Source organism: Lepisma saccharinum, chromosome 15 (genome assembly GCF_977018435.1).
Source record: "Lepisma saccharinum chromosome 15, izLepSacc3.1, whole genome shotgun sequence".
NCBI lineage: Eukaryota > Metazoa > Arthropoda > Insecta > Zygentoma > Lepismatidae > Lepisma > Lepisma saccharinum.
This window is the reverse complement of record NC_139243.1, coordinates 56,933,385-57,005,473: the sequence shown is the minus strand read 5'-3', so window position 1 is coordinate 57,005,473 and position 72,089 is coordinate 56,933,385.

Below are 72,089 nucleotides of genomic sequence, written 5' to 3'. Positions count from 1 at the left end.
CAATTCAATATAATCTATTCTGTTATGACACACAGGAAAATATAATGTTGGGGATGGATTGTAGATGATTGGCTCCATGAATTCGGAGTTAGGTTTGAATGTTGCAATGATGCCAGTTTGTTTGTGAGTGCCTATGCCATTTGATTTGGTGATCATACCCTCAGCCACATTACAGTGAATATTCAGAGTCTCTATGGCTAAGAATTTAGGTATATTCATAGCAGTGTGTTTGATGGCTGGTTCAAGTTTTGTGTTGTTCTCAAAGCCTAACAGCTCTCCTATAGTACCCAGATCCACTGTTTCTGTGGCAGATACAATCTCTACTCTGTGAGTGACAGAATTTTGACTTAACACTACACCTCTGGGTAATTGAGCATTTAGAGTGGACAGATTATATTGCCCTGGAGTGATGACAATTTTTTGATCCCCAACTGCAATTTTGTTGTTGTGGTGTGTAATATTAGGGATCAGGTACATGCCGTAAAATGCTCTGAGAGCTATTGTTTTGGGATACACTATATCATCATGCAATTTGAGTTTCAATATTGAATTTTGGCTGGTGAGATGGAATACCCCCATGATGTTTCAGATACCACAAGGCCTTTTGAAAATTTTCAATTGATGGTTTATTTATTTGAGACATATATCTAAGAACAGATAAACACAAATGTCCACAATTAACATCTTTGAAGTTTTGAATACGGGCATTATTGTAATAAAGATTAGTTGATTTTAGATATTTTACTAAATTTTCAGGTGGAACACCTCCAAATGAATCAAACACAAATGCCTCATCTTTTAAATATTTAAGATAACAGATCCAGTGAGTGCCCTGATTTTTGAACTTATCCAAATTAACAATGCCACACTCTTTGTTGAGTGTTTGTTCTGGTAAAGAATCAGACATGTACACACCTCTAAAATGTTTGATGCCCAGTGGCTTGATTAAAGCTTCAATATCTTGGTTTGTAAGCGGCTCTTGTTTTTTTTAAACTTATTCATGGCTCTCTTAACACCTTTACCTTTTTTCTCCATGGCCAGGTTATGGCGCCTCTGCTCATCTAATTCTGCCCTATTTTTCTTGGCATCTATTACTGTTTTTTCTATGGCAGCTGATCCCCCGGCCAAGCTCCCAACAGCCCCGAGAGCAGCTAAGATGGCCGGGATAGTAAATATGAAACCCCCCCACATGTGATTTTTTTCTAGATTGCTGTAATTTTTTTAATTGGGGGGTACTAAGCAACAATTTCATACCATGTCCCTTGGCAATACAAGAATTTTTTTTCTTGCGCTGCTTTTTGGTCAAGAGACTGTCAATAGTTTTAAGAGATTTGAGACCTGCATAAGGTATTTGATACATAACACCCTTGGCCTTCATCCTAGGTTTATTATATACATGTTCACAACCCCCACCCCAGTTTTTGTTTGGTGCTCATAGCTATGGTGGTTCCCAATGCTGATATTCTCTCACTCAAAGAAGCATCTTTGCTTACAAATCTACCAAATGCAGCCTCTTCTAATTTTTTGTCTGCAACATGTCTCTTGTCAAGATCAGTATGTGTGTTGTATGCTATGTCATGGTCTCTACAAGCAGCATCTAGGGGATTTACACCAGGATCACCTCTGTTTAATCTATGGTCCAATTTTGTACCGGGACCACAATACTGATAGCCTGGAATGTGTAGTTCAAATGGCAGCTTGTTTATAATGTCATTAACAAGCCCCCTACCCTCAGAAATATTCCAAAATTTGGGGGGTAGAGTATTAATAATTTTTATGAGATATCCAATCCCCTTAGGGTCATTCACTATAAAATTAGACAATTTGGTGCTTATCATGTCCATAATTCCAACCTTTTCATTGTAAAAATTGTGGTTGCCAGCATTTTCCTCCCCAGCTATCACCAATAACCTATCTACAAGTTTCCTGACATCATCAACCCACACAAATTCTTTAGGCAGGGTGTTGTATTGTTTGATTCCACTGCCAGTCTTGATCTGTGACCATATGGGCTTGATTAAATTATTGTATTTTGCCCCACTGCTCGACTTGACTCTTTTTTGTGTGGGATCATTGTTCTGGTATAGAGCATCTGATTTTATTAATATTTCTTTGTAATAATCATAATCTTGATCTGTATAGCTGCCAGGCCTTTTCCTAGTCATCAGTTCCCACAATCCAGGTGTTCCGGGGTACTTAACAAAAGCACCTTTTTCTCCGAGACGAGATTCTGAATAAACAATCAGATCATCGCCCATAAATGTTACTCTGAAATTGCCAATTCTATGTATGATGCTACCATCAAGCTCTGTGTCAGCATATAAGCCAAACACTTCATCTTTGTTGTCTTTAGGTGTGGTTAAATATTTTTGAGCAAGAAGACCCAATTCAATAGGATCCTGAGTAGCTTCAATTCTTCTAGGAGCAATAGGACTAGGTGTATGAATACTGGAAAGTGGGGTGAATGGATAATCTAATATGTTCCTTGCAGCTACAGGCACAAGCTCTGTGATCAAATTTTGATTTTGCTCTGTAACAGTTTTGATATTCTTACCTAAATTATTAATAGCATCAATTACAGGCTGTTCTGCTTGTTTGTGTTTTTCATAAATTCCTCGGTTCTCTGATTTCCATCCCTTAAATCTTTTTACAAGATAATCTCTTAACTTAAGATCATCAATGATTGGCCTTTTCATGGTTATTTATATACGTCTCAACGTCTAGAAAATCGTTGATTTTATTTCTGTATTTGCCACTACTGGGTGTTCTTGTCATATCAATTGTGACAAACCCATAACTGTCCTGGTTCCAGCACCTACTGCAAAACTTGGAAAAATCATTGTAGCTCAAGTCCCCACCTACATATTCATCATGTATGTGTTTGAGGTTGGTATGATCTTGATGAAACACACATATAAAATTGCTGTTGTCTCGGATCAGCTGCTTCGGAATTTTAGAAAAAGTCTGTGCCAGGTAGAAGCAATCAATGTTTTTGTGCCGCCCCTGTGTAAAAAAATTTCTAACCTTGTTTTGATTATCCAGTATAATGTCATCAAACACAACAACAGAATTATCGAGACATTCATGGAGTGGCTTAACATCTGGTTCAAAAGTGGCAATATCCAATCCATCATATAGCTTCATCAGCTGCTGATATTTTAATTGTTCCAAGCTCTTAGAGAAGACATACAAGTGCCTGTTTTTCCAGTCTAACCAGTTGGGTGCCAATAAAAAATTATCAACCATTAGTGTAGTTTTACCACAAGCAGATGGCCCAACAATAAGACACCTAATATTTTCAGGCAGCAACTTGCCATTTTTTTTATTCTGCTGTTCAGGTTCTGGCAGCCTTTTTATAACATCCCAGGTGCTCATATTATCACTTTGTCTGCATCGATCCAGCTGTTTTCCGGATGACCCAGCCATTTGACAAGTAACTTGTTGCCTTTTCTGCGGATGATTTTTTCTATGAGATATGTGTCAGGCTGTTTAGTTTTGCTGAGCTCTTGTTCATAGAACCTGCCTTTGAGAATTTCTCCTCGGTGATCTTTTATTATATATGTGTTAAGGGTCCCAGGTTTAACTTGAACCACTGTAAATAATTCAGTGCTCCAGTTTCTTGTAAAGCCTCTTTTGAATAAGTGCTTATATTTGCTGATTCTTACTTGATCACCCACCCTGTATTTGGCCCTTCTTGTTGTTGGCTGATATCTAGGATAATAAACAGTCCTGATCAATTTTTGCTCATCAGATGAAGTTACTTCAGAGGGTTTCATGTTGATTGTGGAATGGACAGAGTTGTTATATTTATGTAGAAGTTCTGGAAGAATATTAATCCATTTATAATTACCTTGGAGGGTAAATTGTTTATACATAAGATTTTTTAGGGTTCTGTTGAATCTCTCTACAATTGAGGCTTTGAGATCACTGTAACTCGAATAATGTTTTATTGCCTGGCTTTTAATAAATTGTTGGAACACAGAATTATAAAATTCTTTGCCATTATCTGTTTGCAAATAGCGCGGTGATCTTCCACTCTGATTGATGATTGTTCTGATGGCTTCTGTAACACATGTTCCAGTCTTGGATTTGAGTGGCACAGCCCAGGCAAATTTTGAAAATGTATCTATTACAGTGAGTAGATACTTGTAGCCCTTGTTGATCTTGTCTAAATTTTTCAACTGTCCACTTGCCATTTCAATCAAGTCGCTCTGCCATAAATCATCTATGCCTTTTGTGACTACTGGGAGTCTCTTATAATTATGTCTGGCCTGTCTGTGTAATTCATCAACGATAATTTCTCTAGACATAATATGTAAACAAGAATATTGCAACTATAGGGTGTTCAGCAGCTGAGACTGCAGGATTTTCTAAATATAATTTGTCTCCTATTTGTATTTTAAATTCCAGAGAGCCATCATCTTCAGTATAGGCTGTTTCTAATGTATTGGGATCTGTAAAATCTTCTAACTCTAAACTGGTGATTTTCACTTTGTTCTCAGCATTTGTTATTGATAATGTAGGGTAGTGGTGTGCCTGTGGCTGATGCCAATATTTGATCTTGATTGGTCTCAATGTGCCCCCAACAAAAAACTGATAATAAAATTGTGCAGGGGACAGCATATATATTTTGCCACCTGGTGTAAATGGTGAATCATATTCTTTGTTGGGGATGCTGTACAATTCAAGAATTACTGTATGTTTTGGATTCTCGATTATGCCTGTTATTTCCTTTTCTGCTGTAAGCAATCTGCTTGTTACAGATTCAAGATGCTCATTGATTGTCCTAACAACATCATCATGGCCTGGCTTAATTTTTATGTCCACAATAAGTTTCTTGTATTGTTGCACAATTTCTTGAAGCTGGGTGGCAAAAACAGACAGAGCATTTGCTTGATTGGATTCCATGGTTCCTAGCTGTTGTTTGATATTAGCTACAATTTGTTGCAAATTTTCAACAACTGCCAATTTTGAATTTTGAGCAGTAAGATCATGGACCTGTCTTCTGATATCCTCAAACAGGGCATGCAGTTCATTAATATGTTGATTGGTTGGTAGAGTGGCAACTGTCTGAGTGAGATGTTTGATCTCTGCTTGGATATTCTTGATATCTTCTGATTTCAATATCCTATTCACAGCTCTCTTAATATTTTTAAGTTCCTGTGATGTAGGAAGATTTGATACTGTATTTTGCAAAGATTCAAGTGCCAATTTTACATTGTTTAATTCAGAAGCATCAGCCACATTTTGCATGGCATTTTGGAGCAGGGCTATATCTGCCTGAGTGGGTGTGGATTGTTGTAAAATTTCAAGTTTTGTTTGGATATCATCTATCAAGTGATGAAAATGAGATAGTTCAGATTCAGTGTTGAGGTTTTCAAGCTTTGTGATTTGGTGCTGGACACTGACAAGAGTATCTACAATCCCAGGCAATCGGGATTCTAGTACATTTGCCAAATCACTTTGCACTGCTGCTATTGTACCCTCAAGATGGGTTATGGAACTTTGAATTTTTCCAAAATCTTCATATGTTTCAAGTTGCAGCTTAATGTTGGCTACACTCCGAGTTATTGCATTCAAAGCATCAGAAGATGGCAAGTTGTTCATAAAATTTTCAAGTGTCTCAATTTTTTCTTTAACCTCGGCTATGGCATTGTGCAGAGGATCCAGGTTCGGTATCTGGAGTGACTGAATCTGTTCTTTAAGAGTGGAAATCACTAGATCAAAATCTTCTTGTGATTTTATGCTTTTGACAATTGTTTGGAGCTGTGCCTGGACATTATTTATTTGCTCTTCCAATTGTTGTTTCAATTGCACAGAGTTGGTGGCCTGGGTCTTAAATTTGGCTTGAAGAGCTGCTACAGCTTCTTCTAAACTTTGAAAATTATCTAATGTTGCCAGATCAGTATATTTTTGAAGCAGCACTTTGAGTTCAGAATCAATTTTAAGAAGAGGGTCCATGCATTGTGATTGCAAATTTGTAATTTCTAATTGAAGACTGGCATTGAGTGTGGTTTGTAAAGCTTGTAAATCACTTCTTAATTTCTTGACTCTGACATCAAGCATCAGAATCTCATCACTGTGATCTTCATGTCTTGTATGGCCAAATATATCATTAGGCATTTTTGTTTTAATGGTTATTTATTATTGAATATCTGATTCTTAATTCTATAAAAAAGGGTATGAGCTTGTCATATGATCCAGGGACCTCAATATATAAGCAGTCACCAGCAGAAACAGTATATACAGTGCCAGAAATCATGTTTGAATGCTTAATTCTGTAAATATTTCTCCCTATTGAAATCTTGACATCACCCTCAGGGGTTGTAATAAATTGCAATTGCCCACCTACAGGTAATTGGTAATGATTTAAATTATTGTTAAATATGTACAATGTTTAGCCTGTTTCATCATCATTATCTGTAAATATGCTGTTCAGATGAATAATTAACAAGCCACTCAGTTTAGACAGCATATCAGGAGAGGGTTGTGGTGTTGGCAGCTCCATAATAGCCTGTTTTTTGAACCCAAATAAGTTCATAGGCATGTTTATTTACTTCAAATCATGCTCTGTAATTGGGCATTGATTTCCATTTTTCAAATCACAATGCCCCCAAGGTAGAGTATGTATGCAACATGATAAAATGCATCTCTTATCATCATGTGGGTCCAGGGCCACTTTTCTTACAATATTTGAAGTCAGCAAGTGATCCTCACTCTGAATTCTATTTTCTGATGTTTTGATTGAATTCTGGGATTTGATGCAATTTTCATAATCTTCAAATTGGAGATCTTTGTCTACAGTCACTCTGCCAATACCCTTGGCCTTTTTGACAACAGCACCACTACATGTTTTAAAAGTGTACATCTTGGCACTTAACCCAGCAAATTTCACAATAACATCACCAAGTGTCTCATCTTTTAACTTGCCAGGCACCTTTTTGTTGTGGTGGTGTTGAATCTTTGTATGTTCACTGGTATCAAAGTATTGAAACAATTCAGGCTGTAACATATCTTGATAAACATCTTCTGTTTGAATATCAAGAATAAAACTATCCGTGTCCATGTACAATAATTTTACACGATCACCATAAAAAGGTTTCAGCACATCATAAAACAATGTTAACATGTGTAATTTGGACAAATCCAATATCACAGCCCCTACATAAATAGGTTTATCAAACTTAATCTTTGTTTTCATCATGTTGAAAAGTGCCATGTGCTCATCATAAATTCTTCTGTAATTGAAATTAGGCTTTGCAACCAATTTTTTGCTCAGGCTGGGGTCAGTAATTATTTTAACATCGGTATGTTTTCTGACATTTTCAATTGTTTTGCCATACACTGAATTCACCATCAATTTAAACAAGCCCTTATCAAATTGGCTCTTTGCAGATGTTCGAAGCTCTGTATTTGTATCAATGTATGGTTTCAACCATTCTGAGTGCCTGAACCTTAAGACTTTGCCAACTTTGGTTACTTGGACACCATGTTTCATCAGGAACTGGAGGTTTTTGTAATATATGACATATCCCTGTTTTGGCTCCAGGGTCATCATGAGCTTCTTCTGTTTAGAGCCAGGTGAGCACTGAACCTCGGGAATTGGGGGCAGATCAGAAAATTTCTTGTGCAAATCTTCTGGAATTATCAGATCAACCTCTAAGAAGAGGCCATGTTCACGGTCATCAAAATTCTGAAGATCCTCAATATTGAAATCTTCAACCCATTCAAGCCCTGCATATGGCAGTTTATCCATCATGGCATGACCATAGAGGCTGTTTGCATCCACATACGTTATATAATTTGATGGCCGTGCTGGATCATAATCAGGCATATGCTTGTTATTTGCTCTGGCATATCTCTGGGAACATTGCACCATCCCTCCTCTTATACATTTCTCCATAAACAGATACATATCTTGATCGTGGATCAGATCCAAATGCATTTTGGTATTCAAAAACGTTGCGGCCCATGCTAGGCCCGGGGCACTGAAAAAATATATTGGGTCCAGTTTATAATTTTGCATGGAAGATTTTCTGAATGCCTGCAATATATCAGCTAAGAGGGTCACATCAAGTTTTAAATACGCCATGTGATAATCACCAAATGTCTTGCATTTTAAATTGTTCCACATCAACTGAGCATGGTGATAATCTTCATCAGTGATTCCAGATCCTCTGATTTTGCTGTAAAACTCTTCTTGTGGTGGCAGGGAACACTCATCAAATTTAGAAAAATCTGTGACATAGTCATATGGATATACACCCTTCCGCCTAATTAATTTCAGGTCCTGATTTGGAAACATAGCACGTGTGATTTTCAAGTCATCATCAGATAATTGAGTGGCCAGTGTGGCCAGGCTAGCAGATAAAAATCTGTAAGAATCAAGAAATCTTATGTGAATAGGAACACCATCAACTTTAATTATCTTGCTAATAGATATATATTTTTCATCATTTTCAGCTAAAATGTTTAAATTCTGCTTCTCAAACCCCTCGTACCTGATCAGATGATGGAAATCATAATTGGATGCTCCATGGCAAAATATGGGGACAAATCTTGGTCTCTTGATCTTAATATTGCAGCTATTACACAGGGCCATTAAGAATTTACCATCTGTATGAGAATGGTGTTTCACCTTGATATTTGTATCTGAAAATTCAGAATCACATACCGGGCATTTTTCTGCATTGTTGAAATCTTCAATCTGTTTCTCTGTTAAAGGCAACGTGGGTTTTGATTTTAATAAGATGTTAGATGCTATGTCACGGCACACATTTTCTATTCTATGTGCAAATATTTTGATGGCATTTGGTCCCATGTATAAGTGTGGCTCACTAGCTACACCATCCCGTACAACCACATAACAAAAGCTGGAAGGTTCATGTAACTGGTACGGTGTAATTGATGATTCTTCGGGATCTGGATTGCAGAATGCAAGAGGTTTGAGGTTCGATTCAAAATCACAGACAATATATGCTGGGTGTTCCAACAAGGCTTCAAACTTTTTGAATTTGCAATTTTCACTTGGATTAGGCATCACCATATGAACAGGTTTATGATTCCCACAGTATTTCAGATGCTCAATTAACTTGTTTTTGGCAATTTCTGCATTCTCTTCACAAACACCATTCACCATTTTTCTACCATCAAATACAGTTAAGCATCTTCTGCACAACTTGAATATTGTATTGGATTTGTCTAGTTGTGCTCTGACTAAAGCTTCAAGATTATGTATCAGAGTATAATGGTGTGTGCTATCCCCTTCAATTAAGAGCAGATCAATCGGAATAGCAGATTCATCATCAAGTATACTGATTCTGAGAGGTGCTATTGGGCAATTGCCAGTGGAACAAATAAATACATTAATAGATAATTGTTTGCCATTGATATGCCTGGCCCTTTTTTCAAATTTATCAATATTCTGAACTGACATTGGATATTCTAAACCCTCCATTGCATCGTCAAAATCGTGCTCATGTTGCTTGTAATAAGTTATTCTCTGAGGATCCCTTGAAACTGGATACAAAGCAGCTAAAATACACCACAAAAAGCATTTCTGGTCATTATTTTTTATATTGACCACGGCTCTTTTGTTTTTGATATTGGCAGGTAATGGCAGATATGTAGATCCTTGTAATGGAGTAAATTCAGAAATATTAACATATAACTTGTGCGGAGAGCCGCATAGGCTCCATCCGGACTCTTTTGCTGCAAATTCAGAGTGTTTAATATTCAGTTGATCTATCAACCTGCTTATTATTGTGTCTGAATTTGCATTTGAATATACTGGTACAGTTTCTGTTATGTGGGGCTGTATAAATTTTGTGCCATTTGGTTTCTTATATTGTGTATATAATTTGAGGGATAGCTTATAAGATCCATTTTGTGCATTTAGAATTGCCTGGAGATCAGAATTTATACTGTTCAAAAAATTCTCAATGCCACATCTTGGCTCTGATACAAACCGGTGATCTCTTAATTGGCCGTTAAAACTGCAACGGATGGGTTCATAGCGTGGCTGCTTTGCTGCTCTGGCATTAAGAGGTGCTTCGTGCTTTCTTTTCAGACCAGATGTGGATGGTTGTGTTGATGACTGTACAGAGCAAGTATCTTTATGTGTATATGTGAAGTATTTCATGCTGTATTTTCTATTGCATTTGGGGCAAATTTTTGTGGGAGTTCTGCATTTGTCTGGATTACAAATCTTTTGGTGTGTGGCCCAATTAGAGCTAAATATATTTTTATTGCATTGGTCACAATATTTTTGATTCGGCATTTTTGCTGTTGTTTATTATATACAATTTCCTGGGTTTCAATTCAAAACTTTATACTGGATAAAAATATCAGTTGGGTTCAGCTGTGTGATTTGTATGTGTGTATGTATATGTATAGGTGTGTATACACTTAATATTTTTGGCTTTGGTATTTATATACAATTTCCTGGGATTCAAATCAAAACTCTATGCTGGATCAGTTGGGTTCAACACTGTACTGTGTGTGTGTGTGTATGTGTGTATACACTTAATATTTTTGGCTTTGGTATTTATATACAATTTCTTGGGGTTCAAATCAAAACTCTATGCTGGATAACAAAAGCAGAAATAGGCCACAACTTGGCCACAAGTGGACCGGAAGTAGTCAAACCAGAAGTGGACCGGAAGTGGACCGGAAGTGGACCGGAAGTGGACCGGAAGTGGACCGGAAGTAGACCGGAAGTGGACCGGAAGTAAATATGTGTGGGTGGGTGTAGGTGTGTATAGGTGTTTATGGGTATGGGTGGCCTAGTTTTAAGTCTCACAGAAGTGCCTTTTGTAAGTGTAGACAAATCAATCTGAGAGGGGGCTCTTCCTTTCCGAAAAAGCTCTTCCTTTCCGAAAAATTCTTGAGGGCATTTTTACAAAAATCTTGGATTAAACAGGGTTCCACACTAGAGCAAAAAGCTCATGTAGGCATGTTGAGCTTGTTTTAAGTATAGCAAATCTGCATTAGAGCAGCTCTTCCTTTCCGGCGCTGTCCCTATTGTAAATACATCTACTCAATATCTCAAAAACCAAGAGCTCCGAAAATCTAATTTTTTATCATTTTGATATGTGTAATGTATAAACAGAAAAACATCTTTAAAAATCCGAATACTAAAGGTTCAAAATTATTTTTGTATAGGTTGCTTTGACATGGAATGACCTGCTGACTTCTCATTCATATATTCACACTACCATCTCGATTTTCGAGTGTGTTGCAATGCAATTGGAATGAAAAACTATATCTGAAGTTCTTATATTTTATCCAGCCTGAGTGAATGGATATTTTGACGTTTTCCATGCCCGTTAATAAAGGGTGTACAGAAGAAAATAATGTAATCGTAACGTGGTTTAAAACTGAAAAGTAAATTAATTTTTGAGCATCACATTTAGTCAGTCAACAAGGTCTACAAAGTTCAGGTTTCTACTTTTTAAGAGCACTATTAGTTAGGTTCGTTATCATTGGCGTGTTTTATCGCCAAAAAAACTATTAGAACGTATTTATTTTAACTGACAAAGAATGAAATAATCCTCTCCTTGTGAATTGATTTGTAATTTCGTCCTCCGTTTGCCACTGTGTCAGTCCCTGAATGCGTCTTGCTTGCGACTCACTTCATGACGTCAGCATCATTGGATGACGTAGCTTCTGGGCCGGTCTTTTACGTCGGCTACGCAGATCACCTTGGTCACGTCAGAGCTCATTGCGGCTTCTGGCCAATGGGAGAGCTCCGTGTCTCGGAATGAGCATTTATGACGTTCGGCAATCCTGCCTGTGTGCACGATAAGGGGGAAGTTCGCGCATGCGCTAGCCGCGTTTCCGGCCCAGCACACGGGTGGGAGAGTTTCTTGTCTCACACACAAAAGACAAGATAAAATAAAATTAACAGAATATGGGGTTATTCCCAGGGTTGGCAAAATTTGTGTTTTTTTTAAAAAGAACAAAACAAACTTTTTTGGCCGAGTCTGCTGCCACGCACGTGGCAGCAGCAAGTGCTCAAATTTGCTGCTACCACGTAATTCGTCTGCTAACCAATGACAGAGGATGTTACAAATCTTAAGAACAAATGAAGACGAGTGACCGAACTGTCACAAATAGACTATACAATACAAACCTGTGCCCAAAATGAGTTTCAGTTAACACGTGTACCAATATTTTTGTTTTCTTACATTAATTGAAGTGAAAATTTTGCCCCCAAAAATGCAAGTTTATTATGTATTTAGAACACGGAGTATCGTAGACTAGTTGGAATGAATGTATATGTAATTTAGAACATTTTTTTAGAAAGCATTTAGCGATATTACTTTAGGTAATTCTAACAGATCGTAACCTACTAGGGAACTAAACTTGACTCGCGTAACAGAACAACTAGATTTTGAACAAAATCTTAAAACGTTTTTGCCTAAGTAATCGCTAAAACTTCACAGTATGTGTTACAGACGTAATTGCATACATAGCATGATGAAATCGCTATAAAACAAAAATAAATTGGTTTGTAAAAAACGTTGTATGCACACTAAAGTAGTGAAAGAACACGTCGACAAATGCTAGCAAATCCAAACTTAATGATGTAAAATTATAGTTGCTGTTGTAGAATATCATGTTTGGTGCTATGTTCCCTTTCGGAAGTCTTCAGACTGTTCTGCGTCACAGGAAGGTAACAAACGTGGTAACGGTTCCGATTGTTTTATGATTTCTCCTAGCACAAATACTAATTATTGTAGAATTTTGGAAATCATTGTCACATAAAAGGTAAAAAGGTAAAGTGTTCCCCTGTGCATAGCACCACGCCATGAAGGCGTATAGGAGGTGTGAGGGTAACGCCCCACACTTTCTTGATCCGGTCGTGAGTGGGGGTGATGTGATCAGCATCACGCCCCTGACCGCCTTTACCCCCCAGGGTTTCCCCCAGGTACCCTTGTTATAGGACGCTGGGCGGGAGCCGGGGCCGCTTCCACCATTAGAAAAGTTCCCGGATTTGAACCGGCCGGGGATCGAACCCGGACCTTGAGCATGGTAGTCAGACGCGTTACCGACTGAGCCACCGCGGCCACGTGGAACTCATTGTCACATGGGTACTATTATCGTATGAGAGAAACACCTACGAATCATATATTTCGGACTTCTTTACACTGCTAACGTGTTATTTTCGAATGTGGAACATTTCCTAAAGTGAAATAATGCATATCAATGTCTATTTCTTAGATTTACGAGTACTTAGTGTTACTTGTTGTTTCGAATCTGTAACACATTATGGCCGTGATAGCGTACTGGTTTAGGGGGCGTTCTGAGAGTGTTTTGTCGATTTATGCAGTGTTGCAACCTCGTTCACCGGAAAATATCTACTTCCGTGCCCGGATTTGAAATTATGCTAATACGTCGCAAACCATTTACGTTAGCCCCAAAAACCAAATTTACAGGAGAAAGTACTTACGCAAATCATTATCTGTAGCGTTGTTGCTGTTCGGGAATGTAGTTTTGATCCATTTTAATGCGAATGCATGTGGTTTTCTACGAAAATCTATTTCCGACGTGCTATTGCTGCTGCCGCCATTTGCTTTCTGCACGAGAGCACAATACGCTCTCGTATTGTCCGTATATGCTAAATTGAATGAAATGAGTGCTAATGGAACCTAACCTAACAGGCCTAACCCAACCTAGTAGGCATACCTCGTTCCCGTGATGGTTCGTGGGGCTATCGTGAATTTTTGGGCTAACGTCAATGGTTTTTGGGGCTACCCGTGGATGGTGTGTGGGAAATAAGGAACAACAGTAAGTACTCGTTAATGTAAGAAATAGACATTATTTTCGTTAGAAATTCATTATTTCACCTATAGAAATGTTCCGCAATGCAGAATAGTACGTTAACAATGTAAAAAATTGCGAAATAAATCATTGATAGGTGTCTCCGGTATAGTAAAGTAGTACCAGGTTAAGTTAGGTTAGGCAAGCATAGTTAAAGAAAAAAAAATACTCGACACGTCATGTTCTAGTGAAAACACGGCGAGGCTGAAACACTGGCTACGGGGTTGCATCATCTTAACACACGGAACATTGCACTCTCGTGAGAAAGCAAATGACGGGAGCAGAAACAGCATGTCGGACAGAGATTTTCGCAGAAAACAACACGCATTCACATTAAAATGGATCAAATCTACATTCAGGAACTTCCACAACGCTAAAGAAAATGATTTCCGTAAGTACTTTCTCCTGTAAATTTGAAGGAAATTTGAAGGAATCCGTTTCCCTCATAGGATAATGTTACCGTCACATGAAATTTGAACCTTCCTTAAAGTAATGATCACTGTTTGGACTCGAAAAAAGTTATTTATGTTGAAAAAAAAACAACTTGAAAATTACCGTACGGGTAACACTTACCTATTGGTGAGCCCAACTTAAGAGTTCAGTATGGGGCTTATGGGGACAGTGTTGCCGCATGGTGCGCAGTGGAAGAAAGCTCCGGCGTGCATCGAACTTCTGCTGTAGTACACGCCGCAACAAAAGTTAGTGATTAACGGAACGGGTACTGTTCAATACAAGAATACAAATCCTTTCGCCATGATTTGATGGGAAGCTGTTCTTTCATGCGGCTGTGGTACAGAGTAATGACGGTCCATGGAGGGAGATTTGCAAATAACTGTTCCCGAATATACTTGTCATACGTCTTGCTGTCCATTTCATCGTGTACGTAGGCCGTGTTTTTCCCTTTAAGTCCACCTTTTGCACAGAAAGGCTAATCGGGACTGGACCTACAGTTTAAACTGGGATCCGAACCACTATATGCCTCCAAAGGGTATCAAACCAGGACGTTACCACTGTGCCATCGGGGAGGCCTGTTTCACATTTATCGGCACACTGTCTTGTTTGAGACAAAACCGTGTTCATTACCGGCATGCACCAAAGCAAATCTCTCCCCCCGACCTGTAAGTGCTCGCAAACAACTCGTAAGACCGCACAGAAAGTCTTGTGTCTTTATTGTTTTGTCCCTCTATTCGTTTTGCACAGCAGCAGCTCGACAGTCATAGGCGGGTCTAGATTATTTTTTTTCTGGGACGTGCACAGAATATGCTGTAAGCATTACGTAATATTGGAAATATAATGTGCAGATTTGCAACTTATTCGACACATCAAAGAGTGCCCTTATATCAGTGTTGTGCCCAGTGTTTTCGAAGGGGGAGGGGGGTAGTACGTATACTTTTTAGTAGCTGGTCCTCATATGCCATCTTCTCCTGCTGTTGACCCTCTTCTTTTAGGAATACTTATCCAAGGAAGGGGGGGGGGGGTTATGACCAGCATATACGCCCATTGGACACGTCACGTCATTCACATCAATATAATTGCAAGGGTTCGTTCTAGGTGTAATTTGTGGTCAGATGAACTAATCGGAACTGAGCCTTCAATGTATAATTCATCCTAGAATGTACCTCCGCCAGGAAACGAACCCAGGGCCCTTCGATTATAAGGGGATAGCATTAGCAGAATTTCCGTAGTCGCATTAAAATCAAGTGATCCAGGGTTCGATACCTGCTGGAGGCACATAGTACTTCGTATCTCACATAAAACTGTAGGTTCAGTCCCAACTAACCTATCTGCCCATAAAATTGGACTTAAAACTCAATCAATCAATTATTAGTAGAGGTGTGAAATAAAAGGAGTTTTATTGTATTTTTACTCATTTGAAGGATAATTACAGAAAGGAGACTGACATTCTTTTAAATATCTAGGAAAAATGGCTCGTTCATTTTTTTTATCTTTTAATATAACGCTCTCAATACTTTTCATAATACTTAGTCATCATTTTGGGAGGGGCAAGTGAACCTCCTCCCGAAAAAATCCGGCAATGTATTATATACAATGTGCCTGCGAAGTTTCGCCGCACATCGCCTCGTATTAAAGTTATATTCGAAGTCGTTACCTCTTGACGTTTTTTCTGCTCGTTTGGTGTTGCAAAAGGACCTTTAATCGCTTCGCTATTAATTTTGTAAACATGTTTTGAACGAAATTCCAGTCGTTTCAGCATTTTCGCTTGCAGTCCAACTAACACTTTTACCGGGATGTTTCTGCTTGAAGTATATTTATGTTTATTACAATTTGTCTCTCTTTACTTGTAAGACTCTGGACACTTTTATGCTTGATAATACCACCCCTTGCCATTTTGCTGTTGTAGAATAATTATAATAATAAATGGCAGTGTCTGCTGCCACGTTCTTTTTCTGCTGGAACCTCAAAAAAGATGCGCGTGGCAGTAAACTCGGTCTTTGTTTTATCGTGATTTCATCATGCTATGTATGCAATTACGTCTGTAACACATACTGTTAAGTTGTAGCGATTACTTTTACAAAAATGTTTTAAGATTAGGTCCCTCAGCATTCTTCTAATAATAAACCTAAATGCTTTCGTAGTTAGGTTAAGTTCTGTTAGCATTAAAATAATATCGCTAAATGCTTTCTAAAGATAAAGGTTCTAAACACATACTGTTAAGTTGTAGCGATTACTTTTACAAAAATGTTTTAAGATTAAGTCCCTCAGCATTCTTCTAATAATAAACCTAAATGCTCTCGTAGTTAGGTTAAGTTCTGTTAGCATTAAAATAATATCGCTAAATGCTTTCTAAAGATAAAGGTTCTAAATTACCCGTACATTCATTCCCACTAATCATATACTTGCATTTATCTCGTCTTAAGATTTGTAACATCATTTTAGCAGACGAATTACGTGGCAGCAGCAAATTTGACGCTTATTCTTACTGCTGACACGTGCGTGGCAGCAGACTCGGCCATAATAAATTCCTTCAAGAAATACCCAAAATGAGAAAGCGCGCTCGCAAACAACAAACCACTTGACCCCCGACAGGAGCCTATTCACGAACTTTTGCCTGGCCATTCCCCGCCCCCTTCCCTCTTCCCAACACGTGTTTGGAGCAAGTGGCAACCGTCGGACGGCTGTTAGTTTTAACTCCCCAAATCGCGGTAAACAAAAGAAAGGAAAACGTCTTGTTTTGATGGTCCGAATTGCAAAAGAAGGTGTAAACCATCAAAGCCTTACATTTCCTCTGGTTTTTGCTTATTTATTATTTTCTCTTCGAATGATAACGACTTTTGTTTCTGACAGAAACACACTTGTTTAGGGGTGGGGATCTCAAAAGTAAAAGCCCATAAGGGCCCATACTGAACTCTTAACTTGGGCTCCACTATATACCGGAGACGGATTTCTTCAAATTTACAGGAGAAAGTACTTACGCAAAATATTTTCTGTAGCGTTATTGATGTTCGGGAATGTAGTTTTCATCCATTTTAATGCTAATGCTTGTGGTTTTCTACGAGAATCTATTTCCGACGCGCTATTGCTGCTGCCGCCATTTGCTTTCTGCACGAGAGCACAATACGCGCTATTGCTGCTTTTACAAGATGACGTGTCTAGGATGCGTCGTGAAGTTGTTGCCGGGTGTGGAAGATGCTGTGGAATTTGTAATTCAACATGGAATCTTGAAGAAAGAAGTGGAATGCAGGACGTGGAAGGTTAAAATTAAAAGAATTCCATGTATTTTCTTTCATCGAGAAAAACCGATGTTGTCCGTATATGCTAAATTGAACGAAATGAGTGCTAATGGAACCTAACCTAACAGGCCTAACCTAACATAGTAGGCATACCTCGTCCCGTGATGGTTCTTGGGGCTATCGTGAATTTTTGGGCTAACGTCAATGGTTTTTGGGGTACTTGTTTACTATCCTTCGGACACATTTATTTATTTTTACAGAAGAAACTACTTACCGTAATAAGTTCCTGTAGCATTGTCGAACATTGGGAAGGTGTTTTGTGTGATGTGGGAATGTTTCATAGCTGAAATTCATGTTGTTCGTTGAAAATCAATTCTCCGACGGAGAATAGCTAGGCCCACGAACCATTGGCACGTGGATAGGTTAGGAAACATAGTTAAAATTTGGTGTCGTGTTAGTATCAGGATCTAGAAATTGGAAATAATTGCGAACCATTTGCACTAGCCCCACGAATCATTGGCGCGTGGTTAGGTTAGTTCGTCTCAGGCAAGCGAAAAGGCCTATCAGAAAGACGTACTGGTAATGTGAAAAATTGCAATTAATTTCATAAAAAAAACATTGATACACCTTCAGGAATGTTCCGCGAAGCAGATACATAAGTACGAATGTCAAGAAATGACGAAACGAAAAAATTAGAGGTGTCCGAAGGATTGTAAATTTTTACCTAGAAAACTGACAATATTCGGTCTTGGGTTCTGGATTTGAATCTTGGCCTGGGCATGTGTGTTGTTTATGAGTGTCCCGTCATCAGTTTTATTTTACAGGGGCATTACAGTGTTCTTGTGTGTCATTTCGCACTTGTATAATATAAGGCTGAAGCAATGTGATGGAATTAAAATATTTCATAACGAACTGATTTCACATAGAACTATAATGTACGTTTTGCTGTCTGCTAACAAATTTTAAAAAATACTGGAGTTGATGATCTAGCCTGAATGCATGAAACGTATTAATGAAAATGTGATATGTAGCAACATTTGACTTCAGAAGCTAATATTTTTTTGTTTGTGAAATACGTATTCACAAACAATAATGCAATTAAAAACAATAATTATTTCCAGATTAGTTCATGTTGTTATTTACAATGAGTAAGGGCACTTCATGAAATGCCTCACTATCATCACTCATCCCCATCTTTCAATTAGCCAGAAATGGAAGGAAAGTGAAGTAAAATAAACCAAATAATAAAAAAAATGTCTTCATACAGTAGTAACAGTGTGCAGGGGTAATTTTAATGCCAAACTTCAATTTAATTCTTTTTTTTCTGTTCTGCACTTATGACCAAGTGTTTGTTGTTATAATGTAGTTTGAATAGATAAATAAAACTAAAAAACTTTTTTCTAATTGTCACATCTGGCAGTAATTTTGCACCAAAAATACATTGGGGAACTTCGTGCTTGTAAATTTTAGCACCTAGAAGCACATATGTGATGCTTTTAACAAATATTATACACATAAATTACAATAAAAGGTTCAGACATTCTAAACCAATCTAACACAACCTACCTAACCCACTCACATTCTGTTATGAGAGAAAATTATTTCATCTGCTTAATTAGCTTCCCTCAGATCTCCATGAGTGTGATTTGGATAGTAAGATTTTTGAAGAATAATCGGTTTCATAATTGTAAGCAGGCACGTATCCAGAGGGGGGGCTTAGGGGGCTCGAGCCTCCCCCGAAAGTTTTAGGTTTACACTAGATAAAATGAGGTTTTTGGTTTCTTGTGGTGTGAAATAAAATAATGTGACAATAATTTAAGGAGAGAAATAATTATCGAGGCAAGACGGAGAATGTTCCGTAACCCTGTTATTGATAATAGCACGTATCCAAGATGGGGCACAGGGGGCTCGACCCTCTCCCCAGGAAATTTTTCAGTTTACATTAGATAAAATTAGGTTTTTGGCATCTTGAATAATGTGAAAATAATGTAGCCTAAGGAGAGAAATAATTATCGAGGCAAGACGGAGCATGTTTATACACCTGTTATTGTTAATAGCATGTATCCAAGGTGGGGATGAGGTGGCTCGAGCCCCCTCTCAGGAAATTTTTCAATTTACACTAGATAAGATTAGATTTTTGGCGTCTTCAAAAATGTAAAGATAATAAATTATTAAATCTGAGAGAAATTATTATCGAGACAAGACGGAGAGCGTTCTATAACCTTATTATTGTCAATAGCACGTATCCAAGGTGGGAATCGGGAGGCTCGAGCCCCCTTCAGGATTTTTTCTGTTTACACTAGATAAAATTAGGATTTTGGCTTCTTGAATAATGTGATGATAATTTGGGAGAAATAATTATCGAGACAAGACGAAGAATGTTCTGTAACCCTGTTATTGTTAATAGCACGTATCCAAGGTGGGGTTGAGGTTGCTCGAGCCCCCCCCAGGAAATTTTCTATTTTACACTAGATAAAATTAGGTTTTTGGCTTTTTGAATAATGTGACGATGATTTAAGGAGATAGAAAATTATCGAGGCAAGACGGAGAATGTTCTATAACCCTGTTGTTGATAATATTGCACGTAAACTTTTCTTACGCTTTCGGTGTTGTCGCAGCGCACTTGAGCACTATGTAGAGACTTGTCAGCATTTGGAAGCTGCACAACAAAGGTAGCACCACACGTAGGGCGATTCGTTGTAATTTCTAATCTCTGGAAAGCGGGAGAGGGAACGTTCTTGAATGAGAGAAGGAATCGAAGTACTGGCAATATTAACGAATCGGGGCTTCAGAGTAGTGCTAGCTGGGTCCGAGGGCCGAAGAGATCAAGGCCTCTCTCTCTCTAAAGTGAATATTTCAGCAGTACCGGATACTGGAGTGGTTTATTAAAACAGAAATAAGCTGCATAGATCAACTGAAAATCAAAGTTTTGAGTGATGATTTAGTTTTGCCAGAACTAAATTTCGTATATGCAGTCCGAGAATTTCATGGTAAAAAAAAAACAAAAAAACTTTTGTTTAAGCCTACTGGGTTCGAAACACATTCAAACACTTAACTACCATAAAGAGAGCCGAAAATTTTATGAATGTCGAGAAGAGAAAGGAAGATGTTGCATATGTAGACATTTTAGGTGGAAATTGCAGGCTCTGCCAGAACCCGAATCATGGCTCTACCAACTGAGCCACCTAGACTTCAACCGATTTTTCGTTAAAATGTCTACATAGTACATATCCTGTGTATATCAAATCGTAAGGTGTTGCCTGTAGTGAACAAGCACAGAAAATATAGGAGAGAGAAGAAAACTGAGGAGCATTCCCATCGGTTGAGGTGAATTTTTTTCTGTGGTCAACAAGAGCTACTACTTCGAGGTGACAATGACAGTAGCCTAATAAGGGAGATTTCACACCGTGTCGCCTGAGGATTTCACAAGTCGAAATTAGGTTTGTGCGGCCTTTTGTGTCGCTACAGTGTGAAATACTCGAGAATTGTCTGCGTCCAGTTCGCAGCCCACAATTTGAATCTCGCGTTGATGAGTGGATTGTCCATCCCTTGCATGTGTAACAGCTTCGTAAAAACACTCAAAGACACCATAGATGTTTTTATGCCAGATGAGAAGAAATGGACAAACACACATACCGAGATGGTTCCGGCACACAATGTTAATGCATGTAAACAGAGGAGTGGAGTGGTAAAAAATGTTCCGATTTCACGTTCTGATTAAAATGACAACCTTACAGTGGCGACGATTTAAGGGATAGTTGCTCCCCATTTCTTATTTTCTTGCCTCAACATTATGGCCTCTTAATGTTAAGCCTTATCTACTAAGAGAAAGTAAACTTTCCTTGCACCGCACTCCGCTACCCCCCCCCCCCCCCACCTTTTTGGAACCCAATTGCCACCACTGGTCTTGAACATACAATTGTGAGGTTCTTACTATACCCCTTAAAAAAAATAGTGTTGAGCCCCCCCCGAAAGGAATTCCTGGATACGTGCCTAATTGTAAGTCACCCATTTCTACACAGAATTAAAAGTTTTTTGTGCATATACATTTTGCAGGGTGAGTTCTTTCTCCTACCTAACCTAGTTTCTTCTTATACCAGATATGTAAATGAGCGTGTGCCTTTCCTGTAAAAGAATAAATAGGTATCTTATGTTGTCCATGTATTCATGAATTTTGTCACTAGTGACGGTTTCTATGCATTTTGAAAAATATAAAACAAAATAAGCAAATTGGTTCATGTAGTGCATATTGACAGATTTTATGAGGATTGTTACTACTTTTGGTGCAAGTAATTGTTCCGTGATAAAATGTCTCAAGAATGTAAATAGAAGCAAATTTATTTTTCCCATATTACATAATTGGAAACTATTGATACTTCTATTGGCCAAATAGGTTTTCCATGGCGGAGTGGTTAGCACATCATGCTACGATGCCAGGGGTTCCGGGTTCGAATGCCGGCCTGGGCATGAATGTTTGTGAGTGTCAATTCATCAGTTTCATCATATCACCACCCATCCCCATCTTCGCAAATTAGCCAAAAGTGGCACAAAACCGAAGTAAAATAAAGCAAATCAATCTATTGGTTTTCCATATTGGAACATTTCACGAAAAGAGTACATGCTTCTTCATGTAAAGTAAATCATTCTGGAAATTATTGGTGTATTTAATTACATTTAAGTTTAAATGTTTGCAAGTGTTTATAATTTGTATATTTTGCAAACAAAAATAAGTATAATCTATAGCCTAAATGCTTCACAAATAATTGAAGCCAAATTTGCTACATTTGTAAAGATCATACACATATTGTATATTTTTTAATTTTTTTTAAAATTCTTGTAGTGTTAGGTTATGTTTGCTAAATATTTTGGAATGCTCTCTTGTCCAATACTGTGGTTTTGGATACCTTGTAACATGTAATACTGCTGTATTAAGGCTGAAAAGCTGTTCTCGGCAGTTTTAAAACACTTTTCAAATAAATAAAAATAAATAAATAACACATTTTCCTTAATCCATTCAGGCTATGTCATATACAAGTTGTTTTCATTTGTTAGCAAACACCACAATGTAATTCTATTATGTATATTTTAATTTAGTTACATGTCTAGAAGCTTGTATCTTACGTGTGAAATGTCACACACTGTATCTATTGCAAACTTGTGATTGTACCAAAATGTCACTCCACTCCATTGCATTATCTCGTGAGATTATTTGCTTTTCTGGTGAAACAAGCTTATCTTTCCTACATATATTAAATGTATACATTTATTCCATATCATAATACAATCATTTACATTTTTCAAAGACTGAATTAATTCTTGTCTTCAGTACGACACAACTGTTGTACGTGTCTAGTCACCTTTGATGTGCACACATTCTTGATAAAGACATCCACTAAATAAGCTGGTGAGGGGAGTTAGAAACGGGTTTTTACAGAAGTTTTTTATTGTGTGCCTGTTTATTAGTCTGGCAACTGTGAAGTTTTTGGATACTTGTTACATATTGTGAGTTTTATCTCTACCCCCATGACTCAACAGCCCTCAAAGGGCCTTGGCCTATCTCCTGACTGCCAGTCTCCCTTCCACAATCCTACCTGGAGGTGTGGAGATCTTCAACTGGTAATGGGATGATGTGGGATCAGTGCGTCGAACCCTCAGCAGTTATAGTACAGGGAGGTTATTTCAGTCGTTCACCGCCAGCGTGACGGCCGGTCGGCGGACTCTTCATGCAACAGGTCCCGGCAAATTGCGTTCAGGAAGTCCGTAACAGAAACCGCTTGTTTTGTAATGTTTCCACTTTTCACAATTACAGTTACAATTACAATTGAAATAAGCACGTACCTTGTCGCAAAGATGCTGTGTGTGTGTGTGTGGAAAAGGTGTCCTCCCAAATACAAATATTTCTGGCAGCTTATTTCTGACAGAAAATCTTAGATTAGTCATCGCTACTTTATCCTCAGTTGTCGCGACAGCGCCGGCAGCTTATCGGGGGTTGGGTGAGTTGTCTGTCAGCCGCGAGAGGGCGCTTCATACTGCACGTGTCGGCAGTGATGCCAACCGTAGGGACATGTCCCTAAGCATAGGGAATTTTCACTAAATTTCGCCCGCGTAGGAACGCAGGGACAGATTTTGCCAAATGAGGGAAAACGTAGGTACTTTTTTCAATCTTGGTAAATGACATTTTATGAATTAGTTTATCTGGATACTTTAGCGAAGAGGAGAAAAAAGAACTAACTAACAAATCTCCATGAGAATTTTGGAACATGTTATCGGTTACCAAAAACTTTCAAGGCAAGTTCCTTTTTGAAAACATTTCCACTCTCGCGAAATTAGTGCTAACATTGCCACATTCTAAAGCGGAAACGGAAAGAATATTTTCAATGTTAAGTGATACAAAAACAAAAAAGGGAAATAAAATGGGACCAGAATTGTTAAAGACTGCAGGAAATACAGCATCACCAACCAACATCTATCTCTGCACAGCAGCAGCATGTATGACTTCAAATAACATAATCAACAGTAAACGACTCAACGTTATTCATTAGGGGTGTGCGGGATCCTTTACTTTAAAAAGTCGTTAATTCTCGACGTTTTCTGCCTTGTAAGTTTCTGGAACTTATCGAAAATTGTAAGTTTTTATTCTAGAAATGCAAAAACAATCACTTAAAGTGAAAATGACTTGTAAAATTCGAGATTTCCAGTGCTTCGGGAAATTTCGAACATTTCCCGTCCCGAAAATTTTCCGACTTGGTCGGGAAATTGCAAATTTTTCAGTCCCGAATGTCGGGATTTAAAAAAAATTACCGTCCCGATCCCGTCCCCACCCAAAACATTCTGTCCCGCACACCCCTATTATTCATTAAGGCAAGAATTTACAATACCGGACCCTTCTGTAATTTCTATGCTACGTCTTATACTCACGAAATAATTAGTCGTGATAATTTATCTCAAGTTAACATGTTGGGGTGAGGGGGAAAAAATGTTAATTAACGTGTAAAAGTTGTAAAATAAGCATTTCAATTCTCGCAATGATTCTCCGTATACAAGTATGGTAGCCATATTTGTTGATATGAACAAATTACAATTAGTTACGCTGTCTACAGCGTTGCCACACTGTTGATTTCATACTTTAGAGCATGGATTGTGTAAGAATAGCGGAAGAGAACAGTAAAAAAGTTGTTAATGTTATACAGATTGTTAGGTGGAGTGTGCAGGAGGGCTAATTAATAAACTTATTCATTTCAGTATATTGCCCAAAGAACATGCTTACATGTGACAGCGACAATCACGATGTAGAAGAACTGATTTGATTACAGGTAAATTTGGCAACATTACATCAATCATAAAATTGCAGGATACGAAAATGGCGTCTTCGATGATGTTAAAGTGCTACGAAAAAAATATTTTTTATCGGTTCGTAATCACAATTACCGCAAAACCATTCAGGAATAGCCCCACTGAGCATTCTCGGTAAGGTTAGGTTAAGTTAGGTTAGGCAAGGCAAACATAGTTAAAATTTGGGCTCGAAAAACGGGTAGCCCAACAAACCATTGACGGATAGCCCCACGAACCATTCAGGTACAAAAAAGGTAAAGTGTTCCCCTGTGCATAGCACCACGCCATGAAGGCGTATAGGGGGTGTGAGGGTAACGCCCCACACTTTCTTGATCCGGTCGTGAGTGGGGGTGATGTGATCAGCATCACGCCCCTGACCGCCTTTACCCCCCAGGGTTTTCCCCAGGTACCCATGTTATTCGACGCTGGGTAGGCGCCGGGGCCGCTTCCAGGTACGGTTAGGTTAAGTTAGGATAGGCAAATGTAAATTCGCTCCTTCATTAATTGTGGAAGCACCGAGCAGAAAGATTTGGTAAGTAAATGTGTATATTTTATCTTCTGTTTTGCATGCTCATGAGGTGATAATTTTTTTAGTCGCTTTACTTGGCGTAGGGACATTTGGTCAGTTGTAGGGACATTGCCGAAAAATGGTTAGCAACACTGTCGTCTACCAGACGTAGTGAGTGTACCGTACCCTCATGTTCACTTCTGTTTGCGTTTATCAGTTACGCGTGTTTTTTTATACTGTGTTATTGCTAGTGCTTTATTGTGTGTTAATTGTTATTCATTCATTAGTTATGTCGTTAAACAAATATAGTCTTGAACAGAGAGTTTTTATGTACGATAATTACGTGAAAACGAATTCTTGCAGAAAAGTGGTCAGGGAATTACGATAGACAGGATCTCTTGAACCTAAGAAACGTGTTGTATTGCTGTTAAAGGAGGTCATTTTCAACATCTCTTATAACACAGGAGGTTAGTGATCATCATTATTATTACTTTTAAATATCATTTTACGCTTTCGGTTTGCTTTATGCGCCGGGATGCTGTCTTCCCTTTCTGACAACTGACGATAAAGTAGCGATGTCTAATCTAAGATTTTCTGTCAGAAATAAGGTGCCAGAAATATTTGTATTTGGGAGGACACCTTTTCCACACACACACACACACACAGCATCCTTGCGACAAGGTACGTGCTTATTTCAATTGTAATTGTAACTGTAATTGTGAAAAGTGGAAACATTACAAAACAAGCGGTTTCTGTTACGGACTTCCTGAACGCAATTTGCCGGGACCTGTTGCATGAAGAGTCCGCCGACCGGCCGTCACTTTGGCGGTGAACGACTGAAATAACCTCCCTGTAGATTTCCAAGACCGGGTTACGCTACTCACTCGTAGCTCCCCAATTTCCTCACAAAGGTGAGTTGTCACCGGTCCTATAAACAGGTCAAGAACCCAGGAGGACTCAAACCCATTTCATCCCGCAGTCGGAGTCCAAAGCACAGCCCTTTATACCACACGGCCATGGAGGAGTATTTTATCTCTGGAGTAGATTAAAAAAAATGCTGTATACAAGTCATATCCGCACATGTTGAAAGAACTGAAACGTGACATTCACAAGAAATTACCAACATTAATCAATGCAAAGTGCAGCGAGTTTTGGGTAACTTCATCAAAAGCCGTCAAAAATGTGTGGGCAAGGAAGGCTCCCAGTTTCAACACCTTCTTACATAAATTATAAGTAAATAAATTACTCTTTAAACTAGTTACGGAAACTTGCGCACTTAATTCACAGACAGTCTACAGTGCCGACATATGGCTGCGAGCACCTTGTTGTCTACACTTGAATGGATTGCTCTGTAGCTCTGCATATTATTTTCTTTAAAAGCAGATCTGTTTCTAAATTGGCACTCGAACACTGTGTTTCCGTATTTACTAATTTGGGACTTAGAGCAGCCCAAGTTCCTTTGGTTTTATTGCGATTTCATCATGCTACAAATGCAATTTTTACATGGTTCGATTTCGATGTATATCTGTTAACACATACTGCGGAGTTTTAGCAATTAAGATTTTGTTCAATATATGCTTTCGTGGTTAGGTTAGGCAGGTAGGTTTGGTTCCCTTAGCATTAACATAAAGTCCCTAAATGCATTATACTAAGGTTCTGATTTACTTCTACATTCATTCCCATGCTTCTATGATATTTACTGTCGCTTGTCGACTGAGACTATTTTGTCCATGAGAAGTGCGTAAGGTAATTTTCAAGTTTTTTTTTTTCGAGTCCAAACCGTGCTCATTACTTTAAGGAAGGTTCAAATTTCATGTGACAATGATTTCCAGAATTCTATAATAATTAGTCTTGGTGCTAGGAGAAATCATAAAACATTCGGAACCGTTGCCGTCATTCAATATTGGAGTTGTTAATTTCTCTTGGCTATTGATTGGTATGGTCCCTAATACACATATAAAATAATTCCTAATGAAGATTTAGATCTTGTTACATGTGTATATTCTTCACCTTCTGTAACTTTGGACAGGGTACCAGGAAAAAATGTTCTCTGATATTCTGTGAAATTCATATGATATGAAGGCGTCAAAGGCATTATGCAACACCAAGTGTGATAGTTTGAAAAAATAATTTTTTTGTCTCCACATTGTAAGATTCACTAAAATTTGAGAATTGTGTTTGTGTGTGATGGAAGAAGCTCCTTCTCTTTCCTCTTTCTGTTCATTCCCCTGTCTGTCTTCCATTTACAAGAGCCATTCACGCAATTAATAAAATCGTTAAGGAACACTTCCTTCGCACATACTTGGGCAAAGAAAACAAATCTGAACTTCTGAAAACAATAATGAAAGTTGAGCCTGAAAGGAGTGATTTTATTGTCAGCTGTACCTGTGAAAAGCTGAAGTGACATTACAGAAGGTAAAGAGAGACTGTGAAATACTTTTCTTAGCTGCTGTAAAATTTCTTCCCAATGAACTTCCATAGTATTCCTGTATTCATGCAGTCACAAGGTGGATCACATTTTGACATTTTTAATCACTCGCGAAACAATGGTTATTTGCCTTAACAATAAATATAAGTGGTGAAAGAAGGATGCCACTTTTTTTTTACTTGAAATTCAGACCGGACCTTGAGGCAAAATGTTCAAAACCGTAATGTGCTCTAAAATCAAATTACAGTTCAAAATTGAAAAAAATGAAATGAGTATGCCATAAAGAGTAACAATTACATAAAGTTATGATATTGTAGTTTCGATTTCTACTTACTTCGTTGCTATTTGTTTCAAATGTTTATTCAATAACTTACTATTTTGGTGTGCTTCATAGTCTGTTTTGGTGGTTCCCTGTTAAGTGAACAGGGAGGGGCAACTTGAAGGACTGGCAAATTATGGAAGTTGCTTCTGAGTTTGGGTTTATTTTCTTATGATGAGAGTTGCAATTCTTTTTTGCATTTTTTTTTCTAAACTGGAAGATTTATTTTTGTTGAAAATTTTGGTGTATATATCAAGACTGGCAATCCGTTGACATGTTCCTTGGTATTTTTCGGTTATTTTTATGCATCCTTCTTGAAGAATGACAGAAGCTGTACTTAATACTATTCTTGCCAGACATGTCACCATTCGTGGCAGCTACGTGAGTCAAAGCAGCAGTATAGCAAGGTAACCCACTTTAGCATACCGTTGCAGTGTCATCCTCACAATACAAATATCTGGTCTACAAACTAACAGATGATGCATGTGTGTTCTGTTTTCTATTATATGATTGATGGCTGTGTGTATACCTAGACCTATCTGTAGTGTTGATGTGATGAGCAGGGGTGTTCAGCATACTTTGCTGAGGATACACTGTTGTAGGTCTGACACACGAAACCTATCTGATGAATCTATCTTCTGAACAGAATGCATAACTGCATCTGTCAGAAGCTTATATCTAGAAAAAGAAGGATTGAGTCCATCCTGGGAAATTTTTCTGCAACTCAGAAATGTTTTCCATTGACAAGAAAGCTCCTGGGCAAACAGTGAAAGACCTTTATTGAAAATGTGTGCTGTTTCATTGAGAACAGTTGTGTGCCAGTCACCTTCTGCAGTAAACAAATTGCTGTGGTGGGGTTAAATCCATGGGACGACAATGGAAACATCAGGACAGCTGCCACCAACTGCCTGTACATATCCAGAATTCTCCTCAAGGAATAGCAGGGTATGTTGTTGGTCCCCATGTTGAGACAACAACATAAAATAATGGAGTTATCTCCACAAATACTTCATCCAGATCTCGTAACTTGTATCCAGCAAACCAACACCTGGGACACATACTTCATCTGTGAGTCTCCAATAACTACACAAGATATAGGAAGAGGAAGCTGTTGCTTCAGAAGAGAAGATTATCAACTATTCATCATGAACTTTTTTTCTCAGTAGGTAACAAAAGCCATGTAATCAGGAAACTATCAACAACTACTAATTATCAACTTACTTTATGTTTTTAATTTTATGTAAAGGTCCTAAACCTAAAAACTGTCAACAACTTCTAAGTATTAACTTATTTTATAGTTTTAAGTTTTCTATAAAGGACCTAGAACTAATAAAGAAGAGAAAAGAGCCCAGACATTAACTTACCATTCATGGAAGTCAATAAAAAGTCAAGAAATTATGTTTGTGGTCACGAAAGTTTTCCTATCACAGTGACTGATTGAATAATAATAGTATAGGGTTTCATAATAGGTAAAGGTATATAGCACCCTGTCCTGTGTATATAGCACTGTGCCATGAAGGCCTTATACTGCCCCTGCATACAACAATGGTGCCATTGTGCCATGCACCCAAAAATTTTAAGTCAATGAATCAGCTAGTCCAACTCGTCTCTAATAATAATAACAAGAACAAGGTGGTGATGATATGGCTATAAGGGGAAATGGAGGCTATTGTAAAAAAAAGAAAATAATACTACACTGTGTATTGACTACTCTGGAAAATAATTGAAGATTCTGGAAAACTCCGGAAAAATACATTTAAAGTTCACATGGGAACCCTGGTGTACTTATTTTTCTACAGGGTGGCTCAATAAGTCACTTAACACCCCCAGTACAAGGCCACTGCGGCATGGAACGTGAAAATGGCGATGGCCAATCGTTATCAGGCCAAGGGGGAACCACATTGACGTCACCCTCATGGTCGGCAGCCACCTTGATGTCCGCCATCTTGAATTCAACTTCAGAAATTTAAATGGGAAGGGGGTCGTGCGACATATCAAAATGGGCTAGAATTTCACCAGGAAAACAACTGTGACATTTGTTTTCACCTAACTTTAATTGTTGCAGAGTTAACAATACCACAAAGTTATGGCTCAATAAGTCACAACACCCCCAGTACAAGGCCACTGTGGCATGGGACGTGAAAATGGCGATGACCAATCGTTGCCTGGCCAAGGGGGAACCACACTGACGTCACCCGCATGGTCGGCAGCCATCTTGATGTCCGCCATCTTGAATTCAACTTCAGAAATTTAAATGGGAAGGGGGTCGTGCGGCATATCAAAATGGGCTAGAATTTCACCAGGAAAACAACTGTGACATTTGTTTTCACCTAACTCTCGCGCAACACACACGTGTAATCGTCTCTCCCATGACCTTACCACATTCTGAAGAACCTCAGGAGCTATTGCAGTCCAGGCATCCACAATACGTGTGCGCAAGTGGGCCAGATCCCTGATTTTGGTAGCATACACCATGGCTTTCAGGTGTCCCCAGAGGTAAAAGTCCAATGGTGTCAGGTCAGGTGAGCGTGCAGGCCATTCCACAGTCCCTCGGCGACCATACCAGTGGTGAGGGAATTGTTGGTCCAGGTACTGACGGACTATCGTCCCATAGTGCGGTGGAGCATCATCTTGCTGGAACCATTCAGGACAGCTCCCATCCTCGGACAGTAAGGATGGTAAGATCTGCTCCCGTAGCAGAAGCAAGTAGCCCTCTGCATTTAAGTTGCCCTCAATGAAAAATGGACCAACAAGTCGGGAACCCCAAGTACCACGCCACACCATTAGCTTCCCGCCTCCCGTCACCTTGCTGGGATCTGTCCAATGTGGATTTTCGGGTGACCAGACCGCAGATTTTGCTTATTCACCTCTCCCGACACATAAAAATTAGCCTCATCACTGAACAGAATCTTGCTACCGACGGCAGGGTCACGTTGTAGTTGTGCTATAGCCCACTCACAAAACTGCAAACGCCTGTCTGGATCGTCCTCACTAAGGTGCTGCTGCAGCTGTATCTTATACGGATGCCAGTGGTGGTCACGTACAATCCTTTGAATTGAACCCCTGCTGACACCGCTTTCCAGCGCCAGTCTCCGTGTGCTACGGGTTGGGGACTTTGCAAATGATGCCAACACCGCTACAGCAGTACCCCCATCTGTGGCTGTTTTCGAACGTCCATGTCGCGGCTTGTCATCCACAGATCCAGTATCTTGGAACTTTGCCAGCAACTGGCTGACGGCCACATGTGACACCGGTTGTCTTGCAGGATTGCGGTTATTGAAGTCTGCGGCAATGTCACACGTACTTCTCTCCCCTGACATCAATTTGATGGCAATCCGTTCCTCACGTGTTAGTGGCATTTTCGTTCAGATCAGTGAAAGAGGAAATATGCTACTCTTGACACGATCAATTCACATCATCACTCTTTTAAACTTTTATGTAAAGACAAAACACAGTCGTAATTCCCATGCCAACCAATACTACAAGATATGTACATACCGGTAAGTCAATATCCGGACATTTTCAGTGATTGGTCTAACAATAAATACCACATAATCACATACTAACGATTATTTGAACAATAAACATTTAAGCAAAAAGGAAAGGACGTGTCACTCTCCCATGCGGAAATCGCCCTTAAATTTAAAGTTAGGTGAAAACAAATGTCACAGTTGTTTTCCTGGTGAAATTCTAGCCCATTTTGATATGTCGCACGACCCCCTTCCCATTTAAATTTCTGAAGTTGAATTCAAGATGGCGGACATCAAGGTGGCTGCCGACCATGCGGGTGACGTCAGTGTGGTTCCCCCTTGGCCAGGCAACGATTGGTCATCGCCATTTTCACGTTCCATGCCGCAGTGGCCTTGTACTGGGGGTGTTAAGTGACTTATTGAGCCATAACTTTGTGGTATAGTTAACTCTGCAACAATTAAAGTTAGGTGAAAACAAATGTCACAGTTGTTTTCCTGGTGAAATTCTAGCCCATTTTGATATGTCGCACGACCCCCTTCCCATTTAAATTTCTGAAGTTGAATTCAAGATGGCGGACATCAAGATGGCTGCCGACCATGAGGGTGACGTCAATGTGGTTCCCCCTTGGCCTGATAACGATTGGTCATCGCCATTTTCACGTCCCATGCCGCAGTGGCCTTGTACTGGGGGTGTTAAGTGACTTATTGAGCCACCCTGTATATATTACTTGCGCAAAAAGGTGGGGACGACAACACGAGCTCCACATATAGTTGTACTGACTGTGAGTTCAGATGTCAGAGCCTCTAGTCTGCCAAATGAAATCCAGGGTACATTAATATAATAAGTCTTAATTCATTTTTTGTGTGATAATTTGGCATGGAAGAACACATATGAATGTACGTAAAATTTGTTTTAATGAAGATTTATTAATATAAGCAGTGAAAAAGCCACTAATTTTATTTTATAAGCCTTTTAGAACACACTTGAAGCTTCAATTTGAAAAATAAAAATGGCATGATTACAAGCGAGTAGAAAATTTTACGAAATTATTTGATATCGAGGGGGACAATTGCCCCCTGCAGGTGCTCTTGGCCTTCTGGAAGAAATAATGCAAGAAAAACGTGAAAACTAATTCCATCTTGAGTATTCTTTTGTTCTTCTACTCTTAGATTATACTAGTCTTGCTTACTTTTACCTCAATGTTTGCCCTTGCCCCTCTAGAATTGATTTCCATCCAAGGTTGGGGAGGGGCAATGCCCATTGTCCCCTTGAAGTTGCGCCATTGCACCCCTTCCCCCCGTTGTTGCTTTAAACTTTAATCGGCTTGAAAATACCTCATTTTCTTTAAGAGTATAATATCGTTTAATAAAGGCGATAAGATTCCTCTACACTATTTATTTATTTATTATTATCCTGCGCACAACAGGCATCTGTCCTTTTTCAGTGCACAGTACATTTGAGGATTTATACACTTAAAATAATATTTATACACATTTTCAGATATAAAAAAATACATATAGAGGTTACATATATCATTCTTATACATTACCGTGGATAAAAAATGAATCAAATCTTACACAATTACATTCATATATGTATGTGTGTATATATACACACATAAAGCAGGTAAAGAAAGAAAACGGAAAAGATAAAATTAAGTAAGACTGTTGTCCATTAAATAGCGTTTATACTCAGAAAATTTAGCAAATATGTCCAAGTGTACGCCCCTCTCTAACCATTCATTATGCAAGCTACACATTCTTCGCAGGGGAGCCATTTCTGCGGATTTTGTACGGGTGTGGGAAATTGCAAATTTCTAGGTGAAAGTATAATAATGTAGAAACATGGATGTCTGGAAGGGGGGGCAAGGATGACCACACCTCCCCCTTAGAAATCGAATGTGAACCTAAAAAGTATATATTTCACACGTATAATTTGATTTCAGTCACAGTAATTTAAATACATTAATGCGTTAGCTTCAAATTCAAGTAGTGTCTTTTTAGGGGGAACACTATTATCGGGGTAATATGCCCCCATGGAAAATTACCCTGCTTGTCTCCATGGAAAAAAAAATGTGCGGACGTCCATGATTATACCGCGTTTGTTACAACCTGTCCCCTTTCCCGCGCTAGGGAGCGCTCGACAGTTTCGGTGCCAATGAGAAACTAGGAAAAAATCGTCTGCTGGGCAGCGAGGAGCGAATGGAAGCCAGAAGAGAGGCGCTTACGTAGACGCTGTTGCGACGTTGCGTATTTTAATTGGCTGCCTGGCTTTGACTTTCCCCAGCACCGAGAAAAGACAGGGAGCAACTAGCGCGGGAACCGGGACAGGTTGTAGCAAACGCGGTATAGGGAGGGGCAATTGCCGCCTGTGCGCACGCCTATGCCGCCATTAGGGAACGCGAGGCCCTGTGCGAACTATATCCGCGAGGCCTTTGTGTTATGTAATGTTAAAATATCGATAACAACCGTTTCTCGTAACATTCTTCTCTAGCGCCAACCTGGTTAATAGCGTTCGCAGTATCGCCTTTTAGCAGTAATAAAATTTAAAATTTGGCAACCAGCTTTTCTTAATGACTGCTGATTGAGACCTTGTTTTAGCGATACATGCCCTACAAAAAAATTATGTTATCCTGTGTGTTCGCAGCCATGTATTGTAAATTTACCCTTGTTGTTGATATGTATTTTTTCTGCCAGAAAACGCACTAAGTACGGAAAGGGGATCATGACAGCAAGAGCCAGCCTCAGAGTGTGGCAACTCGGGCGCTCACCCGAAGCCCCGGCCTCCAGGGGACACCGCGCTAGATAAAAATAATAGTTTATGTGAGTTTTTTACGAGTTTATAGGATGCTGGTGTTTCCAATTAAGTAACTAATCTGATATCGCCTGCATTCGTATGTTATTTTGACAAACTAGCTACTACATAATTATAGTGTTCCAAATGTTTGTATCAAACATACATAACATATATTGTTTGTTTACTTATAGAATTAAATATATGAAAGTATTATTTTATGGAAACAATGCAAATTCACTAGTGTCAAAATTCAATGAAGAGTAAAGAAAACAATTGTGTGATTGGATATGAATAAATATTGCTACTTTTTTAGTTAAAGTAACAATATGATATTGAGCTTTCCCGGTTTTGCAATTAAATATGTACTATGGGTACATGAGATTGATTGAGTGATCGATTTGTTGTTTTAAGTTCACTTTATGCCCAGATAGGCTAATCGAGACTGGACCTACAGTTTAAAGTGGTGGGATCCTAATCACTATGCCATTTGCCTCTACCTGGTATCAAACCCGGGACCCCTTGGTTATAAGGCAACGACATACATCAGAATGAAAACGAAATGGACATGTAATAGTGTTTACATTATGATTTTGTAGGACAACACCTGTACTTCAGACTAAGGAACAAAAATTGAAAAGAAAAAAAAATTAATTATACTTCCCGCAAATATTTTATGCCCCAGGCCCCGTAATGCAAGATTATGTTCTGCCAAATACTTAAGGACATACAGTATTCGTTTGAAGATCTCACAATAGTTCTGTTTTTCCTGTGAAATCAACAGTCCCTGTTGCTCATCAATAGTTATGTTTTTCTGCATTCTAAGTTCACATTCGGTCCATTTTTTAAGGCATTGAATTTGACTATCTGATATTTCATGGTTTTGTAGTCGATAGCTTAAATGCCTTCAATCATCGCAGCCTTCATTTGCCAGCATGCCCCCACCTTTCTCCCCAAACAGCTTACAACAAAAAGGAGAGAAAATTTTATCTTTCCTCTTCGAGTACACCAACCCTTCTGTCGACCGTTTCCCCATTTTGCATAACACGCTTGTCCAGGTGAAAAGTGTAAATTATCACCAATAATTAGGTAATCATGATTTATGATGCGAACAGGGTCCTTTTGAATGATTCAGTCAAATTCGGAACTGTTTAAAACTGATGTCCACTCACCTTGATCTAAAAGCAGAGGCGATCTGTCACCTGGCTCAGAAGATGACATGAAGCATACCCCCCCCCCACCCCCCTCGGGTACAAGTAGTTTGGCATCTGGTTCACAGACGAGCTACCGCCGCCACTGATACATACAACTTGGACTATATCGCGAACACAGGTAAAATATTGATTGCCGGCCCCTGTGGCGGAGTGGTTAGCACATCGCGCTATGACGCTAGGGGTCCCGGGTTCGAATCCTGGCCCGGACATGGATGTTTGTGAGTGTTTATTCATCAATTTCATCATATCATCACTCATCCCCATCTTCGCAAATTAGCCAAAAGTGGCACAAAAGGAGAAGTAAAATAAAGCAAATCAAACTATATTTATTGCTACTTTTCTATTTTATGCCACTTTTCTGCCCCAGTTAAATCGTAACGATGAGCACGAATGACGCATATATGGAATTGAAGACGGGACACTCACAAAGGAACATCCAAGCCCACGTCAGGATTCGATCGAGTGCATTTCTTGAGAATTAGATATTTGAATAGTAGGAATTAAAAAATGGGATGATATGAGTGAAGCAAACGAACTGAACTTATCTTTAATCTACAAATTCTTCACAGTAATGCTGCCACAAACAAGTCCGTGGCGCAAGAGCCGTCTTAGGGGCACAGCCTGCCACTCAGCTTTTCTTTGGGTGACCCGTGATGAGCGCATCGAATCCCATCGCCGCTATTTTCTGGCTTTCGAGACTGGAGCCCGCTACTGTTTCTTTTCAAGTAGCTCCTTAATTGTTCTCATGATGCTGGGTTGACACCGAAATTTTGAGCGCTAACCAGTAAACTTCGCGGGAGCCCTCTTCATAGTAATAAGTACGCTTAAATTTATTTCCTTAATATAAAATAACGTTATCCTAATTTAATTTAATCATCATTCATCATCGTCGCCACGATCAGGCCAGAAAACAGAGAAATGCATTTTTATCCTTTGGGTGCCTATTTGCCTATTTGATTCAGAGGTTTTTGCTGACTACAAATCTACACCCCTACCCATTATTCTCGAAAACAAGAGCGTTACGTGCTTTGCACTAATGGAGTATTTATTACACACTCGGTAGAAGGTTTCATCTTACCGCTGCGGTTGTAAACACGAGAGGTTGTATAGCTCGACCACAAGGAAAAAAACCTTCCGTCCAAAGCGTTCGCGCAACTTCCCTGCCGTTATCGGTGTTCGGGGCAGTGTTGCCAGGTCAGATTTGAAAAATTCGGGAGATTGTTCCTTGGAAACCAGAAGTTCTGCTACAAAATCCGATGATCTAATAGAAGACGATGAACGACGTTCTTGGGGGGGGGGAAGGGCGGCATAGTTGTGCGCACTGGGGGGGGCGGCAAGGCGGAGTGGCGCGCATTGTTTACGGTGTAAACGTCACAGATGCTTTTGTAACAATGGTGCTAAACCCAGCACCCTGTGTTTGGCGAAGATATACCGAAGATCTCCATTTCAGGAGTGGACATGTTTCAAACAAAAGAAAGTAAACCGCCCGAAGGAACCGACCAACATCTTTCATCTCTTCCGCATTTTCCGGTTAGAGGGTGCGTGGAAAACACCCTCAAATTTGCCCTTTCTCAGCATCGACACAAGGGGTTGGGATGCCTCTATTATCGCGAGGAATTTTTATGACAGGAAATGGTAGAAAGTTGTGTTCACAGATGAAGCTAACGTGCCGCCTTTCGTTGTCAGCGATTTTCCACAACCTTTCAAGTCGAATGCTAACAATAACAAATCAATTTGCCTTCTGATGGTGTTCGTGTGCAGCTATCGATAGGGGTGGGCACGCGTCCTGCACCATAATGAAAAAATGCATTACGTATGTGAAATATATTTGGTGAATTAGACAGCATGTCTTCCTCAATAATTCAAGATAGCAACGCTTATACTAGGGTGCCACCCATCCTCCCCATCTGCTAGAAATACACACACACACCCACAAACACATACATGTATAACATAATTTGCCCACGCTACGAAGTCAGTGTTTCTAGCTCGTAAGGCAAGGACGTTTCACTGTATTTGTGTCACTTCATCCATTTCATCAGTTTTTCATTCATCCATATTGTCGTAGTTACCCGTAGAGGCACAAAAGCGACGTAAAATAACTAAAATAAAAATAGAGTTTAGGGTGGGATAAAATACAGCCATCTAAAAATAGTAATGTAGTAAAAGTAATAAAATAATGTCCTAGCACAATTGAGTAGCGTTTGACACAATTTCACAGTTCAAACAGCACTTTTCAGGGCTGAGTGGAGTTCCACTCCACATCTCCCCTCCATGTTCAAGTAAGATGAGCAGGAAACGTGTTTTTGAACTGGCCGTCGGAGGTGCCATAGCAATAGTTTATTATGGAATCCTACCGAGAAATCAATAGGTCTGGCAACACTGACGTTGGCGACTCTGAAGGCTTCTTCCTCCTGTCTTTTTCCCCCACCCGCCAGCGCGATGGGGTCTGCGCAGGTTTCTTTCCTTGTGGTTCCACTATACCAGTTAGTTCAAGTTCGCCGATAAGGAGCAATAAGCGACACTTCTGTTGTTTGTGACCCTGCCGCTTTCTACTGGTTGCCCGTCATAAACCACTGCTCGAGAGGATGCAGGTACCGTAATATGGTCTCCAAATTTGAGGACATGCCTCCCCTCGTGTCCTTGGAAACTTCACCACATTGGGTATGTTGTTCTTCCCTTTGTAACAAACATGTCCTCATAAAGATCTGGAGATACTTCTATTTTTACTTCCTGAAAGAAAACACCCCCCAGAGAAAGGACGCTTGCTTGTTCAATGTTCCAAAAAGTTTCAAGTCATAAGCAGTGGCGGATCCAGATCCAGAAGTTACAGTTGGGAGGGGCGAATTTCAGTAGAATCAATTCTAATCTACACTTGCTCTGTATTATATAAGCGAGATATCATACTATAAACAGGCACCAAGTTCTAGAGACTAGACTTATTGTTTTGCAAAAATAGGATTCCAAGGCTGGAATAGATGTTTTTTATTGTCGTTATCATAATTCCTGCTACAGTAAACTGAACGACCAGATATGTTAAACTTGGTAATCATTTGAATCTTCAAAAATATATCTAAAAGCCTGGCAGTTGGGAGGGGCAATCGCCCCTATCGCCCTCCCCGTGAATCCATGCCTGGCCATAAGTCATTATCGTTTGAAAGAGTATTGCGTGCAGCTTCCATCCAAGTATTACAGTTTATACTTATATGTACTACAAACCCCGTTCCCTAATAGCTATAACAGGATAATGCTAACAGTTCCAATAACACTCGTGAATGATGAAAAAAGTTTCCCTCGTTTGATATTAATCAAACATGTTTAAAAATTAACATGTATCTTTATACAAGGTAAAATATTGAAAATTAATGTTGAAAGTTTTTCTTGTGTCTCCAACCGGTTGCCGACGTCACCTGTGTGCACCATGGTAGCGTGATTAGCACAGCACGTTACGACGCTAGGGGTCCCGAGTTCGAATCCCGGCCTGGACATGGGTTTTCTTTGTGGGTGTCCCTTCATCATATCATCACTCATCCCCATTATTATTCCCCTTTTTACTAACTTCCTCTTTTAACAGTTGTGCCCTATTAAGAATTTTGACTTTGCACTCATCTGAATAGGAGATGACATTGTTCAAACCGACATTTTCCCTTCAAAACAACACTTTACTTTTTCCTGGAATGTGCGTTGCCTACGTAACAGTAGAAGTAGTAGCGGATCCAGAAATGATAGTTGCAATGGTCTAATGTAAATGGGTTACCTTACCTACGTCTTATGACAAATTTATTTATTTATTTATTTATTTATTACTAAACACAACAGGCGAATGCCCAATTACAGTGTTCTACATTTCTTATTTATCTTTACACTCAGTATATCAGATCTTTACCACCATGTACAATATATATAAGATACAGATATAATATATTATAAATTACATAAAATATGGAAATAAAATAAACAAGGATAAATCAAGGATAGAAGTTATTTACATTAAAGAAATATATTAATTATGTGTGTAATAAATTACCTGTAAACAATTGACACACTAGAAAGTACGTACATATATGTAATTGAGTATAAACTACGAAAGAAATATATATTTACAAATATTGCGTTTATGTTTACATTGTTGACATTTATTCTTCCATTCCTTGAATAACATACAGACCAATCTCCTTACTCTCTCCTCTGTCCATCATCTGTGAAAAAGTAATCAAAGACAGACTGTACAAATTTGTTTCTCCGTACTTAAGCTCTAAGCAACATGGTTTTCTTCCTGGTAGCTCCTGTCTTACAAACCTGTCTGTTTTACTCTCACATGCTATGGAATGCATTTCAAATAATTCACAATTAGATGTAATATACTTTGATCTGGCCAAAGCCTTTGATACTGTTAGTCATCGTCTTCTGATTCACAAATTATGCAATAGATTCAACATTCATGGCAAATTTCTCACCCTTCTCACAGATTACCTTAGCGATCGCCAACAACGTGTCGTTCTTCCTGGAACTGTTTCTAACTTTCTTCCTGTCCTCTCTGGAGTTCCACAGGGTAGTGTTCTAGGACCTCTCTTGTTCATATTATTCGTCGATGACCTTGCCGACCATCTCACAGCTCCCTCTAGCAATTACCTTCTTTTCGCAGATGACTGTAAAATTTTCAGGGAAATCTCCACTTCCGACGATACTCATCTTCTTCAGAATGACATAGCAACATTTACTTCCTGGTGCCTGACATGGGGCCTTACATTACATCCTGACAAGTGTACTACTCTCACTATCACTCTCTAGAAGAATCTGTTAAAGTCATCTTACTCCATCTCTGGCAATAACATCAAAGCAGTATCCTCTCACAAGGACCTAGGCATTGTTTTCGACCAAAAGCTCACATTTGAGGAACATATTTTATGCACCACAAAAAAGGCCATGCGTCTCTTAGGTTTACTCTACCGTTTCACTGAAATTAGTGACATCTCAGCCCTCACTTTGTACTTCAAATCATTCATCTCCCCAATAATAGAATACTGCTCTCCCGTCTGGTCCATGGCATGTCCCACTCACCTCTCCAGATTCGATTCAGTCTTTAACTTCTTCCTAGCTATAGTCCGTCACAGGGTTCCCTCATTACGCAATTTTTCATCTCCGCATCTCTTGTCTTTTCTAAACTTACAAACTGCTTATCAGCGACGTTTGCAGAATGATTTCAGTTACTTATACAAAATTGTGAATGGCAAAATCCGCTGCAACACACTCCTTGAGGAATTCCACTTTAGAGTACCTATGCGCACAACTCGCAATACAAGGTTATTTTATACTAAAAAACCTAGACTAGAAATTCAAAAAAGATCTCTCTTTTATAGACTTGCAGCACAATACAATGATCTCCCCTCAAGTATTGATATATTTTCCTCCGAGTTTGCCTTTCGGTCTTCTATCAGAAGAAATACTTGTAATTAATATCACATAGTGCCATCTCTTACTTATTTTTTTGTTCATTTGCTATTCACTTTTATGTTGTTTTGTTACTTTTAATTATTTCTTATTTATTTTTATTTATTTATTTTATTTTATTTTTTTATTTTTATGCTTATTATAATTATTGCTTTCTCATTGTTGACAATTTCAGTGTAAAATGGCCACCTGTGCTGTATCTGAAATTTTCTCAAATAAATAAATAAATAAATGAATGTCCCAATAGGCATGTGAAATATGTCTAATTTTGGTTCCCTTTCGGAACATCTGTTGTACAGTTCACACATTCTCCTGATAGGTGATTTATTTATAATGTTCGATCTTCTGTTACTACAGTAAAAGAGGCCCCCTTTGGATCGTGTCTTGGAGATAGGAACACGTATGTGTATTTGTTCTAGAAGATGTTGCACTTGAATATTATTGTTCATGATTTTGTATAAGAAACAGGGCAATTGCATTTTCCTTCTTTTGCTGAGAGAAGGCAGGTTGTGGTGTTTACAGAGGGAAGTGTATGATTCATATCGGGGATATATGCCTGTTTCTTTATAAGTGGCATACCTTACGAATTTAGACTGCAGCATTTCTATTTTATGCGTGCACTTTTTGTCCTGAGGAGCCCATATTTCTGCTGCATATTCTACTTTGCTTCGGACTAAAGCGTTAAATATTATTTTCATTATTTCTTTGTTCATAAACTCTTTACTCATTTTAATTGCGTACCCTAGGTTCCTGTGTGCCTCATTTACGACCCTTTCAACATGTGTTGCAAATGTAAGTTTTGAATCAAATGTAACTCCTAGATCTCTCATCTCGTTAACCCTTTTAATTTTTGTGTTATTTATTTTGTAATCGAATTCAATTTGCTTTCTGTTGCGCGAGTATGTCATCGTGCAGCATTTTGCTATGTTCAGATTAAGATCATTTATTTCGCACCACTTTGTTACTGTATTGATTTCACTTTGTAAGGATTTGCAGTCATCAATATTACAAATAGTCTTACCGAATTTCAAGTCATCGGCGTATAAGAGTCTGAATGAGTCACACAGGTACTTTGGTAAGTCATTGATTAGAATTAAAAATAACAGAGGTCCGAGATTCGAACCCTGGGGGACTCCTGAGAAAACTGCGAACTCTTCTGTTAAAATTCCATTATAAGATACGTTCTGCTTACGGTCTTTTAGATAAGAAGCAAAGAAATTTAGTGCTGGTTTGGAGAGGTCGTAACACGAGAGTTTACTCAACAAGATATCGTGGTTTACTCTATCGAAGGCTTTGGATATATCTGTATAGATGACATCTACTTGCTTTCTTTCTTCTAGATTAGTTGCTACGAAATGACTTAGGAGGGATAGGTTCGTAACAGTGGATCTACCCGGGACGAAGCCATGTTGGTTGGCAGATATTACTGGGGATATGTGTGACAACAATCTTTGATAAATAATACTTTCGAAAACTTTTGCGGGCGCAGACAATAAAGATATGGGCCTATGCTCTTCAATGTTACCGGTGCCACTATTTTTGGGTACGGGACGCACTGTAGATGTTTTCCATTTCCTGGGAAATACAGATGTGGTTAGGGAAAGATTGAATATTTTCATTAAGGGTAGGGCTAATAAGCTTGCACAACCTTTTAACACGTAGGGCGGAATGCCGTCAGGGCCACAAGATTTCTTTGGTTTTAACTTTTTTATTGCCTTTTCAACATCATCAATACTGATTGCGTTTAGTATAAATTCTTCGCCTACGTCTATCTTTTGGTGGTCTTCGATTAAATTGCAGTCGTAATTCGCGAGCGTGCTCTTATAGGTGGAAAGGAAATGCTGGACGAAAGCGTTCGCAATTGCCTCGTCATCGTCTAGTGTAGTGTCATTGTATTTGAGGGGCATGGACGTATTTTTCCTCCCTTTATTTTGAACGAAGGACCAAAAGTGTCTAAAATCGAGTTTTATATAATTTTCTGTTTCTGATATGTAATTCCTGTAAGCTTTTTCAATTTGCCTTTTGGTTATTTTGCGGAGAGTTTCAAACTGTGCACGATGAAAGTTGGTATTACCAATTCCACGTTTCCATTTCTTATGGTGGTGGGATTTGCTTTTAATGTTTTTAATTATGCCACTGGTGAACCAACTAGGATATCGTGATGTTATGGATTTCTTTTTGTACGGGACGGTAGCTTCGAAAACTTTATCCAGATTTTCGTAAAAGATATCAAGCGCGTCATTTACATTCTTTTGATTGGATATTTCTTCCCAGTTGATGGTAGCAATTTCACGGTACATTACTTCAAAGTTTGCTTTTTGGAAATTACGCATGCTAATTGTTCTCTCTTTATTTGCTTTAACATGTTTCGAAACAAAGAATTCGATGCTAAGTTGGGGGTGATGTTCATCCTCCGGTACTAACGTTTCAGTTTCTTTACAGACCGACACGTTTTGGATGTTAGTCAGAACTAAGTCTAGTGTTTTGTTGTTGGTGTTTAACACATTATTTACACTACTTAAATTGTAGTAAGACATAAAGTTGGAGAGAGTTTTAGATTTTTGCGAGCCTTTGCTGAAATCATAATTAGAACCTGTTACTTCCGGCAAGTTAAAATCACCTACGAGGAGTATGCGTGAACTGGGAAGACATACAGAATAAATCGCTTCATAAAACGCTTCATAAATTGAAATAGTACACAAGGGTGGGAAATATACTATGCATATATACAGAGACATAATATCGTTAATTACAGTTTTTTCGAGGACACATTCAATTGGTAGGTCAGCTAATTCTATGGTGGTTGATCTGTATTTGTTTTGTATTCCTAAAATAACCCCCCCTCCATCCTTTTTTCCGAAGGTTTTCATTTTCCGGTCACATCTAGTTACGCCATATCTGTCATCAAACAGTTCACTGTTCCTGATGCCAGGTACCAGCCAGCTTTCGACTACAGCCACTGCAGCATAGTCGTTGGCAAAAACGCTTTGAGAGAAAGTCCTGATTTTCGTACGGAGTCCTCGGGTATTTTGAAATGCTAGATTAAATAATGCTTTACTCACCGTCTCTTTCCCTTTTTCTGGGGATGACCGTTGACTGCCTGTCCATCATTGGGTGGAATGACCTCTCTCCCTATTGTTGTTCCTTACCCTCGGGTCCCGACGGGAAGAGAGGGTGGATGCGGATGGCGAACGTTGCTTCGGTCCCTGCCCTCCTGCTGCTCCAGCTGCCGTCGCGGCCTCCGACGGAGGCGCGGAAGGGGTAGGTGGAATTCCTTTGTCACGTTGACGAGAGACAGGTACTTCGTCCGGTTGCATACTCTCCAGGTCGCCGAGTGTGTAACGCCTCCCGTCGATGAACAGATACCGAAACTGCAGGTATGCATACTTTCCTTGATTCCTGGCCTCGATCATGTGGTACTGGAGCTTCTTCCGTTCTTCTCGAACCTTTGCAGAGTAGTCCTGCTCCAAATACACACGGCTTCCTTTCAGTTCTTTGCTGTTGCGTAACACTTCTTCTTTCTTTTTGTCAGACAGAAATTTGCATATCACAGGTCTGTTCTTGTTTCCTTGCTTTTTCCCGAGACGATGCACACGATCGAGATCGAGCTCACCGAGGGACACTTTGAGCTTTCCTTCGATCAGTTCCCGGATTTTTGCCTCGGTCGTGGCATACGATTCGCGATCTTCTTCCTCGATGCCATGAAACACGAGATTTTGCCTTCTCGACCTGTTCTCTTGGTCCTCAACACGCCATTCTAAAAACTTACAGTATCCCTGTAAGTCACTCACTTCGTCTGCCAACTTATCCATATCCTGTTCCATGCTTGTGACTCTGTCCACCAGCTTGGTGACCGTATCTTTCATTTCCTTGATTTCATTCATAATAGCCTCGTTCGAACTTTGGAGAGACTTGAGGATATCACGGATTTCACTTAACTCGCTTCTGTCTACTTTCGGGGGACCGGGGTTTAGCTCGACGCCGCCAACAATTAATATCGTCAGTAACACCAAGCCGTAAGCTTGATAACATTTCGACGATTTAACACTGTCACTGGAGGATTCTTGTCGTGTCTTGAGGAAAGATCTCGATGCACAGAAGAGTCCGATCCGTGCTCGGTACACGGCCAACGACACACCCATTTCCGCCAATGTCAGGTAGCGCACCCCGCAGCTAGGACCTCAAGAAAACACGTCTGCACTCTTCGGTGAATGGCTTCATTAAATACATTTAAAATTATTTCCGACAATGATAATAAATTCATGAGGAATCTGCATCATTATAATTATTGTTTTTATTTGTCTTACAACAGCTATAAACAGCATATTTCTATTTTTACACACACACACACACACACATATACATACATACATGTATGTACGTGTGTGTTTATATTATATATATATATATATATATATATATATATATATATATATATATATATATATCAGTTTGTTCCTTCTACCGCCCTATCTCTTTCTGTTTCGTCATCTTTCTCTCACTTTCTCCCCCCATTTTCATTATGCTCTTGCTCTTTAACTTTCTATCACGGTATCTTTCTCTCAGTCTCTCCTTTTCTCATTATTGCCTTATGCAATACACATACATGATACTCTGGCTACAAGAGTCCACGTAAACTCAAAGGTGTAAACTCCATTTTTGTCCCTTTTTATTCTTACTAAAACGTGTCAATGTCACATGACAAATAGTGTGTGATTGAAACATTGTGTTCCAGAACTAACTTTACAGCTTTTTCATTGTTATTTTATGTTATTTTGTGAGGGGCCTCGTCCTTTATTTTTCTACCTCTTACCATTCTCAATCAAATAGAATGCAATATTTCAAAATTTTGTACTACCTATGTTTTATATTACAAAACAAGCGAATATTTTAAATGGGAAATGGACAGGACAAGGGGCAATTGTAACAGTGTTACAACTGTCACAATTAAATGTTACCTTTGCCCCACCTGCGCCAAATTGATTGATTGATTGATTTGCTTTATTTTGCTTCGCCTTTTGCGCCACTTTGGCTAATTTGCGAAGATGGGGATGAGTGATGATATGATGAAATTGATGAATGGACACTTACAAACATCCTGGCCTCCGCGATGGCGCAGTGGCAGCGTCGTCGCCTTGTAATCAAGGGGTCCCGGGTTCGATACCCGGTGGAGGCACAAGTGGTTCGGATCCCACTTTAAACTGTAGGTCCAGTCCCGATTAGCCTTACTGTGCATAAAGTGGACTTAAAATAACAAATCAATCAATCAATCAACTTACAAACATCCTGCCCAGGCCGGGATTCGAACCCGGGACCCCTGGCTTTCGTAGCGCGATATGCTAACAACTCCGTCACGGGGGCCGGCTTGACGCCATATTGTTTGCGGGCTTGCAGCTACTAACCACGACCACGACACCAGAAATTCATATCTATATTAACAAATAAATAAAATAAGGCGTATTGCAATGGAATAGACAAACCTTGATAAGACGACATCGAGAAAGTACTATTAAACAATAAAGCAGTGCTTTAAGTTTTTACTTCCATGTTGAAATTTGGAGAAAATGCGAGTAATAGCTGCAGTAATCATGACATAGGCAACGCCGCCACATGAGACACTCACGACTCAGTTCTTCTTTGTGCAGATGCCTCACGACAGGAGCACAGTAACGAATGCTGCATTTGCTCTGTGTTACAATTGGACCTGTTCTCCACTACACCCTGGACTGCATTTGCTGACTAACGAGGCTCTGGCACCTAGACTTGTAGCCAGGATAATCCTCCGTGGTGGGACTCATGTTGGGTTGTCTATTTGTGTTTGTGATTGTCCTTTCACCCATTTCACGTAATCGTTATCCGCATTTTATTTTTGCAGATACTGATAAATAATTTGCAGTTGGAATGTAGCAAACATTGTGTCATTCTTCCAAACACACTACTTTGTGTGCGTTATCAATATTATTCTTAGTAAAGTATTTGAAATGAAGACTAATTGCTTATTTTTTTTTTGTAATAAGAAAAATTCTCCCCACGAAATTCTTGGAAATATCTTAGGACAAAATTATTGGTGAGGGGAAATCCCTCACAGGATTTCGCACCATACTTTGCATGATCACAGAACAAATGCATTCCACTTGTGTGCAAAACTTTCAACCATAGAAAAAGGATCAACTTGTACCTCTCATTTACATCTCCATGCTTCACAAGAATTTATTGGTATCCCCTCCACCCACAAAATTAAAATTTATCAAACATCACGCAGTCACCCTCAAGAAGTTCCTCAACATCCCCTATAACGTTTCACCAGGGATAAATTTATGGGTAACCTTGATTCAAAACTTACTCTTACACCCCCGAAATATGAACTTACACTCCTCCAGATGGAAAATTCATTATCCACTCCTGCCATGCAATAACGAAAAAGAGATTGTAAAAGACCCGGACTGACTAAACGGAGCTATTTATTAATTCTTATTTATGTACTGCAAAATAGCTTACTCTGGTGGGATATATTACACGTACTATCAATTTGAAAATGGTTACGTGACAGAGCAGATAAGATTTTATGTCGAACAATAAAAAGAAAAACTTCTTCCGAGGCTGCAAGTAGCTTCAATCCTTTGCATCGCTTCAAGAACTACTAATGAAGTACGGTGACCCAAAGCGTATTATCTCTGTAGCACTGTTTCAACTGCATAAGGAAAATCTGGATATATGTGGCACTAAAAAAGTAATGAAAGGTTGCACTGAAAATTGTGATTCAAGAATATCCACATTCGGAAAAGTCGATTAGAAGTTGAAAGTATATGTTCTGCTGAAATATGCCACTGTTGTTATTTCATCAAGATTACGTAGCAATGTTGTTATCATTTATACTGGAAGTGGCAGTGTTATAGGTACGGGTGTCCCAGAAGTCTTTCCCTGATTACAAACTTTATTCATATCCGCTATAGCCTATGCAAGGTAGAGATCTGAAAGTGTTGCCAAAATGTTGGAAAACTAACCAAGTTTTTTTTTTTTTGTTGCAAGTTTGAGTAATGTGGCTGTAGTGTAGCAGTGTCAGTGCCCAGAAATCCGGAAATGTTCACAAATCAGGAAAAAGCTCAGCATGTCCTCTGGTATCACGAGACCCGGTCACCAATAACATTGCAGAGGAACTTTCAAATGTACAGAATTCTTTCGTCTAGAATATCTGCCATCAATAAGTTGGTATTTATAAAATGGAATTTATCTTCATTCCCAAATCCTGTCAAGTCCAAGAAACATTGTATGGAAAGATGCCACCCGATGTCAAGAGCATTAATTCCGGATTCCTTGGCACTGACACTGCTACACTACAGCCAATTACTGAAACCTGCAACAAATAAACTTGGTTAGTTTTCCAATATTTTGGCACCACTTTCACATCTCTACATTGCATATAGCGGATATGAATAAAGTTTGTAATCAGGGAAAGACTTCTGGGACACCCGGTACTTATACGATTAATAACAAACATTTGAAAAAATACGCGCGCCGCCCGCTTTTGTTTATTTGAAGTCCACTTTATTCTCAGTAAGGTTAATTAGGACTGGACCTAGAGTTTATAGTGGGATCCGAACCACTATGTGCCTGCATCGAGTATCGAAGCCGGGACCCCCTGATTGCAAGGCGAGGGCGTTACCGTTATCTAGCTAATAAAGGTCGAAGTACCCTGATACATAGGGCCGTATCAAGGTTTGTGGAGGCCCCTGGGCAAAATGTTTTGTGCCCCCCCCATTTTTTTATTATTTTTTACTAGGAGCTTTATTAGCTCAATAAATATTAGGTAGTGTCTGCTGCCACGTTCTTTTTCTGCTGGAACCTCAAAAAAGATGCGCGTGGCAGCAGACTCGGTCTTTGTTTTAAGGTGATTTCATCATGCTATATATGCAATTACGTCTGTAACACATACTGTGAAGTTGTAGCGATTACTTTCACAAAATGTTTTAAGATTAGGTCCCTTAGCATTCTTCTAATAATAAACCTAAATGCTCTCGTAGTTAGGTTAGGTTCTGTTAACATTAAAATAATATCGCTAAATGCTTTCTAAAGAAACAGGTTCTAAATTACCTGTACATTCATTCCCACTAATCATAAACTTGCATTTCTCTCATCTTCATCTGTTCTTAAGATTTGTAACATCCTCTTAGCAGACGAATTACGTGGCAGGAGCAAATTTGACGCTTATTCTTACTGCTGACACGTGCGTGGCAGCAGACCTGATTTTAGAATCGGTAGTCATTCACAGTCGAACATATCGCAGATAGGTTTGCAGGGAGAATAGCGCAGTAAAAGAAAGTTACAGGACGAAAATTGTAACGCTATAGCAGCAGTAAAATTCTGGGTCTAAATGTCTACAGTATATTATGAAGAGTGAACACCGTAACTACAATATATAGTAAATACTAAGGGGGTTCAGACGGAAACAGAGAACTGAGCAGTAGACTGTACTTACGTACATAATTTATTATAAATGATATTATTTACAATTAAGAGTAAATATGTCACTACATATGCACGGTCCATCTACTGGACAACTACCGACAGGTTCATTGTGGAAATTGTAGTAACTACACTTTCTTCAAGAAAATTCCCAAAGGCTTAACACTTACAGTAGACACACTTTTCTTGCCTTTTTCGCCGAAAATTCATCTACTATATCATCGAAGTCCAATTCACGAAGAAGTTCATGTTCAATGCTTAATAAACAAAGATTGGACAAGCGATCCTGTCGCATGGCAGCACGAAGCCTGTTTTTCACTAATTTCATTTTTGAGAAAGCGCTAGTATCTCTACATGTTTTCCCTAGAAAAACTCACAGTTCTAATACGATGTTATTAACGAAAGAAAGTTATGTACCTCGTAGGATTATTTATTATCTTAATCGTATGTGAGAATTGATTGTTTGAATAAGTGTGCCTTATTTCCACACCACAGCTAAATCAATCCATGGTATAAAGTATACTGAGCTTCAGATATCTACAAACAGATCGACTGAGAGCTGTGCTACAATTGGATCAAGAAGAGTGTAGACATACGACAATATTGAAGTTTTTATTTTATTTTTAAAATAACTTCTTATGTAATTTTTCACAAGCATAGCCATTTGGATAAAATATTATTTTTGGTGGAGGCCCTTCACAGCTTCCTCTTGGTGGGGGTCCCGGGGAAATTGACTCAGTTGCCCATAGGTTAATCCGGCCCTGCTGATACATGTTTTTATGTTTTCAGTGTACCTACTCGCACGCGGAAAGAAATTGGTATTCATACTTCGCTTAACTTTGCCCCCCTAATATCGCTAGAAATCGGCACCTATGTTTTCCGGTGCTGCTTTGCTTGCTTGATTACTTGTTTTAATTTTTCCCTCTAAGTTATACCTAGATGAAACCTTTTTACAAACATATTTTTGTTTGGTTACATTTTCCATTTTACCATCCAATTCTTGTCTCGTGCCGAGCCTCCGCGATTTAGTGGTTAGCACATCGCGCTATGAGGCCAGGGGTCCCGGGTTCGAATCCCAGCCTGGGCGTGATTGCGCTTTGTAAATGTTCATCAATTTCATCATATCAACACTCACTCGTCGTCGTTGTCGCGATTGACCTAAACAGGAAGAAAAACAACGTAAAATAACAATTGCAGAACAAGTCTTGTCTCGTGTATTCATCCCTCTCCACTCTTTTTACAATGTGCTGTAGTAGGTCTACTGTGCTTTCTACATGCCTGTTTCAAGATAATATGATGGTTCGCAGCTCGACTAAAGAAACACTCTGTGGAGATCGCTGGGAAGCCAGTCAGGTTCATTCTGGAACTTCTAATACGTCTATTGTCTCTCAGGGGTCATTGAAGGTCATGTACCTAGTTCTTTGCTCAATAATATGCCCCACGTTGCTCTATTCATTGACATGTCCGATATTACAAATGCATTACACAAATATGATGAAAATAAATCAAATCACACATCATGAATGCAGGGAAAGTTACTTGGAGGAGAGCGGAGGGGGAAGGGGGTTATTGGCCATTGAAATGAGTCTGACTGATAACAAATATTAGCACACACAAGAGTCTCTGGGTATGGCGTGGCGTTAGTCAACATCAAGTAGCAAAAGAGTAGTTTGCAGAGCCGCTGGGCAGGATGGCAGAACGAAGTTACATTAAATTGTAAATCCAGTCCCAATTAGCCTATCTGTGCATAAAATTAAAAAGAACAACAACTCAAAACTCAATGAGGTACGTTATTTTCTAATAATTAGTCCCAGATTTACTTAAAATCAAATGGTACATCCCGGGTTCGATACCCGGTAGAGGCAGAAGAGGTTCGGATCCCACTTTAAACTGTAGGTCCAGTCCCGATTAGCATTACTGTGCATAAAGTGGACTTAAAACTCCCAACTCAACTCAACTCACATGGTACATGCATTTTAGGAGCGGAATGGAAGAAAGTTCATTGTTTACTTAATTTTTGTTAAAGCTGGCTTCCGTGGCGGAGTGGTTAGCACTCGCGCTACAGGGATCCCGAGTTCGAATGCCGGTCGACCCATGAGTGTTTGTGAGTGTCCCTACATCAATTTCATCATATCACTCACCCTCATCTTCGCGATTAGCCAAAAGTGGCAGAAAAGCGAAGTAAAATAAACTAAATCAATCAATATTACAGAACGGAAATCATGTCACCCTAAACTTTGGCTTCCTAGGAGAGACGGACCACTTTCTTACGCATGACAAAGAGAGAGAGAGAGAGAGAGAGAGAGAGCAGGAGCTCATTACGCCGTCGACCCTAGTTTCGCCATCTTGAATCACGTGTTCTCTCGTTGAGTGTTGTACACGCCCACATTTTGTTACGCATCATGTGATTGGCCTGGCCTCTTCTTCTTCTTTTGAGATTCTAGCGGAAAAAGAACGTGGCAGCAGACAGTTGCCATAAAATTAACAGAATATGGGGTTATTCCTGAGTAAACAAAAAATATCCGATCAGACAATTCGATTATAGATGGTGGGGAAAGAACTTCTGGTTTGGGCAATTTCCCAATGTAAACAAGTGGAATCCTCGCCAAGCTTATTTTATTACAAAATGGATCACTTGAAATTTTTGAGTGATATAGAGAAACAAAGGTACCTAGAAAAGATTGGCAATTTTCCGGATCTTTTCGATGAAGATTTACAGAAAAATAGTAGTATTTTCCAGAACAATGTTGATCTTCTACAGTTTCGTGTTAAGACTTCTGCAGGTTGAAATAAAGCTTACATAAATTATAAACATTGAAATACTTCAATTTCACCTATGCTATTAGTACTCATTTTTCAAAATTGTTCCGAATATATTTTACAAAAAAATTAAAAAGCAGGGAAAAACACTCGCAAATACACTCAAACACACGCTCAAAAATACACTGAAAGACCCACGCACAAAGAATTAAAATCATACACACGAACAACGCATTTTTCGCCGCGAGAGACGGCTTCCGAAATGGTAAGATGCCGACCGGACCGAACCGAACAAATTATGCAGATAGTTAAAGGAAAGAATAACTGGACATTGATAAACCGGCCTTCCGGATGTCATCTGACTTTTTTCGACCCGACGTCATATCATGGTCATATCCAGAAGGAAGAACGGACTTTTCTAATTTTGATCTGGCAACTCTGTAGCCGTTTTAGCGCTTTGGTTACTGTTTTGTTTCTTCATCTCTCTTGTTTATGTTTACTTCGAACACAACACATGAAGGTGTATAAGGCTGGTTATTTTGTCCCCGTGTAAGAAAATTAGTACCTTCAGTGGTATATACTTTGGGTGTAATGTAATTCCACTGCCTATCAGTGCTAGGGGTTTATGAAGAATTGCTCATCTATGTGTGTTGTTTAGAGGCATGAAATTAGCATTGAATTCAAGCTGGAAGAGAGCGGAGCCTAAAACCGAAGGGGCCCAAGTTCCTTTTGTTTTATTGCGATTTATTGCTACGAATGCAATTTGGAGCGAATGAAGAATACAGAGAATGTCTTCAATTTCGTTAATATTTGTTATAGTAACTAAATTTTTCTTTCTAATCACGAATCTGGGTACTTATCCGATATGGCCCGAACACTTCTCACTCATTATTTTTTTTAATTTTAGCATTGATACTTACCTATTCTGCATTGCGGAAGATTCTTTAAGGTGTAGTTATGACTTTTTCCATAAAATAATGTCAACTTTTCATATTACGAGTCATTATTTGTCTTCCTTGTTATGCTTGGGTAACAGACAATATGGCGTGCACTCGTCATGGATCGTCGCACGTTGTAAAGGTAAAAAAAAGGTAAAGTGTTCCCCTGTGCATAGCACCACGCCATGAAGGCGTATAGGGGGTGTGGCGTTGTGCTTGTGTTTTTTCGATTTGGAGTTGGTATGCAGTGTTTCAATCTTCTTAACCGAAAAATACCTACTTTCGTGTTCATTATGTCATCACAAACCATTGATGGATAGCCCCAAGAACCATCCACGATAGCCCCACGAACCATTGACAGATAGCCCCAGAAAAACATTCACGATAGCCCCATGGACCATTTCCGGCAAGGTTAGGTTAGGTAAGCATAGTTGAAAAAACAATGGTAAATATGCGATAATGCCCGGACACCTTTCACTCATTTATTTCCTTAATTTTACCGCTGTTACTTACCTATTTTGCCTTGCGGAACATTCTTTAAGGTAAAGTTATGCCTTTTTCCATAAAATACTGTCAACTTTTCATATTACGATTGATTATTTGTCTTACTTGTTCCTCTTCTGTAATAGACAATATGGCGTGCACTCGTAACAGATCATCACGCGTCATGATGCACCAGCTTGTGTTTTGTCGATTTTCAGTGCGCAAGCAGTGTTTCAAACCTTCATGACGGAAATTTACGTACTATTTCGATTTTTTTTTTCATGTTTACCTCCACATATCATGCACGTTAGCCCCAAAATCCATCCACGGGTAGCCCCACAAACCACTGACATTAGCCCCAAAAACCATCCACAGCTAACCCCACAAACCATTCACACAACGTTAGGTTAGGTTCCATTAGCACTTATTTCACCCCTAAATTCATCGAAAAAAGAAAGCGCGGCGAACATAGTTAAAAATAGAAATTTTCGTAATAAGAAGGCACGTTTGGAAACACTGCAGAGATCGCGTGACTTTCAACGCTCTCGCCATCTGCATGCACACAATGTAAACAACTGCATAATGTGGCAGGCGATGCCAATTTCTTACGTAAAAAGTGATTAATTCTTGTTCGGCAGCATTAAACTCCGAAGTTTTTACTTTCCGTGAAAGAAAATACCTCCAAGAACGCCCAGAATGCTAAAGAAACTCATTTCAGTAAGTACTTTCTCCTGTAAATTTGAAGAAATCCGTCCGGGCGATATCGCATATTTACCAAAATAATTTTTAAAAAATCTCGTAAAAAAAGGCACGTTTGAAATCACTAGCAAGACCGGGTGACTTTCGACGCTCGCGCCATCTGCATGTACATAATGGAAACAATGGCCTTATGTTACAGAAGATGCAAATTCCTTACGTAACAAGTGATTATTTCTTGTTCTGCAGCATTGTATGGTGAAGTTTTCAGTTTCCGTGAAAGAAAATACTTCCAAGAACTTCAACAATACTGCAGAAACTGATTTCAGTAAGTTGTTTCTCCTGTAAATTTGAATAAATCTGTTCGGGCGATATCGGATAGTTACCCAAATCTGTTGTTGAATGCTGCGGTCACGTCCGAAAATTGTGAAAAAGTGGATTTAATTTGATTTTTTTTTTAAAATCTGTAACGCATTGTTTTACGAACAAAATTATAAGGTAACACGGATTTCTTACTTTTTACAGGTGAAAGTACTTATGCAAATAATTTTCTGTAGCGTTGTGGAAGTTTGTTAATGTAGTTTTGTTCCATTTTAATTTGAATGCATGTTGTTTTCTGCGAAAATCTCTGCCCGACACACTGTTGCTGCTGCCGCCATTTGCTTTCCGCATGAGAGCACAATGTTCCATGTGTTAGATGAGATAAACTCCGTAGTCAATGTTTCAAACGATGCCGTGTTATCGCTACAAGATGACGAGTCAAGGATGCGCCGTGAAGTTGTTGCCAGGTGTGGAAGATGCCCTTGAATTTTTAATTCAACACTGAATCGTGAAGAAAGAAGTGGAATGCAGGACGTGGAAAGTTAAAATTCAAAAGAATTCCGTGTATTTTCTTTCATCGAGAAAAAAACCAATGTTGTCCATATATGCTAAATTGAACGATATGAGTGCTAATGAAACCTAACCTAACCTCGTAGGCATACCTCATCTTCGTGATGGTTCGTGGGGCTACCCGTGGATGGTTTTTGGGGCTAACGTCAATGGTTTGTGGGGTTAACGTCGTTGGTTTTTGGGGCTGATGCCAATGGTTTAATAATTACTCTTTATGTCAAATATTGAACTTTTTTCATGAAAAAAATCTAGGCACAAAAGTAGGTATTCTTCAGTGAACATGGTTTCAACACTGCATGCACACTGGAAATCGACAAAACACTGGTACAGCGTGTGATGAATGGGTATGCTATCGCCATATTGTGTGTGGAAATAATGAAGAACAGTAAGTACTCGGTAATGTAAGAAATAGACATTATTTTCGGTAGAAATTCATTACTTCACCTAAATAAATGTTCCGCAATACATAGTAGTATGATATCAATGTAAAAGAGTGGGAAATAAATGTTTTGAAGGTGTCTCACCTATTTGAAAGTAGTACCAATTATAACTGATCAGAAGGCAAATAGTAGTTACTATACCAAATATTAATGAAATTCAAGATAGTTATTTACTCTAAGCTTCGAAAAACTTTCGTGGCAACATCAGTTAAATCTTTTCCCATTGAGTAAAACACCGAAATCCATCCATTTCGTAATTAGCCCACGTCCATCCTCCTCCGCAATCCACTTAAGTAAATCTTGCACATTATCAATTTTATCACTCCTCTGCTCCGCCATGCTTTAACGAATAAAGTTCTACAAGTGCAATACAACAACTAATGCTCTGCAAGTAAGGAAGGAACAGTGTGGCAATGCTGTAGACAGCACAACGAATGTTGAATGTCACATTTTCATATCATCAAAGATGGCTGTTATGTTTACGTATGGAGAATGAATGTGGTAATGAAGAATGTAATTTTGCAATATATATAGACATAAGTAAACAATTTTTACATGTGACCGCAGCATTTCAACAACAGATTCGTTATTAGAAGGCCAAATGTAGTTAGTATACCAAATATTAACGAAATTGGAGACATTCTCTATATTCGTCATTCATACCAGCAATTTTTACATGGTTCGATTCAATTGAGATTTACGTCTGTTAACATCAGTGAGGTGCGGTGACCTTGACACTTGGTGTAGCAATCCGAGGGTGCCAAAGGGTGGTTGGTGTGGGTGATAGCCCCCCCCCCCACCCACACACACGCACGCACACACACTTTAGTGCCCAGTATTTGTAAAGAAAGTACACGTAACTCCCACCACCTTTCGAAAATATAAAACAATTTCTTTTGTCTACTAAACCAGAGATCCCTGCTTGCCATGGGTGTTCTTTGTGTGTGTGTGTCCCTTCATCAATTTATTGTCTTCGCGATTAGCCAAAAGTGGCAGGAAAGTGAAGTAAAATAAACCAAATCTAATATTCAATCAATTATTTGATTTGATTTTTGTTACTTAGCGTCGATTTTTTGTCACATTAGGTTAATCGCGAAGATGATACGATATAATTAAGGACTGGATAAACACACAGAACACCCATCCCCAGGTGGGGGTTCGAACATGGAACTCCTGGTGTCATAGTGCACTGTGATAACCTCTCCCCCACAGTTGGTTGATTTGGTGTATTAAACCCACTTTATGTACAGAAAGGCTAATCGGGACTGGCCCTACAGCTTAAAGTGGGAACTGAACCACTATGTCCCTCCACTGGGTAACGCTGGTCCTCGTAGCACATCAATCATGCTAAGACACCAGGGGCCCCAGATTCAAATCCCGGCAAGGTCATGGATGTGTTGTGAGTGTCCATTCATCAATTTCATCATGTCAAAACTCATCCCTATTTTCGCAAATTAGTCAAAAGTGGCACAAGAAGCAAAGTTTAATAAAGCAAATAAAAAATCCACTGGCTTGCATTCCCTAGAGGAAAGGGCTAACCATTCAAATACGTGGGTATCAGTAAAGCAAACTGCATTTTGTCCCAGTGATAATTTTCAATTGGTTTTTGAAACACCATCTTTGTGTATGATAAACTTTTTTCCAAAAGTTTGCATTGCTTGATTTCCCTTATTTCTCCATCTCACGATCTCATTACTGAAAGATCAGAGTTCAAGCCCTAGTCTGTGCATGAGTGTCTCTTTGTATCCACACTTCACCCGTTAAATTTAATCAACATTCAATTGTCATTACAGAAGTTAGGTAAAGTTATGGAAGAGCAATGCTAACAAGAAGAGGTACTATTATAGTATGGCGGTGACACCTATAAATAATTTATTTCACTCTTTTTTACATTGCTAACATACTATTTTGCAATGCGGAACATTTCCTAAGGTGAAATAATGCATTTCTAACTAAGACAATGTCTATTTCTTACATTTACGAGTACTTACTGTTACTTGTTATTTTGATTCTGTAACACACATTATGGCGATAGTGTACTGCTTCATCGCGCGTTGTGCAAGTGTTTTGTCGATTTATACAGTGTTGGAACCTTGTTCACTGGAAAATGCCTACTTTTGTGCCTGGATTTGAAATTATGCTAATACCTCGCAAACCATTGACATTAGCCTCACAAACCATTGACGTTAGCCCCACAAACCATTCATGTTAGCCCCACAAACCATTCACGTTAACCCCAAAAACCATTCACGTTATCCCCACAAACCATTTTCCGTAAGATTAGGCAAAAAGAATTTTAAAAAATTCAAAATTCTCATCACGTCATGTTCTAGTGAGAACACGGCGAGTTTGAAACACTGACTAAGGTGTTTACGTCATCTAACACATGGAACATTGTGCTCTCGTGCAGAAAGCGAATGGCGGCAGCAGAGACAGCATGTCGGACAGAGATTTTTGCAGAAAACAACATGTATTCACATTAAAATGGATCAAAACTACATTCACAAACTTCCACAATGCTACAGAAAATGATTTCCGTAAGTACTTTCTCCTGTAAATTTGAAGAAATCCATCACCACCCATAGTAAACTATTACCCAAAAAGAAAATAGAAATACAAATAATTTTCTCCAATTGCATCTGCAGGGCACTGTGAAATCTGGAGTCCAGAGTCCTCTGTTTATAATTGCCCTCATGACTTTTCATTAGCTACTTATTGCGATTAAATCTATACAGCTAGAAAAAGTGATGGGAGGTGGCAAAAATACAATATATTTAAGGGGATAAACAGGTATCAATACACACCTTTTTGTACTTTCTTCAATCATGTTTATTTGGCTTTTTGAGTTTTGGAATAAATTTTTCACTTCATTATTCACAACAGAGTACAACACACAGGAACAAGAATACACGCTTGTCATGTGTTCGAATCCCGGCCTTTATCATTTCCATCATATATCACTCTCATCCTCATTTTCGCAATAACCAAGTGTGGCAGAAAAGCGAAGCAAAATAAACCTAATCAACAACAACAATAAGAACACTCATTCTCTTGCCCAAATAAATACATACTTACATAATTGTTTTCATCGGAGGCCAAGAGATACTATATTTAAATAAAACACTACTAATACGAGAGTGAGAGAGAGAACGTGAGCAAATATTTGTTATTTAATCATTATATATTCCATATTTGAAAAAAAAATGAAACCATAACATTTTTGTCTGCACATAATAAGTTCCCATGTCATAAATAATGAAGCTACATCCCGTATTATACATACACATTGTACAACGTGCAAAAATGTTGAAAAAACAATCATTCAGCATTCGAAACCATGACCCATGTAGGGCTGGTGGCCAAATGTACCCCTCTAAATTTATGTTGAATTTTTTTTTCAATTAATATATGTTCATGTTTTACATAAAATTTGTTCACAATCCAGAATCTCGAATATCTGATGTATTTAGTCATGATATGTTTCCCACGTACTTCTATCGTGAAATACTTCCACAATTTTTATGTGTCTGAACCAGTTGCATGCACATTCAAAATGTGTAGAACCATGTGTAAATGCTAAGAAATGCAAAAATATGCAAATTTCAAGAATGTGTTTGCAATTGTGCATTGTGTAAATGCTAAAGGATCACGTATGAACTACAAACACAACCACGCAGGGGCCTACAGGGTATATGGCAACAATATGCTGAATGATATTCCTGAATTATCAGCATCCTCATGACAAGCATGTTTCTAATTTGTATGAATGGTCAATTTTGCTGACTCTGTGGCCAAGCATATCAATTGTTTGACTTTTAATCCCATCAACAAAATTTTCAGGTTCGAAACTTGGTCTGTACCTTTATCAATTTCATCTGACCATCACTTATCCTCATCATCATGATTAGTAAAGAGTTGGAGAAAATCAAGAGTGATACAACCAAGAAATTGTCGAAATTCTAACAGAATTAAACCAACATGTGTAACTCGACAAAAAAGGTAGAATTATTTTTAGCACCAACAACGGAATTTCAGTCGCAGCAAGATCTTTATCATTATCAGCAACTGCCTGTCCAAGTGCCTATTGTTTAATTCCAATTCTTTCATGGCCACTGCATTTTTTATGTAGTAAGGTAAAAGGTAAAGCCCAATGCATAGCACCATGCCATGAAGGCACATTTAGGGGATGTTGGGGTAGGGCCTCACACATTTTCGATCTCTGTTCTTTTGGAGGTGATGTGACCAGCACTATGCTCCATCTGCCTTTATCCCCCAATGTTGTGCTCCAGGCAAACCCCAGAACCACTTTTTACAGGGACAAGGCCAGAGAAATTCCAACCTTAGGTCACCCACCTTGGAAACTGAACCTGGGTCTCCCACGTGACAGTCAAATGCGCTACCAACTAGAGTGTGAGTGATTTGCTTTCTGTGCCATTTTTGGCTAATTTCCGAAGATGGGGATGAGTGATGATATGATGAAATTGATGAATGAACACTCACAAACATTCATGCCCAGACCTGGATTCAAAGCCGGGACCCCTGGCATTGTAGCACGATGTGCTAATCACTCCGTCACGGGGGGCTGGTCCTTACCGACTAGATTGCTGTGGTATATTACATGGTTTGATTTCTAATTATGTCTGTTAAAACATACTTCAGAAGTTTCGTGACTACTTAATACACTTTTTCTGGAGAACAATTTTTCCCTCCCATGCACTTCTATCTGATTGTTTGCAAGCAGTCATTCATTAACTGTTGTCTTAGATACAGACTGCTGCTTCCATCTTATTTCACATGTGTGGGATGTGAAGGAGTATTATTTCACTCCTAAATATTTTTTGTTATTACGTTAGTCAGATTAGGTTTAGGGCTCTTGGTATTAATAAAATATTCTGAAATCCTTTGATTGTTAGATTAAGTGGGTCACCTTTAGGTCTCCTAGCAGTAGAATAATGCCCCTAAACTTTTTAAATACCTGATCATATCTTGATCTGGCCTTGAGCACAAAACTTCCTATGAGCCTCACATGATAATCTGCAAATAATTGATGAAAGTTCAGCAGGGGAAAGAGAAACTACATTCCATCTTACTATTTCACAAATTTTGTGTTACATCAAAAACAGGGGTGTTGCTAGTATGATTCCCAACAATATAGTATAGGACCCGTTCCGAAAGTTGCACGAGTTTAACACGTTAAACGAGTTATGGTAACTGGCTGGTGGCATTTTAACTGTTCACTCCCAATAAGCTCATCCACACTGGTACTGGAACTGCAACAACATGTGATACATGACTGACACTACTACTGGTTTGAGATCTAATAATCTGCACTGCGAACGTGTTAAACCTCGACAATTGGACCACAAACATTTCTCCTTATGCAGTATTATTGCCTCTCTATGATGGGCGACAGTCAGCTGCCTTTTTTGTACATTTACAAACTATACTGGCTTCCGCAACAATAACAAAAATAAGAAGATAACAAGTACATATATTGCCACCAGACGATAAGCTGCGTGGATTTCTCTTTTGTTATGAACTTGCCATCAAAGCATGCCAATTTTAACAAAGAAAACAATATGCATTGCATTAAGCAGTAAAAATACCAGCTTCCTTCCTTCGTACAATTCCTACAAGAACATGTGATGGAGCCAAGAGTTGAAACACAGAAATGCTCATGCATCCACATAATTTCTTTCTTTTGAACAATTCTAAAGAGATGAAGTATGAACAATAGTACTGGAGGCATTATGGAATTCAATGTTTACTAACCAAACACTCACATACACACACAAGCACACAGCATCAAATCGGTCAAGTACTTAAAATAATGTTATGGTGCTTCCAATCCAACAAAACTCACAGTCACTTTGTCTTTGTCCTTACGTGATAGAAAAGTACTTCATTAATACAATTGGCCACACTAGTTTCTAACTAGGCAATGAAAATGCACTCCATAAAAGAAGTAACCATTACGCCATGCTATATTGTCACATTAATATCCCTGTTGAACGGTGTGAACTGTGAGCTGGAGCGCTATTCAATTGTTTTCAATTATGTTTGCGCGAGTGTGTCCAGGAATACAATGACAATCGGCAACAATGGCAAAGGTTGGCGAGCAGGATAGAACATGTGATGCTAAGAGGCAGGGAGATGAAATGAAAATTGAGATCTGCACTGCAGCAGAGATGTGTGTGTTGGCCTTTAATCACACAGACCCTTTAGATTGTTAATTATATTTGTGGGAGGGTGAGAGGTGGTAATATGTAAGGTTGAAATAGAGAAAACATTTACTGAGTAAGAGATGTGAATGTAGCTAGGAAAGTGAGGATATGTAATATATAACTGGAATGACCGAAATATAATAGGAATAGAAATATACAAAGCTTTGTATAATTTAAAAATGCAGTTTACAATAAATTTTACAGGTTTGGTAGGGAATCCAGATGTTCAACTGTAACAATTGCAAAGAGGAATGTTTATATTTTTGTCTCAAGACAAAATATAAAGGGAACATTTAATTTGTAATAAATATCTACGTTTGAGGTAGGTAACTAAAAAAAAAAAGGCCAACGTATCCCTGTTTGTTGTGCGCACATGATGTGAAGGCACATGGGGTGTGTGGAGGTATAGAGCTCCACATATTCTTGATCATAGCCGTAGTTGTGATGTTGATTAGCATCCTGCCTTTACCCTACAGGTACTGATTTATATGAGTCTGGGTGAACCTCAGAGCCATGCAGAAACAGGGAAAATTTTCCCTTGTGCAGATCGCCTGCCCCGGGATGAGCTTAGGTCTTGTGAGTGATAGCCAGATGCTCTACGAATTGAGCTATGGTGGTTCTTGGTAGATGACTATAATTTTCATAAATACCCTGCATTTACCCAAATTTTATTTAGCTACCCAGTGTTTAAATACCCATGTCCCAACCCTACCCTACATATGACTTCAGTTTTCTTCATTCTAGGTTTGAGAGGTTGACAGTTTTTCCAAAGTTTGTGTGCTATCCATGCATAGACAAGCCAGACAATCTTGCAGGACTTGCATGACATGTCTTCTGAATCAGAAAACCTTCTGAATGAAAACCCATCATCTGCAGACGAGAAGCTGAGAAGGGAGATGGACTTTGAGGTAAAGTTACTATTTTTTACTTGAAGGAGTTGTGATGTACTTAAAAATACAGTCAACCCTTATTTGCTCTTGGGGTGGTAATAGATGTATTTGTAAGAAATGAAAAAGTATTATTTTTACACCTGCTTTTACTATAATAATATATATATATAATATAATAATAATGTAATCATGTATACTTTTTTGAAGAACCACTGTGAGTATCAGTGTTCTTGTGAATAAAATTGTGTTTCATATTACACTATCCTCTCCTGTTTGTCACAGCAAATCAATTTTGTGTGTGGCATGGACCTCATTGTAAAACTATTTTGAAATACATGAGGAATGGAATATATCTACAGAACAAGATATTGCCATGTTTAAAAACATATTTAAATTTCAATTGAGTTACGTAATGTGCAAGAGTTGCATGTGTTCATTATATTTTACCATACATTCTTGATAAATGTCTATGTTAATGCACTCATCATAAGAAAATACTAGTAATGGAAGATGTACCTAGAGTGGGTAATAATAAACATGTAGTTTTTTTTATATATACACAGTCTATCCGAAAAGTCATGCAACCCGGTGTTTACGACCGTATAACGTAATAGCGAAATGGAATGAGAAGAAACGCTTTCTTCCAATAGAATGCCCTGTATATTGGAAAAATTTAGAGAGACGAACATATGTAAGGACATGCATGTTTTAATAACAAATAAGCAAAGTGTTGCCAAAGGCGGAAATAAAATATTTGCAAATCGTGTATATTGATGCACAGAACTCACTGAGGTAAATTATTGCAACATTTCACAATACCAACGAACAATTTGGATGGCCATGTATTGAACTTTGACGAAGTTTCAAAAACATTGCAGAAGGGAATAAATGGGCTGTTCCAAAAATCGATGTTTTCACAATATTACAACAGACACTGGCAACACTGTTGGTGTCACGTGTCACTAACAGACGTGTTTCACCTCAGGCTATCACACTAAGGTACTTTTAACGACAAAGGAGAAAGTTGGTTATTCTCGAACATATGCAATAAATTACATACACCTTGCAACCCTGAAATGTGGGTATCACTACAAATTAAAGCAAATGTTTGAAGTGTCCACCATTTTCTTGGATACATAAGTTGGTTCACTTGATCATGTTCTCAGATACCTTCCTGAGGGTTGCAACACCGATATTATTAATTTCCTGTGTAATGTTTCGTTTCAGCTCCTCCAATGTTCTGGGTCCCGTTTGGTATACTTTCCCCTTTAAGTAACCCCACAGAAAAAAAATCTCCAGATGTTAAATCAGGCGAGCGACTGGGCCATAAATCCTTGGATATTAGACGATCACCAAAAAATTCTCTCAGCATACGAAGAGATTCACTAGATGTATGGCAAGTTGTTGTAGCCAAACATCACATTCGTCTTGTTTCAGGAGAGCAACGAATTGCATTATGAGATCCCCGTACACAGCAGTATCCACTGTTGTCTCAAAGAATAACAGTCCCACAATACGACGTCGCGATATTCCACACCATATACCGATTTTCGGAGAGTGCAAGGGTAGTTCATGCTACTGATGTGGGTTTTCTGTCGACCAATGCCTGGAATTTTGGCTGTTGACATACCCATCCAATTGAAACCAGGCTTCGTCGCTAAAAAAAATAATTATTCAGTACATTGACACCATTTTGTCGAATGATTGAAACCAATGACAGTAACGCAACCATGTCGGGACATCCACCGCTTTCAATTCATGAACAACACAAACTCTATACGGGTAAAATTTCAATTGCCATATAGCCTTGTGAGCAGTTGACTTGCGTAAGACCAATTCTGAGGCGAGCTTCCGAACAGACTTTTGTGGCGACGTCACCATTTTTTGTTGAACACAGTGCAGAACAACAGCTCCTAACACAGAAGGGTGCCCTGAACGTTGCCTGTCATGTACTGACCCAGTTTGGCGAAACCTTTGCACAAGACGAAAAATTGACGACATATCTGGAGAGGGAGTAGTCAGAAACTTGGCACGAAATGCTTCTCTTACGCAAGAATATGACGATGTTCGGATATATTATTCAACAATAAACACTCTTTCCTGTGTACAATATGGCATTTTAAAAACACACACACGACGTCAGCATAAGTAGACACAATCTGGAATGCCGTTCGCGGCAAACAGCAACCACCTAAGGATCAGAAAACATAACAATTGATACATGTTCTTCTGTACCCATATTTCAGGGTTGCAAGGTGTATGTAATTTATTGCATATGTTCGAGAATAACCAACTTTCTCCTTTGTCGTTAAAAGTGCCTTAGTGTGATAGCCTGAGGTGAAACACGTCTGTTAGTGACACGTGACAGCAACAGTGTTGCCAGTGTCCCTTGTAATATTGTGAAAACATCGATTTTTGAAGTAGCCCATTTATTCCCTTCTGCAATGTTTTTGAAACTTCGTCAATTTTCTTTTTCTGTCAAATTCAATAGATGGCCATCCAAATTGTTCGTTGGTATTGTGAAATGTTGCAATAATTTACCTCAATGAGTTCTGTGCATCAATACACACGATTTGCAAATATTTTTTTTCCGCCTTTGGCAACACTTTGCTTATTTGTTATTAAAACATGCATGTTCTTACATATGTTTGTCTCTCTAAATTTTCCCAATATACAGGGCATTCTCTTGGCAGAAAGCGTTTCTTCTCATTCCATTTCGCTATTCCGTTATATGGTCGTAAACACCGGGTTGCGTGACTTTTCGGACACTCTGTATAACATCCCTGATGGAAACCTTTGTTCAGAAGATCAAAACACTGCATTTTATCATTTCTTAGCTATTGTATATTTTACATAACAAAATCGGATCACACATGCACTGGAACCCCAAGTTCAAGTTTAGTTTAGTTTAGCTCTTTAGCTACTACCTTCTGAGGAATATTTATTCTAAGTTACACTGTAAATGCATAGCTTGTAATGATTTTCTTAATTGGAGCAGCATTCAGATACAGCATGGACAAAATGGACCAAAGAATTATTTACCACTGTTATATTAGATTGCTCCATTGGAACATGCTGACTGTCTTCTGTATTATTTCCAGTATTCTGCCTGTCTATTCAAGTCTCTGCCCATCTGTCTTTTTACTGAAACCATAGAGCATGTCTCATGCCAAGGTGAGTGATCTGAGGTCAGATCACCCAGACTCAAATATATAGGTACCCGGGGGTAAAGGCAGCTGGAGAATGGTGCTGATCATATCACCTACATTGTGAACCAAGATCGAGAATGTGTGTAGCTCTATCCCCCACATCCCGTTCCCCTAAATGTGTCTTAATGGCACAATGCAATATGCATGGGGGACTTTACTATATTGTACGCCACAGTTGACATTCAAAAGAGTTGCTACATCTGGATATAGCCAATTTTCTTTGTCCCTGTATCCACTAGGGTGTATCAAACCTCACATCCCCTTTGTTTTAGAAAGTCTTAAGACATGCAGTGTGCAGAAGTTTGTGTGTTTTTTTTAACAACCTGTGATTTTTTAGGCTCAGTCAATAAATAATGAGGCAGAGGATATTACACCAAAACTATGGTAGTTAGAAATGGGTCGATGGGTCTGAAATCGAGTTGCAGGTGTGACAAAACTGATTCACACATGTATTCCCGCTGGATGGCGTTACGTGTGTGGCAAGGTATGCGCAAAGACTGCTAACTGAGCAGCGGCCATGTCCAGTAATTCCATGTTTGACTGTGACGCGTAATGGAGGCATCCAAAGAGGAGCAATGGGGGTGTTGTGTGCTTCTTGACAGCGGAAGGTGTAGGGGGTTGTGAAATCCATCGACGAATGGAAATAATACAGTGCGTCCATTTCGATATGCAGCCGAGAGATCGGGAGAAGCGTGGCGGGTGGCGCTGATGGAGATGCCGACATTTGCGGCCTGTAATGCCCCTCTTATTTTTATAGACATATGCAGACATTTATATAAATATTGCAAAACGAGCACTAACCTGTGTTATAACACACAAAAGTTCTTCTGTAATTCATCCAAGTTCTGCTCTTATATACACAAATAAATACGCTATAGAAATGATGTTAAGAGCCACAGATAATAAAGCATTTTAATCATTGTTTTGACCAGTAACGTTCTGTTTAAGTTTATATCCTTGAAAGAGTTTTGTGGCCATGGGAATCGGTTGGAGGTTTCGAATGTGCAACACTGTATCAGGATTACACTGCGGACGAAACCGATAAAAGTGAATGGTTTTCGTGAGCTTCCTTGCAATCCGAAATATCCGAGCTCGAGTTTTTTGTTCCTTCGCGACTAGATGAAGACAGAGTTGTAAATATAGTGGCAAGCAATGTAAACCAAGAGCGTGTTAATTTCGTACTGTGCGCAAGAGTGTTATTCTTGGTTACTTGCAGTTACTTGTTTGTGTTATTGTAGTGTGTATGTGTGATGTGTCAGTGAGACAATTGGAATGCCAGCCGCAAGATTCTCGTTAGAACTAAGATTTTTTATGTATGACACGTACGTGAAAACAAACTCGTGTCGAGACGTGTGTAGGTAATTTGTACAGAAATTCCCATGCGTTTCAACTCCACACAGAGATACGGTTAGATATCTTGTCCTTAAATTACGAGAAACTGGATCGTTAAATTTTAAAACACCTAAGCAAAAACGACGGATTCTAACCGAAGCAAAACTCGATGATATTGGTGCAGCGTTAGAACGTTCTCCAAACAAACCTCTACGCCGTGTTTCACAAGAGGTGGGTGTGTCAAAATCATCGGCACATACAGTCACTAAGCTACTAAAATTAAAACCATACTCTTATAACACAGGTTAGTGCTCGTTTTGCAATATTTATATAAATGTCCTCATATGTCCATAAAAATAAGCGGGCATTTCAGGCCGCAAATGTCGGCATCTCCGTCAGCGCCGCCCGCCACGCTTCTCCCGATCTCTCGGCTGCAGATCGAAATGGACGCACGGTATATGGGTATATGGGTTCCACTGTATGTCCCGTGCAGGAGTGGAACAAACTCTTTGGAGTGGGCCACCAATGTGTATCACAGACCAGCATGTTATGCAGGTGGATGAACTCATCAAGACAGACCATCATGTATGAGTGGATGACGTTTTGGCATCATGATACTGCCAACACAATCATCAAGGACACCTTGATGTTCTGTAAAGTGTGCACTCAATGGGTCTTGCAATGTCCAATTGCCAGGATTGGCCCAGGTGGGCCCATCCCAGTTTTCCCCATGCATTTTTTTTTTTAGAAAAACCCACCAAAAAAGGCAAACAAAATGTGTAGTTTTTTTTAAGAAAATGTTGTAAATTATTGCTTTAAATACTTGTGAGGTTCTACAATTGTCAAAATTTTTTGGAAAACTTGTAAAGACAAGGCTTAGCAGAGCTTTAAATACTAAAAATGATGAATGTAGTACAAGTCACAGTGAGTTTTTTCAGGCTATTTTCCTCAAATCATGCTAGAAATGGACTTTTACATATCTAAGAAACAAAATAGAAAATGTATCAGAAATTTTTAGATAAAACCTTTGCATTTATTGATGTAGCATAGTTTAATAAAGCTTATAATTTTTAAATGTGGGAACATTTTGGTTATCAGTTACTTCCTTATGTGAGTGGAAACGATAGTGGCAGATCATAGTTTCAACTGTGACAATCAATTGATACAATCATTTTTTGCATGTATAAACATTACAAGGGAGAATTGAGTACATTTTATTGAAATGTCGTTAATTGTGGCATAATTAACTTGGAACACACTTTAAATTATTTTTGTCATTTCTCATCCTAATGGGTTGCAGTAAAATGTTATTTATGTCTGGTTAGGAGCTCTATACCTATGTAAGTCATAAGTCGTAATTACCACAATATCAGCTTTGTGCACGAAACTTAAAGTGTATTATGTACTTGCACCATAATTTGACAATAAAATTATCAAAATATGGTGCATGATTTAGGAGGAACATGAGTTAGGGTGGATGGGCGGAGAGGGATAAGTCATGTATTTAATGACCATGATAACTGCTGTAAATTTAGAATAATTTAGGTAAAGTTATTTCTGCAGCTAGAAAACTCGAAAACCAAATTGAACAATTTGTTTCTAGATTGTGGATGAAAAACTTATTTTCTCCATGTTGCAGGATCTACAATGTTTTTGTTATTTTCAAAACTGTCTAGAATACATTTTCAGCGTATAAGGAATTAAACTGAGTAATTTTAGAGATTTCATTGGTCTGCAATTTTGCAGTAAAGCTTTAAAAATAATATTTCTTAGCTTATAAGAGGAGTGGTGGTAAAAGGTAAGATCACACACATTCTATTTTTGATAACCGCCATAAATGCAAAGCTTGTGCGTTGCAATTTTTATAGTTGCAATATAACTTAAACAATTGATCTCGCATCGTCTTTGAGAAAAATTGGTCACCATGTTTAAAGATAGTAGACAGACTGATTTAACATGTATTGTGAGAACTTTAAATTATACTCATATTTGACTAGGTTATATTTTCGTACATTTAGAAACACAAGTCTCAGCAATGTTACGATATCACTTGAGTTTTAAGTTTTTAGTAAAAATTGTGTAATGTAATGTGTGTGTTTTAGGAGTCACCAATTTTGAGACCACAATAACTGCAGCAAATTTAGATGTTTTTAGTTGAAATTAATCACAACTAGATACACCTAGGGAGTGACTCTGTTTTGCATTTGCATTTGTTCAAAATATTTCAAGAGTGTAGAAAAATTGGATTTTTCTTATGCTGAGATATATTCCAAATTCTGATGACACTTCCAAATCTCTGCTAAACTATATTTTTGGAGATTAAGAAAAGGGTCTTAAGAATTTTAGGGCTTTGCTTAAGCTATAATTTGACATTAAATGTTTTTAAATATAGTGCATGTTTTGGGATTGTTGTGGACCAAATTTCAGGTCACCAATGTTTTGATCATGAGAATTGCCATTCTTATAGCATTTGAAAGCTTATTGTGGAGTAGTTGGAATAAAGCCAACTTAGGGAAGGTGTTCACATTTTGGTATGATTGCATTTGCAAGTTCTCTCGATCAAGCAGGAGTAATTACTCGTTCCCTTTCTTATTCATCATTAATGCTAGCCAGATATTTGGAAGATGTATAAATTATTCCATTTGGATGAAATCAGCCAGACAATTAGAAACGACCAACTTATAATTTGGCATGGTTAATACATGGAGGAGGTGTTTATGCTTGAAAAGTCCAAAAAATAATGGGAAAACACAACTGTGAACAAACTGTTTTGAAGCAGATTTAAAACATTGTGTTACATAGTATTTTTGGATTATTTTATGGTCTATGGCATATGAAATAAATTAGAAAAAACTGTGTTTGTAGCATAATTCATTCCAACATATGTACAACACTGCATTCGCAAAATAATTTGTTTCATAAACTGAAGTTCAGAATGGATTTGATTGATTGATTTACTTTATTTTACTTTGCTTTTTGTGTCACTTTTGGCTAATTTGCAAAGATAGGGATGAGTGATGATGTGACGAAATTGATGAATGGAAACTCACCAACAACAGTGCCCAGACTGATATTTGAACCCAGTACCCTTGGCATCGTAACGTGATGTTCTAACTACTCCATCACATGGACCGGTGAAGTTCAGAATGAAATATTCACTAATAGTATTAACTGAAAATGTGCATAACCTTGAAAAATATGTAATTTAACATCTAAATTTGAGTATCATTATAGAGGAAGAAGGTAGCAAACCTAATTAAGAAAATTAGACGTCTGTAAAAGTTAGTTAGTCCTTTTTTTTTAAAAAAAAAATGTTCCTGCATTATTCAAGTTGTTATGTTATGTTACTGTGTTGTTTGTTAATGTGTTCATGGAAACAACTACTCAATTTTGTGTCATGTTCATAAACGAAAATGCATCCAAGTACACACACACACACATATGCATACATATGGATTTCTCTTGTTTGTTGTTTCACTGGTTGATCGATTGATTTGCTTTATTTTACTCCTCTTTTCTGCCACATTTGGCTAATCGCAAAGATGAAAACGAGTTATACGATGAAATTGATGAAGGAACATACAAATAATACCCATACCCAGGCTGGGATTCGAACCCAGGACCTCTGGCATCATAGGTATTTCTCTTGTTAGAATAAAATGTTATTAGTCCTCCCCTATAATCAGCTGGCAGTGTAGAGTACCGTTGTTGACTACCAGAAAGAAAGAAAATACTGGTAATGACATATTCTGTATTGTCCCCCCCTCCTGTTAATTTGATTCTTGGATACACCAAAGTATGTGCCTCCTCAGGGAATGCAACCCTGAAAACTGATCACAAAGCAACAGCATTAACTATTACACCATCCAGGAAGAGTTGAATCAAGTTGTTGCACAAATATGTTAGAACAGAAATATTAAATAACTATTCCCTCTAACAATTATCTCTGGAGCAAGGGTGTGCATAGCATCAGGAAAGGGAAGGAAATAGAGTGGGCAGAGCAAAGCAGTACATGCTGCTGTGAAGGTTGGTAACTGCAGTAGCTTACTCCTCTCCAGGCAATCCATTTCTCTCTCTCCCATGTTCATTGGTGGAGCCATCTCATGTTACTACTTGCGCAGATACTTGTTTTTGTTCGCTTGCTCCAGAGAGAGTTGGGACAGGGTATAAAGCAGTACAAATAAAATGTTATGATACATTACTACTAGGGGAATATTGTATTTCATTCTTATGATGTATATTTTTAAATATAACCTTAAAAACCCAATAAAATCCAGGTTTCATCTGGAAAAAAAAGAGAAAAACTCACCTGGGTTGAGTTTTTTTTTTTAAGAAATCTAGGCAAAATGCCAACCATGCCTATTGCACGACAATGCTAAACCACACACAGCCAACACAACAAAGGAATGTCTGAAAACATTCAAGTGGGAAGTCCTCTCTCTATAGTCCAGATCTGTCCCCGTGTGACTTCCACATCTTCGGTGAGCTGAAAAAAGCTCTGCGGAGACAACAGTTTCAATCAGACGATGACGTCAAGGAGTACATGTCCAGTTGTTTCCAACAGCAGCCAAAGGAGTTCTACGACCATGCCATTTTGCGACTGGTGTCACAATGGGATAAATGCCTAACAGTGGCAGACAATACTTCTGAGGGACATTACATAAGTAGTACTGTGAAATATCCTCTGCCTCGTTATTTATTGACTGAGCCTCATAAATAAAAAAAAATCTG